We start from the raw sequence: 72089 nt of genomic DNA, 5'->3' as shown, positions 1-72089 counted from the left end.
ACACCCTGCTCGCTCCGGGAGATAGAATAGAAGCATAGAATCACACAGGTTGGAAAAAAAATGTTAAGATCATTGAGTCCAACTGTTAACCCAGCATTGCCAAGTCCATCACTGTCCCTAAGCACTGCATCTAAGTGTTTTTTAAACACCTCCAGGGATGGTGATTCCACCAGCTCCCTGAGCAGCCTGTTCCATTGTTTGACTGTCCTTTCTGTGAAGAAATTTTCCCTAACATCCAATCCAAACCTCCCCTGGTGCGGTTTAAGGCCATTTCGTCTCATCCTATTGCTTGTTACTTGGGAGAAGACACTGACACCCACGTGCCTATACCCCCCTTTCAGGTAGCTGTAGAGAGCAATAAGGTCTCCCCTCAACCTCCCTCTCTCCAGGCTAAACAGCCCCAGTTCCCTCAGCCGCTCCTGGTACGACCTGTGCTCCAGACCCTTCGCCAGCTCTGTTACCCTTCCCTGGATGCCCAGCCGTGCAGCAGCCCACTGCTGGCCATGCCCTAGGAAAAGTGGTGGCAGCTTTGCTGCTGCATAGCCAGCTCTCTGCAGAAAACGTTTTAGCAGGCCTGCATGCGTGCATGCACGGGTGTAACAAAATGGGACTCGAAGAAAGCAATGCTGTAAAAAAATAGCAGAATTAATTATCGAGATAATATCGACCTATTAGTGACCAAAAATAAATACACGGCTACAGAAACCCCTTAGGTGCTGTAACTGGCACCAGCACGAGGGTATCTGCAAGGCTCCATTGCAGCGTGCCACCACTGCATGTCACTGTTAGGACAGAGTGGCACGGGAAGGGCTGCCTGAGGGTCGGGCAGCTCTGGTGGGGACAAGACCCCCGCTATCCCCAAAGGAGGGACCACCCCCATGGAGATGGGTTCTAGGACCCCAACACCCAAGGCTGGCTGCCCCAGAGCGGGGCACAAAGCAGCCGCAAGGCTTAGCGTGCCCTGCAAAATAGGTTGTTCCCAATGCAACAGAAACGAGTAGTCTGAGCTACGTGTTTAGTTAAACGGGTGGGTTTTTTCTGAGAGGGGCACCAAAGTACCACCTGGTGTTGGTAACGGGGACAGGGGAGTAAGATGTGCTCTCCTGGCTATTCCCAGTCAGCCCAGTCCCTCACTGGGGCAATGGGCCTTGGGGCAAAGTGAGACTGCTTCCATCTCCTCGGCTCCCCCACCCGGGATGGTGACCAGCCCACGGCGGGGAGCAGGTTTTGGCCCTACTACGACTGGAGCACGGGGCTGGCCAGGATACCAAAGGGTGCTGGAGCAAGCCTGTGAGGCTGAAAGCTCACCCCAGAGTTTAGGGAATTACTGCCATGACCAAGCCCACGTGGGTGTTGTGCTGCTGGACATGGCTGTTGGGCACCTGCCTTCCCGCTCCGAGTACTGATGGTGCCAGAAGAGGTGACACCCTGGCTGATGCCCACACACACCCCCGCACCCCTCCTTCTGATCAGAAGTGGGAGCATGGTGACAGACTGTGTGAGGGATGATGTATCTGCCCCAAAAGCACCTGTTACAGAAACAGGGTGCAATTCATGGTTCAAGGGAAAAACTGAAATGCCACCACGTGCTGTGCACCAGTCAGCAGGGGACATGGGTGTAAGTAAAGGAGAGGCTCTTGCTCTCTGCCTCCTCACTCCTGTGTGCTGCCGGACACCTAACAACACCCTCTGCAAGCTGGGATTTGTGCTGAGGGGGGAAGGAGAAATACCTTGGGCTGCAGTATCATCACGTCTTCTTTTGATGGGAGATAGAGAAGGAGATGTGGCATTGCTGCAGCCAGGAGCATTTTTATGACAGAAACTCATGGTGGCCAGCAGCGCCATCACACGTGAAGACATTTCACCTACCCAACCTGTATTCATCACCACGCCTGCCAGCTCCAGCTAAACAAAAGCATTATAGTGCCCAGTTGGCATTCAAAAAGATGACATGGGAGATGTCTGCAGCATCCTACCAGTCCTTGGACTGACCATCTCAGCACCTGTTAACATCATCTTCCTGTCCTGCTGCAATCCCTGCCCTGCATGGTCTATCCCTGCCCTGCATGGTCTTTCACCACTAAACCAAGGTACCTGACCCAGATCCTGTGGCCATGTCATGTCTCTCTGTCACCCCTGAGGCAGCCAAGGTTGGGACAGGAGAGATTTGGCAGCCCAGCACTTGCTGCAGTACTGAATTTCTTGGAGCATCTCAGCCTACGTCCTGAAGGGGACATTTGAGCATCTTTCAGGCTCAGATGCTCTAAGAAATTCTGTGACATTTGAGCATCTTTCAGGCTGAGATGCTCTAGGATGCTCAGCTGCTCAGCAGCCCCCCCCCCCCCCAGTGCATATGCACAGGCTGTTTGTCTCAACAGGATATTAAAAAGAAGAGGTTATAAAAGCAAGGTGCGATATGAGGCACAGCTTAGCTTGCAGCGCCAACATTTATCTCCTCTCTGCAGCTTGTGTTCAGCATGCAGAAAACATCTGCAGTCCCTGCTGCTCCATCCTCACACCCCCACGGGGCTGCCACACTCCCCCTGAGGGCTCTGGTGCTGTGGTGGGGGTTGAGTACTCTGGTGCCACTGGGTTGTTTTCTCATGGGGAACCAGGAGACCTGTTTCAGCTCTGACTGGGGCATCCAGTCCTGCCTGCACTATGCTGCCTGCCTCTGGCCCTGCCTCCAACATGGACTGTGGGCCTGTGCTGTGGATGTCTTCTCCCTGGCATGGACACCTTGGTCATACATTGTCGCTTGTCTCTATCCCCATCTCCTTTTGCTCCTGGCTGGATTTTCTGGTGGCACCCTGGGCCTGGGTCACCATGCTGGGGGCTGTCAGTGGTCTCCATGTCCAACCTTGCTACGCCAAATCCCCATCACTGGCCAAGTTGTGTTTACTCAGTTTCCCAAAACTCCTGAAAAAATTCACCTTAGTTATTTGATTCCCACCAGCTCCACGTCTGGTTCAGCACCCAGGGCAAATGATGTTTCCCATGACTTTATCAGGGAAAGAAAGAAAGATCAGGGATCATGTCCCACTGGGCTACAGGCATTGGTGATGCCTTTGGCCGGAGCAGGGTGCAGAGGGTGAAGCAGTGGGCAGGTGCGTGGGGCTACCCACTGCGACATGAAACAACATCTCTCAATTTTATTTTCGAAATAGCTGGCTGTATTTTCTCAATGCATGAAGAGACAAATTAAGATAACTTGCTGTCCAGCTCTGATCCCAGCGATCAGGCACTCATGTGCCCAAGATTTCTATCTGTCATGGCTGCCCCCTCTAATCATTGTTTATTCCTATTTCCCCCTACACCCCAGTAATTTTTTCTTCTCTCTCCTCTCTTCTGGTTTTACAGTCACTGGATAGACAGGCTCAGAGGATAATTTTAGGTCTCTAAATTACATTTCATATCTATTCTAAATTTATCTCACAATAATCTGAAGTCTTGACATCACAGGAGTGGAAATGTGCAAAAGAAAAAGAAAAAAGTTTAAAGCCTGGCTTGCTGGACTGGACCCCCTTCGCTGTGACAGCCTCTTGGTCTATCTCCTCCTCAGCCCTCACCTCTCCCACTACACATTCCCTGGCTGTCCCGGCCAGCCTCTGCCAGGTGGTCATTCCCACCTGAGCAGTGGCAGGGGGCCAGGGGTGCCCCGGCGACATGGTGGGCACAGAGGAGCCCAGGGGCAGAAGGGAAGGGAGGCAGCACCCCAGGGTCCCGGGTTAACCAGGTGCCAACCGGGGAGCAGGGTGGATAGCTAGGTTTGCAGTTGCAGTGTATTGAACCCCAATGTTTTCGTACCTGCAAAGTATCCTGTGGAAAAGAAAAAAGTAACATTTTTGAAAATTAAACAAGAAATCAGGTGTTCTTGAAGAAGATCATGCCGCAAGCTCAAGGCAAAGTTAGGAAGAGGAGGTGGGAGCCCTGGATCCCTGCTGTGCTATTGCTGCAGGTTGCTTTTTCTTAGAGCTAAAAAATAGGAAAACTTTCAAATATTCCTTCAGGGCTGGAAGCCCTTTGAGCCACTGCCAGCTCCTTCCTGCAGCACCTGAAGGATAAATCTTTTCTCTCCACTTCTAAACGTTTCACACCCCCTAACCAACAAACCCACCCCTAAATCCTCAATAACTGCCCCTTTAAACCTCAGGCTATCACTGCAGGGCTGCGTTCCCGTCACCCACGGAGACATGAGGGCTAAATGCTGTTAAAAATAAACACTTCCCCCTCTGTCGTTCCTCCCAGCCAGTTCCCAGACAAGCCATCAGGATGATGCACTGGGCCAGAGGGAAGGGGAGAGGAGAAGGGGAGGGAAGGGGTTAACCCTCTTCCCATGGTAAAGCACTGAGGCTGCCTGCCAGTTTTCAGAAAAGCTGCAAGTCATTCTGCCAGGACGAGGAGGAGGTTTTGAAGTCTCTGGGATGCTCTCAGGAAAGTGCCGCAGTACAACCCCAGCTGAGCTGGCATGGCAGGCAGGGGAGGCTGCGGGGAGGGGACCTACCCAAACTGGGGAGGGGGGGACAAACCCCATGGAGGAGCATCCTGGCAGGACTGCAAAAATACTCATCTTCAGGTTTCCTTCCTCACTTTCCTGTCTCCTTTGGCCCTCATCATTCACACGTCCCAGCCCCCGGCGTCCCAGGCACTGCCTACTGAGCCAAGAAATTTGGGGAAGGAGATGATGCTGCAAGCCCAAAGCAGGAGCAGGAGCAGGCACCTCAGCCCTGGCTTTGTGGTGCACAGCTCCCAGAGGGAGCACTGGAAAATATTACAGCTTTTGGATAGCCTCCGATGGGAGTAGAGGTCTTCCAGGGTGCACCAAACACCACCTGCCTGTCAGGGAATAGCTGGGGTTGTGCCTGGCCTCCTCCTCCTTTCCTCCCCCGGCCCCAGTGAGCCCCCAGGCAACCCACACCAGTCTCCAGAGAGAAATGTGCTGGAGTTGATGGGATGTAAGAGGGCACCTTGCTATCAACAACCATTTCCTGGGAGGAAAAATGTTTTCCTGGAAAAATAGCAGTCCATGGTGCATTATAGGTGGAGAGAAAACTAGTAACCCATCAAGGTAAAGTATCATCATCAAAATACAGAGCTCCCCCCGGGGGTGTCTCAGCTGCATATCGGCATGGTGGCTGCACCAAGCAGGTGGCAGGTGCCCAGAAAGATGAGGTTAAACTAAGCAGGAAATCATCCCACAACAAGTGGTCCCATGTTGGAGCCCACATTTGCAGGTTTGGGAAGCAGAGATGGTCGGACGAAGGAGCGATGCGAGGCAACTGAACTGCAGAGGTGCCGTTTTGGGAAAAAAAACCCCAACCCTTCACAGCCGGGTCCCATCTTGATTTTGCTGCTTGGCAGCATAAAACCTGCCCAATTAAAGGCATGTAAAACGACCAATGTAATTTCCTGGTTTATATTGTTATGTTTAGGGGCATATTACATCCAGCACGACCCAGGCTTTTGAGGGAAGCTTTGGTCAATTAAGATTAGCTGTCATTTTGCATTTATTACTGTCATTTATGAATTCTCTGCCTTGCCAACAGGCAGAAGGAGAAGATGGTGCACCAAATAAATAGATAATTGATGGAGAAGCTTGTCAGGGCCCTTATTTCTATCCCCCTGTCATCTCTGGCTCATCTTTGTCCTATGAGTCAGCTCTGGAGGGCTCTGGAAAACCTTCTCTGTTTCGGCGCTGCTATTAACCTGCACATACTTTCTCCTGTCGGCACTCGGGGTGAGTTGAGGGGCATAAGCGAGGGCTGCCTGCCAGCCAAGGTGCCATGGCCCCTAACCTATACTGGTCCAAAAGGCACCGAGCACTTGCTGCACTGGGCATCGTTAAAGAAAGGGGACTGGGCTGGAGGGACCACCAGGCTGACCTGGCACAGGGGCTTTTGCCTTCGACTGCTCAGGGTGGGACCTGTAGCCTAGTGCTACAGGTGGGTGAGAAGGAGGCTCAGGTATGTGCACAGCACCCTCCTTGCACAGCTCCAGCCTGGCACAGGGAGGGCGAGACCTTGAGGCACCCGGTGTACAGGTGGCACTTCTGTGCCCTGGGCTGCATAGGAGCTGCACAAAAAATGGCCAAATTGAGAGAAAGTGTGGGGAGTATTTCAATCATACCTACTTACATGGGTGGTCCTAAAGGCCCTGTGCTCCTGGGAGTGCGTCAAAATCTTCTTTGTCTTTTTACCCCTTTGGTCCCTGCCATGCTTGTGCAATTGCATAATAACAAAATGACCTTGAGAGAGAAAAATGAGCAACTCCAGGATGCTGGTTCAGATGATGAGAGCTTGTGTAACACTGTATTTCTGGCAGGCCATCACTCCAAAAATGTATGTCCCTAATCAAAGGTAGATTTAAAAAAAATACTTGTGCCCTCTGCTACAACAGCACTATTTCTAAGGGACATGTTATTATCAGCATGTTGTTGGGCAAAGGGCTTAAATCTCTGTCTTTTACATTGCGTGATGTGTGCCTATCATTTCTGCATAGATCTGAGTGAAGATGAAATAGCTCATTACTCATCAGTGGCAAACAAAAAATACCATGAATCAAATTAATGGTCAAGGGGGAAAAAAGGAAGATTATTGGGTTCCCATTGTTCAATGTCTTTCTTATCTTGCAGGAGCACCAAGGAGCAAACAAGCCCCCCAGCTTGCACAGAGCACCTTCCCCGAGCAGAGCGAGGTGCTCTGCAGTAGCCCACACAGTAAACCCTAAGCCCTTCTGTGTGGTTAATAATTAGAGAACCTGCTTGAAAGCAAAAGAAAAAAACCCCACTGTTTGATTTGGCACCTAGGGGGAAGGGTAGGGCCACTCTTTATATTCCTGGACAATGGGTTTTGCAAAGCTTGCAGAGGCGGTGCCGGTGCGGTGCCGGTCAGGGTGAAGATGCAAAGAGCCACTATCAGCCCACTTATCTGGTAACCCACCGTGCGAGCTGGGCAAGGGTCCTCAACAGCTGTTTGTGAAGGGCTGCGGCAGCCTAAACTCATCAATGAACTACTAATGAAGGGAACAAGAGACAAATGGGGCCCAGCCCAGAGGCCACCGGCCAAAGATCACTTGGCACCGGCCCTGAGCATCCTTCTTCCTTGGAGGGAGGGCACCACATGTCTTATCCAAAAGGGTGTGAAGGTAGTAAGTAGGACAACTCCCCTGGGGTCACATCCCATCATCCCCCCCCCCCCCCCCCCGCCTTGTATCTGTTTTTGAACATGGATCAGGGTTTTATCAGGCAGTCTTCAAATGTATATGTGGTCACCACCTTGTTTCTCACTTCTCTGAAATGTGAGGCACACTCCTTGCAAGGGCAGCCACAGTCTCCCTCTCCCCACAGCCACAAACATTCACGCCAAAGGACTACATTCCTCCTTGCATCATTACCTTTCCATATCCCTCAATTCAGACATTGGCCCAGCACTGGAGTCTTTCAAGCAGCTGGTGACAGGACGAACTAAACCTGGAATTACACCGACTCTTCTCTGAATCCTTTTTTGCAGTATCACCTCTTTGGGGTCACGAGAGACCTCCAGTCACATGGGGAAGGACTGTCACCCTTGCTTTGGGTTGCTGTCATTGCTGATGAGAAGCTCCCACACCCTTTCCTTGAAAAAAGAGTTCTCACAAAGTACAAATCAGGGAAGAAAAACTTTCCCCTTGTTGTAGCTAATGATTACATAGATATTATATATGATGATTGCCTTTGACCCCACGGGCTAGGATGGTTCCTAGTAGTAATATCCTCTGTGGGAAGCCTGGGAAGTTTGGTCAATTAAAACCCCGCATGCTGCATGGGACCCTGTCCTGCTCTGTGACCCACAAAACACAGGCCACTGCTCCACGGAGCCACCGAGGGGACCACAGGGCACCTGATGCTTGGGGGAGTCTGCTGCCAGACCTCAGCTACCTCCTGTATCTCCCCCATCATGGTATGTGGCCTGTGGGGGGAGGTACACATTACTTTCAAAGCAAACTCCCTTCTACCATTTTTCCTTCCTGGAAACACCTCCTGCTTATTTTTCCCACCCTCCCAGAAGGCTCTTAACCACACTGGGAAGCTCCATCGGTGGTTTCCCTGTCCTCACAGCTGAACTACCCCTGTGTTTCCTCCTGAAGCCCCTCAGCTCTGGATGACTCAAGGAAATCTTTTGCTTGCGATGCTTGGAAAATTCAAACCAGTGTGTTTCACACGATGGGGTGCTGCTGAGAATTACGATGTTTCTTTGTGCTTGAAGAACGTGGTGCGGATACAGCAGATCTCTGGCACAATTACAGCACTTACTCTTTTGAGTAGAGGATGAATTTTCAAATAATTTGCAAATAAATTGGATAATTTGCCTGAGTTAAAAGTACTTTGGAAAATACGTCCTCTGACAAATTTAGCAGCAGTCCTCAGACTTCTGCCTTCTCATGAATGCACCAGAGGAAATGCATAGATGTTTCTCCAGTGTCCCCTTAGGGGCAAAGTATTTCTTTGGCTGCATTCACAGGCTCTCAGAGAATGGTAGTTGAGTCCCTCCCCTGCTGTTGATCACTGAAGCTTTGTCAGCCTTTGGGAAAGGAAAAGGCAATATCAGCTGTCCCAGAGATTGCTCCATTTCATAACGGATGGAGCTCCCTCTTGGGAGAACGGGGATCATGAATTGGCACAATTTATCTGTCCCTTTAGAGAAGAGGAAGGTGGAAGTAAGTGTCTGCTCAGGAACAGGGATATGTGGTTGGGGACTTCATTAAGATTTTGTAAAGTATTTTCACACCTTTTAAAGTTTCTTTAGTGCAAATTCCCTCCCAAACAGGGGCAGTGGTCTGCTGCGAAGCAGCCGCAAAGCTCTTGCTCTCAGTCACTCAGTTCTCCATTTCCTAGGGAACTGGCATGGGTGGATGGACTAGGGGAGTGCTGGCAGGTGGATGTATGTTCTCGTGCCTCTCATTTGTGGATGCACGTGCAAATGCACACGTATATATCTGCATGACAGTGCAAATGAGAAAGCCGTGTTACCCTTTCCATCTCCTGCCTCCTCCTTGGGATGGCTGCTGTTACGTGAGCACACATAAAGACACCACATGAGAGGAAAATGGGATTAACTGCCTGGAGATGTGTCTAGTTTTAAACGGGAACACTATACAAGGAACCAGCCCACCACCGGCTTCCATAGCCCTTGGTGTGAAACGGTGGTTTCAGCCCAGTAACACCCCGCTCCCTCACACACACAGTCCTTGCCTCTGCCTGTAAGCGATGGGTGCGATCCCTGCACGGTGCTTGCTGCCAACAGCAGCCCTATGGGTGTGTGGTGGCATGGGGACCCAGGCATAGCCCCGCGGCCAGCCCCACCGCTCAGCACTCCTCTCCCATTGCTGCCCCTGCCGACTGCAACACATCCCACTGCACCATCCCACCTCATCTCCTTTAAGCTTAGGAGCCACCCACCTTCTCTTTGGTGGCCTTTCCCCTCTGCACTTGGGGCAGCAGGTCTTGAGGCTGCACCCAGGCAGGGAGGTGGGTGGTGTGGGGCTGGGGCAAGGAGACAGGACCCCGCGTACCTGCTCTTTGCCTGTTGGAGCTGACCTCCCGGGAAGGCGAAGTGCTGACCACAGACCTTCTCTTCCTCCTCCTCCTCCGCTCACTCTCCAGCAGTAATGCACATGTGCTTTGTCCATAAATATATTATTTTGTGTTCCTGCCAGCCCAGACTAATAGGGCTAATGTTTCCTGAGGAGCAGCCCAAAGCTACATTAGCCGCAGATGTTTGATTGATTTAAAACAAAGAGCCCGACCGCCAAACTGCTCCATATGGTTTCTCTTCCTGTCACTTTGCCTGCAGGGTTATCTCTGAAATGCAATTAAGGTGCTTAAAAGTACATTTTCAGGAAGATGCAGAATTGATGAGGGTGGGTTTGCCGATGGGTGCCTCCAAATTGTTAGAGCAAGAGCGAGGAAAGTCATGCCCTACCCTTAGCAGCTGCATGCATGGTTTTTCCACTTAGGTGAGGATCTTAAATAGGAGGGCAGGCCAAAATATGCCCCCATTGTAGACTTTGCTGTAGATGTATTTTGCCAGTACTCATGTCTCCTGATATTCTACTCATTTATTATTGAAGTCAAACATTTCTCTAATTAGATATTTACTTGGAAACTTAAGTGCTGCAGAGATTTCATTCAGCCCCACCTCTCCGCTGCTCCTGCTGTCCGGGCACTGGGATGAAACCTCCCTCGTGTGCTACTCTGGCTGATGACCCGGCAACGTTGCCAAGGATGAGATGGGCTCTGCCTGTTATTGACTGTGAGGAGGGGATGGTCCCAGTCCTGCCTGAGCATCGAGGGACCAACACCATGCCCAGGGACACCTGTGCAGCTGCAGCAGACCCAGGGCACCAGGCCTGGCTACTGAAACCATCCCTTGACCCCCCGTAGGACTGAGACCCCCGCTCTGTCCAACCAGGACCACAGCATTGTAAGCCCTGCAGGGGCTGAGACCAGCAAAGGAAAGTTATGGCCTTTTTCATTTTTTTTAATGCACAGAGTAGGTGTTTGTAGATGAAAAAAGTGTGCTTCTCTATGTCAGCCCTCCATCTCCTCTTTAGTTCAGCTAACACAGGAAAGCAGCAGCCCCTTACTCTGCACTTTTTAAGAGCTTAAATGCCTTGGTTTCTGAAAACAGAATGTTTAAAATCCTTTTCCATGAAAATTCCTAAAATAGGTGCCTGACATCTGGCATCTTAATTCACATCTTGGTGCATAAAGAGAGTGGGATGAGCCATCTGCGGCAACCTGAGGGACTGTCAGATCCCCTCTCTGGACCACTGACAATAAAAAAATCCACAGGTTTGAGCAGGGAACTCCAAGCCACAGTGCAAAATTAATTTCATATTATGGAAAACAGAAATAATGACATTGCAACAGGTCTGAAGATTCATGGCAACCATACATGCTGTAAATATACAGCAGTGCAGGATAATTATCTGGTGCTCAACTGTCTTCAAACCAGACCTCTTTTAACCTTGTCCTTACCTCTTTCAGAATTAAAATCCTAAGGTAATTCATCATAGAAACATACCAAGAGTAACTTCAAATATAACTGTTAAGTAATTTTCAAGCACATGTAATTACCATGCCCGATTAATCTCATCATGAGTATTAAAGCCAGCTTGTTGAAAGGGCCTTAGATCTAAATAAGCCCTAGTATATATATGTATATATATAATGCATGTGTGTGAGCCTGTTTGTATCGGGGAGGAGAGTGGCCTTCAGAAATGCATCTTTCTCTGTGGCCTGCTTTGTTCTTTAATTAGGCATTTGTAGAAATATTTCCCTGGCTACTGCATAGCCCTTAAATTCACGTGCGTGATAAACACTGTCCAGATCTCCATAACCATTTAAAGTGAAGTCTTTCACAGAAAACTGATTGTACAAACAACACCATATTGCGCCGTGCTTATCTTCTTTCAAGGGCTTCCAGAGCAAATGTTCTTCAGCTCCAAACAAGAGGAGAAGCTTGCTTTCTTTTTTTGCCCATGCTGCAATCAACCTGAGATCTGAAACCTCAGCTATTTTCTTCTCTTGGCTTTCATAGCCCCTCAGGGAAGAGAAACAGATTAGAAAAGCCTACCCAGTCTTTGCTACCCTGGAAGATCAGGCAAATGAACTTAGCCGCTTTCTGATTCATCCCTACACCACTGATCATCAGTAATAAAACAGCAGAAAGGCTCATCCCTTACTGGTTAATAGGTTAAACGAGGTGTGCTGCCTCCCGGTACATGTGGAAGCACTGGTCCCCACGCCTTCGTGGCAAGCACATTGTCACCAGCTCATGTGAAACTGCCTGCTGTGCCCACAACTTCTTGCTCTAGCAGTGAGAGCAGAGATCTGTTCCGGGACTGCAGGGTCCAGGCTGGCAGGGGGAGAGGGGACCTTGCCTCTGTGTGTGCCATTGAAACCATGAGTGGAGGGAGGAGATGTGGTCATTCAACAGTTGGTGCGTGGCCATGGGAGCTTTTCACTTTCCCTGGGAGTACTGAAGGAGGAGTGATGGTCCATGTCCTTCATCAACCTCATGTGAAGCTTTAATTCTTCTCCTGCAGCTTTAATGAGTGCCCTGGGCAGTCAAGTTAGATGTTTTTCCTCTGTCCTAAACACGGAAGGATTGGTCCCTTCGAGGGCGGGTGCAAAGCATATTGCTGGGGTGAAGGACTTTCCCGGTGGCCTTAGCAGTGCTGTGTGGGAAGTTCATCAGTGGGAAGTCCCATCACTTCTGCGGATGCAGACCCACACCCCACACAGCCGGGTCAGCCGTGGCCACAAACCCAATGTGTGGGCATGCTCCCACGTGGCAGCATCCACCTATGTCTGCTGTTCCCATGGGTCAAGGCCATTGCCAGGTTCACTGCAGGACTACCTTCTTAGGGCTAATAACGATGTGACCGTTACAAATTGCTTGAGGATAACATTCAACCTGCAGTTCATGAATTAAGAGATGTTTTGCATGAAAAGGTCTTTATTTGGTCACTGTTACATTACAGCACAGAGATCAAGCACCTAGGGCCTGTGATGCTTGGGGAAGGTGTTAGGATAACATGACAGGTATCTGGATTTGTTCAATGTGACACAATTTCCCCCCAACAATTTGCCACTGCCAAAATCGGAAGACATTTCCTTTGGACTGAAGGCCCCCACAGGCACCTGAACACACAACTCAGAAACCTCAAAGCAAGAGAAGAGCTACTGGCCTGTAGTGCTCATAGCTAAGCGAGTCCTTCAGGTTTTGATGCATTTTATAGGAATCATTCTAAAACAACATGCTAAAATGGCCAAGGAGCAAGATTCACTGTATGAAATCTGAGAAAAATGTCTAGACTTCTAGAAAGAGTAAGATGTTTTTTCTCCTGCATCTTGCAGCTTCACATTTCCATACAAGGTTGAATCTGAAATTTCCTGCTGTTTCTCCTTTCTTCTGAAAAATATTCTTTAAAGAGAAGTGCCAGGAACATTGCCAGCCAGTCAAACGTAGTACGAGGCATTATTTGCAATGTGCCTCCCCAACCCTTGCAGACAGCTTTGTCCCTGGCCTTCTCACCCTTGCAGATGTTGAGCTTAAGTAATACCTGTCCTTGAATTTTGCTGCCCTCGGTACCTGCTGTGCCTCACGCCAGGTTTCCTTGCCTCTGGGACAGCCCTGTTGCCTGCTCTGCACAGGGATAAAGCCCTGTATCTCTGGGAAAGCATTGCAGAACACTCTGTATGAGCATCTCTTTCCCGCCCAGAGGAGCGGACGTGGCCCTGGGACCAGACTGCTGTGAGCAGCAGGAAACGTCGGCATGGTGGGAGGCTTGTTAATAGGAAATAGCCATGGCACTGAGCCACTGCCCGCTTTGGACCCTTCTCTGATTCCTCTCTAAGCTACAACAAATTCAGCTGGTTCTCAGAGCCACACTTTATCTCCCCTCAGGGAGGTTTCTGGGTCAGCTGTATTAAAATGCATTTATTCTTAAGGGGGTCAGTAATCTGGCACAATAGTGATGTACGAGTGAATGGGGAGAATACATAAATTTCTAACAATGCAGAAAGAATAATCCCAGAGTTTTGCTATCTGTAAAAACGGAGCACGGGATCTGTCACTTCATGTCACGACAACCAAATTAAACAAATGCAAGCTGACAGGAGGAAAAGAAACAAAGGACTTCTATCCAATTACTTCCAGAAGAATATTAAATTATGGAGGCACTTGCTTTTGTGTTAGCAAATAAGTATTTAAATGGACCTAAAGTCCTTCATATTCTGAAACTTGGGTTTATCTGCATAGGAGAAATGGATGCCATGTACACTCGCTCCTGAAAGGGAAATGGAGGACCTCTGCCAGAGGCTGTGGGCTGACACATGTGGATTGCATGGCCGGGAATGGTGTTTCTATGGCTGTTGAGATGAGGGAGGGGGCAGTGAGAACACCTGGGTGTCTTGTTTGGGATGCCTCCATTGCTGCTGCTGAAGAAACAACTTGAGCTCTTGGGGCAGACATGCCTTTGTAAGCAATAGCGCAACTTCTCTTTTGGTAGCACACAGCTGGTTGACTTCAATAACCAGTAGCATGAAGAAAAGTCCACCTTCTGCATTTAGAAGGGTGAAGAAAATTATAAGCATGGCTAAGCCTTGACATGGGGGGGGCAGGTGGAGCTGATGTGTGCTGCTGTGGAGAAGGGACTCTGAGCATCGCTGGTGTAGAGACAACAGCCTGGGGCTTTCTGCAGCAGAGCTCTTAGAGGCACAGGGAGGAGATGGGTGATTACCACGGGGCATCATTGGGTGCCAGCAGGATGCAGAGCCTCATCACCAGCCAGGAAGAAGTGCCAGGAAGGAGCCATGGCTCACTGCATCGCCTGCCTGCAGAATACAGTAATGGTGGCTCCACGTGTATGTGGAGCAGGAGGTGGCTCCTCTGCAAATGGAACACACAGGGTACAACACAAATAGTTCAATGGAAGAAAAGGTTGACCCTATCACCATTACTGTGTGCCTTGGCCTCTCTGGAAGGAGGCTCCAGGCACTCCTGCCAAGCACTGAGTAGGGTTGGGTGTAGGCTTGAAGGTGGCAAATTGTCGACGGCCAGACTGCAAGGGCCAAGTGTCCTGTGCTACCTCCAGCATCAGAAAATGAGGAGCAGTGTACACAGATGGGGACTTGTTTAAAGCAAGCTACTCAGGGATGCAAGCAAATGTAGAGTGGGCAGCATGAAACAGATAAACTTTGCACTCCTGCAGACAGATCAGCTGCAGAGAACATTTCCTGCTGGAACAAATGGAGGAGGGTGAGGTGTTTGCAGAGTACCGCAAGGGACAGAAGAAAGGCAAATTTAAGCCATTTGAAAGTCCAACCTGACCCTAGGAAAAGGTGAGCATGGACCTGCAACTTCTTGATGATCACAAGATCAAAGTGGTCTGTTTGACCAAGTCTGTGAGAGGCTGACTATGCAAAGGCTTCTCTCATAAGTACAGTTAGGAAAGACAAATCCTGGCAATCTGTAGTGCATCTGATGTGCTGCACTCCAGCAACTGGTCAGAGCACGCTGCAGCAGGACTGAAATGCGTCACGGTGAAACAGGAATGTGAATCAAAGACACTTTCCCCTGGGTGCACACAAGGAAGAGGAAGGTGAAAGTGTCAGGAAACATCAAGACACTCACACGAGAGAGAAAACAGATACTGAAAGACAGCTGTGGGTAGTGATGGATGATGACCATGTGCTTTCCCAGGGTGCAGGTAGCTGCCCACTGCCACAGCCCGGGGACCTGCCTGCGTAACCCAGGAAGGCTTTCAGCAGGAGGTGGCCCCAGCCTGGCTTGCATGGACAAGCCTTGGGACCCCCAGGGTGAAGGTCGGTCCCTGGGACCCAGGAGGTCCATGCCGGGACAGTGGTGCAACCCGGGTGCACAGAGTGCTGAGGGGAGGCACATGCGTAGGGGAGCGGGACAGCACTGCTGCAGCTTTTTAGCCACCTCCAGCTCCACCAGCAGTAAGCAAGGGAGGCAAAACTGAGAGCTGGGGAGAGAGGAGTGGGTGGATCAACACCCCCATGTCCCACCTTCCTCTGGGACACCCCAGCCACCACTTCAGCTATCAATTTTGAAGGGGATGCAGGGGTGATGGTGGGTCCCAGGCAAAGGGAACCCTTTGCTGGCCGCTATGGCCGTGCCTCCTGTGCAGGCGATGGGCAGATGGCCAAGGAACAGCTCCCACTCTTCCCTGGCAGGGCTAGGAGGGCAGCAGCTCTGGAAGCATGGGGACCTGCCTGGCAGGGGACACCAGGACAGGAGCTGCCTGTGTCAGACTTCTGCACAGCAGCAGCCTTGGCTAAATTTTAGGCTTATTGATAAATTTTTGTGCCGTGTTACCTCTGCCTGTGCAAGGCTCAGAGTGTCCTTGTTTAAGGAGAAGCTGCAGAGAGCCGCTTTGGATCATGGGCTTGTATGACCAGACCCTTGTATCACTGAAGGTGAGAAAGAGAGAGAAAGCCAAATTCCTTTGTCGCAGACCCTGCTGTAAGTCCAGGGTAATTACATTAAATGTAATGAGCCTCCACACTTCCTTCCCCGCTCCCACTTGGGAGCAGTGATTTGATGCTGGCCAATTCCTGTGGCAGACGATGCCCTTACCTACTAAGCTGGCAAAAGCCTCCTGGCTGGGGGACCGTAGAGAGGAGCAAAAGCTGTTGCCCTGCCCTGCCTCCTCCTCTTCCTCCTCACCAAGGGGGAGAAGAAGCACTGCCCCTCTACTAAGGCATTTAGAAAGCAAACCTCAGTATCAACTGTGCCCAGGCTTTACATGACAGGAGTAAAGGGGCAGTGCTTCAGGCAACCCTCAGTTTTCTAGACCCTGGGCAAAGTCTTTCCTGCCGGTCCAGGCACAGCCCACTGCACCCCACATGGTGAGACGCTGGGCACCATGAAAGCATCCTGCCAGCCCGGCAGGTCTGCTCCTGGCGCAGGCAGAGAAGACCGTGAGCAGCAGATAAGGAGTTTAACCCTACTGCTTTGTGCCTCCTAGGTCTGATCCCTGCGGAGTCGGTCCCCTGCAACCCCTCATCACCCGGGGGGGGGGTCTTGGAGTTGCCTTTCCTGACAGGAAGCCTGTTGCAGGGAGCTGTGGAGCTATATGTAATAACTACACATTCCCATATATTAATTTGAGGACTTGGAGGAGGTGACAGCAAAGGCCCTACGGGGGTGATGAGTAGCTCTGTGTAAGCCTATCAGTTTCACCAGAGGAAATTTTGGGACCTTGGCATAAGAGCAAAGCTGCCTTTAGCACTTGGGTCTCCTCTGTGCTTTCCTTCCCCATGCAGGGAAATATTTTCAGGCATGTAAATAAATTTTTTTGTGCTCAATCCCACTATGTGCTTAAAGCATCAGGGTTGGGATGCATCTGCACTCAGCACAAAACAAAGGGGGGAGATGCAATTCCACCCGAGAGCAGTGCTTTGGGAAGAAAATCCTCCAGAAAAAAACAGCCCGCACTCTGCTTTCTTCTGATCGTGTGGACTGATTCGTGCCGTCTGTAATTGTAATCAAAGTTAATTTAATCCTGGTGTGGAGGTTGCTGAGCAACTGAAGACATTTATCCAGAGGAGACAGGGACTCTAATCACGTCACCTCGAGTGAAGTTGGGAGGGCAGCCACATAACACTGGTAATGCCTGGGGCAGAGAGATGCAGATCACCGGAAAGCACCGGTATTCATGGTATGGAAGCCAAGTGGAAAGAACTAGCATTGTGCCAAAACTGTGCTTTCTACTGTAATCCAGAAAGTTTGCTCAAATTTGGAATAGGGCCCTGTATGTGGCCCATATGTGAAAGCGCAACTTCCCAGAGGATGAGCAGTGAATACCTACCTGGCCACGTGGCTGTAAGGAAAAAGGAGGTGCAACGCCAGGGAATTGGTCAGTCAAGTCAGTTTGTGTCACAGATGGCCCCTCGATGCCTCCTTTCCTCTGAAATCCCAGTGTTTCCTCACCATCCTAGGAGCTATGAGCCCTCCTGCTCAAAACCAGGGAGTGCCGGGCTGTGCCATCACCACCTGTGCCAGGGCTTGGGGCTGAGCATCCTCAGCATCAGCAGCGCCCAGAGCCCGAGGGCTCTGCCCGGGGGGTGGCAGGGCAGCCTCCCTCCCGCCGACATCGGGAGAGATGGGAAGCTCCGGCACTGCCAGTGAAGCTCTTCAGCTCGGCGCCTGCTGTGCCATCATCAGGGCCATTTGCCCGTGATGAGGAGGTTTCGTGAGGCCACCTCGGTGGGCACCTGCTGCTGCCGGAGGCGGCGGGGCCGGCCTGATTAAGTGCTTCAGCAGGGAAAGCAACCCACCAGGGAGGAGGGGTCCTGCTGTAAGCACCTCAGCAATCAAGGAGAAATTTTCCTCCACTTTTCCTTTTTTTTTTTTTCTTTTTAATTATTATTTTCTCCAAAAACAAAGAGCTTTCATGGAATTTAAAGGCCCATGGGGCAGCAGCCTGCCAGGGAAAGGGACCAAAGCGTGGTGGCATCCCAAGCATGCTGAGTGGCTCCTCACCCCTCCTGTCAGACCCCTTCCAGCACCGAATTTCTGGGGAAAAGTAGACGCCACAGAGCAGCCAGAGTTCAGCTCTTGCCACACTGGCCAAGCTGTCTCTGAAATAGCAGTTGCAGGGGAAAAGGGGAATTATTTTGCCTTCTTAAACAGGCATGTCAGTTTCCCAGATGAGAGGAGGAGCAGCATGATGACTTAGGAAGAGATCATGGCTTTTCAAATCAGAACTGTGCTTTGGTATGTTCGAGTGACCGAAAAGTTGGACAGATGGCAGAGGAAAAAAGAAGGCAATGCACTGAGCAGCAGCATTGCTGCATGTCAGACCTCATGAACCAGACACAGCTCAACCCAGCAGAGGCAGGAGGACAGAGGCAGGTAAAGCCTAGTGTCAAGTGGATTTCCCAAACACAAGCTTTTCAAAACAAAAAAATGCCATAGGAATTTATGTAGCTTTTTTCCTTGTGCTAAAATTTTTCTACATTTCCCATCATTTTGCTCTTTTTCCCTTGTGTGCTGTGCCCAAAACAGGCAAAGCTAGGTCATTGTTTCCACTGCAGAACAGCCTCTCTCCGTCCTTCATCCCACACCTTTCGGGGGTAAAGGCAGTAAATGCATGACACATAGGGTATTCACCTGCCTGCTGCCCACGCCAGCACCCTCCAAAACATGCCCATTCCAGGTGAATGCAGCTCTTCCCAGCTGGGGCAGGCTGCATTTTTGCTTGCCACCCAGGGTGTTTGCCAGTCCCCATTGCTCACTTGCAAACTCCAGCTACTGAGTGGTGACAGCAAAACTGAGAGTTTGCCTCCCCTGGGCAGTGTCAGTGATGCTGCAGGGTTCTCTGCTCCTGCACTAAGCTGGTCAGGAGAAACACACCAGCCACGATGTGCTGGGCTCAGAGGGTGAGGAGGTCATCCCCAGAAACCACAGACGGGAGGAAGGGGTAGGGCAGTGCTGAGATACAGTTGTCAAACAAAAATGGGGGGGGGGGGGGGGCTGTTGGGGGAGTGACGCACACAAATATAGTAACATTTCCTGAGAAATTTTCACTGGGGAAAAAGAGAGGGTGCCATTTTTAATCAAGATGCAGTTTTGATTAAATCCCATACCTCTCAGGTTGCCCAGGCTTTAGTTTCACAGCCTGGTTTTGGTCAGCCCCAGTGCTGATGGTTCCAAGCATGAGACATTTTGGAGCAGCTCCTTAAAGGAAATGGAGGGATGAAGAATTGCAAATGACTTCATGAAACCCAACCATGGAAGCAAAAATGCCCATCAATGCACAATCCTGCACAGCACTGCTGCCCTTTTGTCCACAGGAAAGCCCTTCTGAAGTCCCACCAGCTTTCTGCAGTGATTTTTGGTTGCTGGTGGCCCAGCAAGTGGTGCTGAGGGCTGAGAGGAATGATCTAATCCATTCCTGGGGGTCTGAAGATGTGCACAGGCTCTGCAGGTATCTCATGGGTGAGATTTTCCTGAGTGGGCTGAGAATACAAGACCTACAGGAATTTCAACCAGGTGACAGGTTGGGTATCAGGATCTAATCATGTGGCTCATCCTAGACCTAGTCAGCACCACACTGCTTCACAGGGAGAGACGTGAACCAGCCAAAGCGTTCCCCTTCTTGCAAGGAGATTCAAAACGTGTTCCCACCTCAAGTTTACATTTATTCCTGTGTCACAGGCTCTCTTTTTCTTTTTTTTTTTTTTTTTTTTTTTTTTTACTGTAAAGGAAATATTAATTTCATGCTTGGCTTGGTTCTCAAGTAGGAACCTCCTCCCTCCTGCATCATGATGTAGGTGTTTTTCTCCATGTTGGGAGCGGCTAAGATATTACCTGCCTTTCCCTCTCCCTGGGGCTAAGGGGGTGGGCTGCAGGCAGCGGGGTTTTGTGACCAACACGGGGCTGTTTAGCACCAGCATGGAGGCAGCAACCCACCTCCACCTTCAAACCTGAGCTTGTGTGCTGACTGGTGATGTCCCTGTGCTGGACTCCCACCACTATGTGCAGCATTTTGGAGAAATGCAGCATGTCTCAGCTTTACTTGAAACCATGTTTCCTGTGGTAGAATCCAAATTATTATTTGATCATGCTAAAATCTGTTTGCATTATTTGCCTTTTTTTTTTCCTGAGTGCTTGCCTCAAAATCTTCAAACATTTAATGTGCTTATAGAGCGTCGCATAGTTCATTTGCAAAAATAAATCTATATTGTATGTATGTCCAGAAAAGTATCATCCTTAGCTTTTTCTAAATTTTTCTGAGTGGCATTAGTTCGTAACACCTTTATAGCCCTCTGGTTTTTTGATGTTTCTTTCCTTAAGCAAGTACAGAGAGAGCAAATGCCGAAGCAGCAGTTTCAGTAGCTGGCTAGGCTACTGAAGATTTATGCTGACATACATGCTGTGCCTATGGCTGAATTAACAGGGCCACCGAAGCATTTGTATTTTCTGCTTTTTTTCTGTCTGACTTTAGAAATGGAAACACAGCCACACCTGCACACAGGGAGTATGGATGTAATGTGTATGGAGTTCATCTGCCATTTTTACTTATTCTCTAGAATAGGACACTGTTGAGGTTACTGGTCCAGAAATGTCATCCAATTCCCCTGTGTTTCTCTTCTACATACATGAGGTTTTGTCTGTTTGTAGAACTGGTCTTCAGACAAGTTTTATGCCAAGATATTTGAATTGTCTTCACTAGTAAAGTTTATTTTCATTCGTAGCACTGTAACTGAGAGAAGAATCTGGCCCAGATTAAGGAACTTCTAATTATTTTAAGCAAATATTTTTACCCACTTGTCATTTTAAGAAAAACTAAATCAGAAGTATTTTCTTCCATGCAAAAAAAACCCCCAAACATCTTTCACCTCCATAATTCAGTATCTTTCAGAGCCAGAATTCACCTTCCCACACAGCAACATGAACCACTCAGAGATGTGAGCAGTCTATTCATTGCTCAGATTGTATTTTGATGCTGCTCAGAGTTCCCAGGTAAGAAAATACGCTCCATCATTTATAGCTGTGAACCACAGCAAAAGACCAGTGCCTTAAAGGGAAAAGAAGGAAGGGAAGAAGAGACGTAGGTTGTTAAGTGAAGGTGGAGAGCAAAACAGATGAAATTGATAAAGTGGAAAGCTATATTATTCACTCCAAGGCTCCATTTAGTCCCTCTGCCCTGGTAGTTTCAGCAAAGTGAAACTCTTGCTGGAATCAATACTGCTATCATTTCACAAAATTACAGTGGTTTGAACAGAAAACTAGTCATAAATCAACTTCATGCATGGACAGCTGGAGGAAATATTTCTTGCTTCAAAGATTTGGGTGCTTCAGAACTTGTAAAGAGGAATTTGGCTCTCCAAGAATCCACATTTACTGCATTTCTTGGAAACAGAGGCTGGTGTTGCATATTCAAACAAGGCATGAGTCAAAACAGCAATGTGAAAAAAGGCAGTACTGCCATTTTAATCAGACAAGGAAAGTGTGTGTTTGATTTCAGTGAAACTTGGGTCTTTTGGAGCTGGTCCTGTTCTTTGATGCTCACTAGGCATCCCTTCAGACAAGGCTAAGAATCTGTCCTTGCTGCTTCTTTTTCATGGACCTAGCCTAGATTCTGTAGATTTTGAGGGAATTTTGCAGCCCACCACCTTTAGCTTAGCGACTTAATAGGCATTTGGATGGAGACTTTCAAGTCATTGCTGCTGGAAGTTGTCCAGTGCTCAGCTTCCAGGGAAAGCGACTGGGCTTGGAGACTGACCTTGTCTTCAGCATTTCAGAAATACATCCTTGAGGATCCTTCCAAAAAAAGCATGAAAAGTGTGGCTGCTGCCCATCTCGGGAAGGTCTTACTATGTGTTTTCTTGAATACCTCTGAAATTCAACATTTTCTTGTAGTTCTTGTTTTCCAAAAAAGATATGTCAGGTAGCAAGGAATTCTCTCTGCAGGTACTGGAAGTTTCACAGGTATAATGCACCACAGGAAAGAAGTAGGGAAGAATAGTGTCTCCAGTACTGCTTCCCTGGTCTGGACAGAATAAACATCGGCCACAGCTCCATCACCAGAGTTGGTCAGCTGATACATCAAGCCTGAAAGACTCTTGGATGTCCCCACTGCTGCCGGGTCCCTTTTCCTCTTTCCCCAAGAGGCAGAGAGAGGTGGCGTTGGGGCTGGGAGGGCGGCAGGAGTGAGGCAGCCCTGCTTGCGAAACCATTCCCAAACCCTGAAAACATCTCAGGTTTCTAAAATACAGCTTCTATCACAGCTCTGTCTTGAAGTGACAGACCTTTGGATGTGGTCATCTTTGCTCAGCTCTGCTTGCCGTGAAAAGGCTGGCTCCCTGCATCCTAACTCAGTGCTGCCACGTTGAGGAAGTGTATTTGCTAATTTGTTGTTGTATCTGAGGTAACACCGTGCTTGTTTTTCCTCTAAGGTGCTTGTGAAACACACATTTGTGCAATATCTAAGCACCATATAACTATAATTATTTATAATGGTTTCCCTTATCTTGTGCATTTAGTGCACTGGAATTTTCTTTTAAATTTGACAGATATTTCTGGAAATTACTTCGTTAAATTTGAATTCATTAAAGAGAGCAATCATAATTATTTGATAAATAGCATCATTAAATCCATTTACACAATAAAATATTGCAAGTAAGAGCACAAGTAAATATTTGCGAGAGTATTCACACTGTATTTCCTCTCCTGGCATTTTGAAAAGCCCTTTTATTGTCTCATAACAGAATTGCCAAGTAGCTACAAATGTTCATGCATCATCTGCAAACAAGAGAGAAAGAAGGCTGCTATTTAATAAAATTTAATTCATCCAATCAGGGAAGGGAGGGAATAACATATCATGCAAATGGCCAATTAGATGGCATGTGCTCTGACGACTAGCACCAGCCAATTTGCTAACAAGACACAAATAATAATCTGCAATCAAAAATAATTCAAGTGACTGAGGCTAATAGACATATTTACTCAAATGGTGACCTGTTACTTATTTCACCGACATGAAAAAATTGGCTGAGGGTGTTGGATGAGTTACTACTTGTGAATGACTTGGTCAGTTCTGTTTCCAGATATTTAGAAAGTTGGAGAGCAGCAGGGAAGTCTGGGAAGTGCCCCAGGAGTGGCAGGGTGGCTCCAGGCAAAGAAGGGAAAGACCCCTATGCAAGAGACATGGGGTCATATGGAGAGGACCTCATGGGACCGCTGCTAGGATTGATCCTCACCTTCAGAGTGCGCTTCTACTGCCAGATCACCATCACCCCCTCCAAAAAGGAGACAAAGAGGTGCCTACAGCTCCAAAGACAGCCCAATGGAGGCCATGGCCCTGTGGGAGCAGCATCTAGCCCCATGCCCAGCTGCCTGCACATGGTGCCCCGTGCCCCATGGGGTCTGTTGCTGCCATCCCAGGCGCGGGCACCCACCAGGAGAGACGTACGGCTGCCCACAAAGTGGGGTGGGAAGGCAACGACAGGTTTTTACAGCTTATTTCAGCCAAAGAGTCACACTCCGGGGCTGAGGCATTAGTAACAGCAAGAGGCTAGGATACTTCCCTAATGCTTAACAAGTCAAGCTCCACTGCACTGGAACCGAGTCAAGGAGGCAGGAGCCATTTAATTAGACCAAAGCAACTGACAGCCACTCTGCTGTAAATCTTCCCTTGCCGCCTTTGAGATCTCTTGTCCTTTGCATCTTAATATTAAATGATATCTCAATGATGGGAAAGCAGGGGGTAAACATGCCTCTGCGTGTTGCTCTGATGGAGCAGGACAGCAGAGCTTTTAAGGGGTCACCTCACAGGCCAGGGTAACAATGGTGGTCTCCTTTCCTTCCAATACTCAAGTTTCCTGGGGAGCTACAAGACAATGCTTTAACCAAAAAGAGTCAATTCCAGGCTCACTTGTCATTTTGTGCAGGAGGAGGAGGGAAAACACTTTGCCAGCATGTTAGCAAAACCTCTTTGCTGATCTGAACCAGTTTTTTCCATAGGCTGCTCCATGAACACTGCTGCTGGCACAAGTGCTGAAGGAGAAAAAATGATATGTGGATAATAATATATGGCAGTCTGGCACAGCATACGTATCCAGCCTGATAGTAAAGTGGGATTTCTTTTCCCAGTCTAGGAAAATCCTGTGTTTCCTCTGTTCCTGGCAAAGAAATCAGCATAGGAGTACAAGTACTCCAGTGAAATTTGGTGAACACTGATGTAAGGACTGTTCTCCGCTACCATACTTCATCTGAGGTATATTAAAACAAACGTGTGCACCTAGTTGCATAGAACAGTGAGCAATGGGCATTAATCACTTGCAGATTGCAATAAAATTGCATCTACCTTATGTCAGGAGTGGATCACAGCTAATAACCTCAGAGGAGAGAGGAAAGACTGATTCCTTCAAGTAAACAAATCCCAGATGTCTTCCCTTCAGCAGTCAACAGGCACTCGTTCCTTCAGAACTCATGTCCTATCTTCTTGCCAGGAGGCAGAGTAATTGTTAAATATTCACCAATTTACATTGCACACTGAAGCATTGTCTACAAAAGGTGGCCTCATGGCTCATTCCTGGCTTCTGCTGTGTGGTCCGGGTCCTCCCAGCGCTCGGATGAGCTGTGTTTCCCATGCCGCTGGCAGCTGCAGACTCCCCTCAGCACCATTTCCGACCCACACACTCCTTCCCATGCCATGAAGGGACCAAGCCGTTTGAGCGTTAGAGGGATGTACGCTCAGTTTCCTTTCAGGTCCTTTCCCTTCATCAGCCCACCTGGGTCCGTCTCTCCCCAAGGCTGACACCAATGTAGATGTCCCCTGGGGCTGGCCACTGCCTGGGTCACCTCCTGGCTGGCTCCCAGGTGCCTCCTGGGGAAGCCTTGAGCACCTGAGCCGGGTGAGGTGTCATAGCAGTATTTGGGACCACAAGCTTTGTGTTGCTTTTCTTTATAAATCAAATTCTTACCTATGGCCTGCTGAAAGACCATGTTTTACTAAAATTCTGATTTCGAGCTCAGGCTCAGACCCCACAGGACATGTAAGTGCATTTCAAGTCTCGGCTTTTTACTGCCTTCCTTTATATTCCTGTCTTACCACAACAGCACCCAGACCACGCCCAGGACACTACAGTTGGCAGTAGTCCAAGCTTGGCAGGTCACCACCTTCCCCTCCTCAACTCACAGGTGGTGCAAACCGCTGGCCAGGCAATGAGAGGTTGCAATGCTATCCCACTGCTTGAGGGATGGCACACTGTGAGGCTGCAGGCATGCCATGGCATGGCTCTGGTGTCCTTGTCCTTGTCTTGCTCCTCCCACCATGTGGCACTTCCACGGATACGTTACTTTGATGCAAACAGCCTACAACACCCTTTGTTTAGGTTTTTTTTTCCCCCCAGACTTTTTCCCCAGGGCCAGCTCTCCTTCCACACACACTTCATTTTTGCTTTGCTCCCAAAGTCATTTCCCTGAATTTTAGGAGAGCGTAAGAACTTCCACCAACTGAGGACAGGAGGTATCTTCTCATCACCCACTGCCATGGCCACTGGCACTCACCTACCCCTCAGCTCCTTCCCACAGTACCCTTCCAGCCCACAGAGCTTTCCTTGGGCTTGCTCCACCCGCCCTCCTGCCCTCAAAGCCCCCGTCTCCCAGCCTTGGCCCCTTGCCTGTCCCTCACTGCCCTTCCCCACGCCTCTGAGTCACACTGACTCCCGCTCTGATGCTGACCCATCCAGCATATTGGGAATTACCTCTGGGAGTCACTGAGTCACTGTTTAAATGTGATATTAAATTTCCCTTTCAACCTTTAGCCTGTGCGTTCCTCACCACATAAAGCATTCAGTAGATACCATGCATTCGGGCTGATATAGACGTATACAAAGGAGGTGTATGATGTCGCAATGCATAAACCATCGCCTCTTGCAAGCTGTCTCTCACAGCACTTTTTCCTGCTTGTTCACTGTTGGTTTTATATAAAATAATTTGCAATCAGTGTGCAGGTTAAATGATAACCTTTCAAGGCAACCTTGCCTTAGGAGGGTGCAGAAAGATCAAGCCCTCTGCCTTGGTGCGGTCCCTTTTTGAATTCCTGAAGTAATATGTGCCTAATGCCACTATACCCAGCCGCACCAGGGACATCGCCCTGGTACCTGCTAGAGCTACGTGGGGAATTCAGAAAGCCAGCCTTGGCCGCTGCTGGATAAACACAGCCGGAGTTCCTGCCCTGCCTGAGGCTTTGGCCAGCCCCGGCCGGCGCAGGCTAGCACAGCCCCCCGGCTGCAGTGTCACGGGAGAAACAAAGCGCAGCATGAGGGCAGGAAGACAGGCTGGAGGCAGCCAGGGGAAGGGCTGCCAGGATCTGGCTCAACATGCAGGACCACTGCAACCTTATTGAGAAAGGTGGCAGGGGAGCAGCCATGGGGGCTGTGGGAGGTTGCAAAGGGTAAGGCAGGGGGACTCAGGGACTACTTATGCTGAGATGCCTGCCACTCGCCGGTGATTTTACAGCATTTCCCTGCCATAACACATGGTAAAGCCCTTGAGGCACCTGAACATCCCAGGATGGAGGCCAGCTACATGGTGCAAACAGACTTTTTTGAGTGACAACCGTTCAGTCCAGCCCTAAATTAAAACATCATATGTAAAGCAGTGGCGAAGGCGGCCTGCCGGTCAAATCGCCACCAAAGGCACTGAGTCAAAATCTTCAGGGAGAAAGTTCTTTTTTAGCCATTTTTAAGGCTCACTCCATACAGACAGCTTTACAGTGACAAATTGTTTTCCCTGCAAATGCCAATACATAGCCAGGCTTTCAAGTGCAGATAGACATCTTGCCCATTTGTTTATCCAGAGACAGAGAGAGGCAGGGCTCCGCTAGCTCCGACCCAGCAAGGAGACCACACCACAACGTTTCGTATGGCTTTAACCTCCTCGCAATATCAAAACTGAATAATCGCAGGGGTACTGGCCAGACCACAGCTCTTGCAAACAGTGTCAGCATTTCCTGGAGGCACAGCAGGAGATGGTGCAAGGAACTTCCAACAGACAAGCCATTTTGAGGTGAATTTGGGATTCAGTGGCCATCATTTCCAGACCTATTTTCCTTCAGGGAGGAGGAGGGCATCATCCAGATTTTCTCCTGGCTGTCCCCTCCTCCATTATCCCTCTGAAGGAATGGCCCAAGCAGCTGTAGCTACTAATTTTGCCCTGGGCTAGGGCACAAGGCATCCGTCCTTTGCCACAAAGTGTTACACAGTCAAAGCACAGCTCTGACAGGCATGAATTTTTATTTTTGGTGCTTAGTCTCCCTGGGGGACCTGCAAGCCTCCCTCACTGTGGTGCAGAAGGTGATAAACAAGCAGGGAAAGCCTAGGCAAGCAGGTGCTCTTCTTTGTCTGATCATTTGAAATAGTATAGGCAGTGCTGGCATGTATCTGAAGCACAGTCATTATATTTCCATAACTTTATCTGCAGAGGACAGAAGAGTTACAATGCAATCAGTGCTATACAATTTAAAGTGTAGCTGAGATATATTATAGAGTCAGCTGCAGCAAAGATCATATGGTACAGCTTGCCACCCCACTATAGTATTTCTTCAAAAGACATTTTTCTTACAAAAATTTAGACATTATCAGTCAAATTGTAAGTAACCCATTTCCATTTATAGCGTACAGTCTACCCTCTGAGTCACACACATGATCAGCAATAGCAGCTGTGAGACTTCTAAAAGTTTGGGGTTTTTTTTCTTTTCTTTTTATGTTTTTGATTCTGAAAACATTCTGCTTAAGTGGTGAGTATTCCCTCTTCTCGGCTGTGAAAGCTAAGCATCGCCCCGGCTGTGCCTCGGCTGGCCCAGGCAGGCAGGCATGATCCAGCTGCTTGGGATGCTCGGTGCTGCCAGCCACCGTCGTGCCTGGAAGAGCACGTGGGCTATGCCTAAACTGGGGCACGTAGCAGATACCTCACTACCGAGTGCAACTGAGGAAGCGTTTCTGCTGTGGCTGGGTTGGTTTAGCACATAAAGCCCCTCGGAGATTTGGAGGAAATTGCCCAAAACCACAAATTATTTACTACTGTTACTGAATCCTTCCTCCCACTGTCTGCGTCACCTGGAAGAATGAAGTCTCCCTTTCCTCTCTGCAGCAGAAGTGCTCTTTGTGATGCTTAGCAAGACTTTGGTGCCTCCTGACATGGAATTACTTTCATTTATAGCATGTCTGGTGTTTGCTCTTATTCCAATGTGTTTTCATTCAGAAGCCACTCTTGAGGATTGCTCTGCAAAGAAAAAAGGTCAAGGTAATTTCCTTGGGGAAGGAGGGCAAAAGGAAGGTCAGAAAATTATTTAACCAAATAAATGATGTGCTGAATTGTCAGAAAAGTATTGAAGCATAACAGATGGGCTGTGTTTGCAAGCTCATTTGCATCACAAAGACTTTGACATCACCCAGATTTACATAAACCTTCTCCTTAATATTTTGTTACTGTACAATTGTCTTTGTGCTCCTTTACACACACACACTTTTCAGACAGATCAAATTCGGAACTAGTGAAAGATGATGCAACTACAGTGAAGAAGGACTGTATGTTTAAGAGGCTTGAGACAGTGCCTGTGACTGTCACCTATAGCCCTAGAGCCATATCCTGCAGGGTGCCTTTAATAAGGAAATTTTTATCCAATGCTTGTTTATATCTTGAGAAAAACTAGGGTCTGAAGCTTCAGTCCCACCTCATTTGAAGGGGATATCTATTCTTTCCACTGGGAAAAAAAAAAAAAAAAAAAAAAAAAAAGAATCATTTGTTTCCTGTTTAAGATACTGAAATTAGGTTTGGCATAAGGAAAAGTCCGTGACATTTCACTGTGGAGATAAAACCATGAAGAAGCATCTGAAAGAAGATTTCAAATCCACACTGCAACATTTCACTGACTCCACCCATGTCCTCTTTTCAGGTTGAATCAGCAGAATAAGGTTCCTGAGTAATACTGGAGTGGCCAAGCAGGGTTGTCCAACGCTCAAAAGTGAGAGGCACACTCCAACCTCACCAAAGACTGCAAAGTGCTGCAAACGCTGCCTTCATAAGTATCAAGTTCTTCCATGATGGATAAATTGGTATGTACATGTGGGTCCACCTGTGGAGGCTGTGTTGCAGGAAAGCCTTTGAAGACAGCTCAGCACCTCAAATTACAAATATCAGGGGGCAGAAGTATGCGACAAGGAGTGCAAGCAATGATGAAAGCGCTCAGTGCAGCACAAAGGACCAATGCTCTTTCAGTGTCTGGAACTGAAGCAGATAGGAGAATCCTGCATCATCTGAAAACTGGGTTTACTGAAAGGTGGACACTGAAACCTGGGACTTCAATCTGCTCGTTACTGCTCCTTAGATCCCACCAGACTCCATCAGAGATATGAACTCTACTAACTTACCAATCGTCCTCTTAAAAAAGCCTGCTTAAAACTATCTGGAAAGAGACAGCAAATTGAGCCACAGCCTTTCAGGGTATTTGTGATGCCTATCAGCCTCTGGATAAGGAGAGCGGAGAAAGAAAATCCCATGACTGCATGTGGCACGCTATGCCTGTGTCCATGCTTTACGCTGCTGCAAGGCACCCGGGCAGGGATCTGTGCCACCCTCGCTGCTCAAGAATAATGATTGCAACACACCTTGCTGCAGCCGTTCATTTATTTTATGTTAAGAAAATACTCAATGGCAAACTTGGCTGCTTTTCAGTACAAAAGATTTCAGTGTATAATTCAGTGATTCAATAGGCTCCAAATAAAATGAATCTTTCTTTACTGGGGAGAGGGATGTGCAGTCTTCATCTTAGCAAGTTTTTAACTTCTCTAGAAGTAGCTATAAATGACACTGGGAAATTATTTTTGCACTTGCTAGCGAGAGGAACTGCATGGAGTTTAGGATAATGTCATGTGAGCTACTTTAACAAGAAAAAAATAATGGTTGGATGTAAAGCCCCACGTCCTTGGTTTAAGACCTCAAGTCCCAAATGAGATCGTATCAGTTTTGCACAAAAGAACCAGCACAAGAATTTGACTCCAAGGGAGGAAGCGAACTGCAGAAGGTTCCATAACCTGAGTTATGCGCATGAACTGGTAGACAAAATGGAGCCTAAAACAAAAGTTTCACCCTTGCCCCACTCTGTGGGAGCCTCTACCAGCAGCACCCTGCTGCTTCAGTGCCAAAGCAAGGGCCCAAGCTCTTCTGTACAGACCCACCTACCCATGACAACTCAGCAGTCTGCAGTGTGGAAAGCCTCTCAAAAGGGTGGAGAATTTATCTGGAATGGATCCAGGGCTGGTCCAGGACACTGGGCTGAAGCCTTTCCCTCCTGGCACACTTGTTTCCCACCCGCTGATTCCTGTCCTGGCTGTTTGCTCTGACAGCTGGGGCAGATGCCGCTCTCCACCCTGGAAGAGTAACCAATGTATTTCTATTTGCAGACTTCTGCATGCAAGTCCTTCACATGGCTGTTCACAATTAGCCCTTCTCTTGCAAAAGAAAGGAGATGTTGTAACGAAAAGTAACACAGTTTTAATTAAAATATTTGCTGCTGTTGTCACCATTGGATTAAGACAACAGACCTTCTTTAGCAAAGAGATTAAGTTAGCCTGTATCTGCAGAATGGGGGTGAGAGCAGGAACTGGAAACTACAAAGAGAGAAAAAAAGATATCCATGAATGGAGAGAAGGTTTTGTACTGCTATTGGCACACTTAAGTAGGTGCATGAAATAAAAGTGGCCGTCACTGCAAACGCTCCTGTCTTGCACTAAGACTTGCACTTGCACATCCTCCTCTGGTCTGGAAACAAAAGAAGCCACACTTGCAAAAAGTTCCTCTTTATACTGGAGAAACAAATTTGTGCTAAGATCTTCCAACTCTACTGACACGAAACTAAAAAACACGTGCAAAAAAACCTTTTGATGCCTTCCCCCAAAGTGAAATCTCTATCCTAGCTTTTGTGTCTTGCTACCTTGTAACTCATGCATGTTCTTTCGGCTGAGTAGACTTTGAAGTGTTTACACCCCATGAGTACCTGAGCCTGGGTGCTCTCACTTGGTTGCAGCAATCACTACAGAGAGGCGGGCTTTATTCCTCTTTGCAAAGTGTTTTGCAAATAGGTATGGTGTAACCACGCAAAAGCTCCGCATGGTAGTTGGCTGCTGTTGCACAAAGCCAGGCTGTGCTCCCATTCGTGAGCTGAAGGCCAAGTGCAGAGGGGTCTGCCTCGCTCATGCAGGAGATGTCTTTCCTTCTCTTTTGCCTTGGCCTTTTTTTCTTCCCTTCAGCAGACAGAAGACCTGCTCATTTCCCATTCCTGCCTACTGAATTATTCATCCAAAATGTTCCACTGCTATCTTCTTGTCTGCCAGGGAGCTCATCATCCAACAATTCCTCCTCGGTCTTGACTTGTAATCAGAGCAATTAGCAACCCATTAAAGGTCTCAGCACTCCCATGGCTGCGGGGGTACAGAGTGCAAATCAGGAGTGGGCCCGCTCTGACGCTGAAACTTGGGCAGAAGACCCACTGGCTATAATCAGCTGTGAAGGCCAACAAACCTTGAGAAGAGGGGCTGGGCATTTGGAATAGGAGTTTTCAGTCGATACAGTGAAATCACAGAAATCAGTGCATCGGTTTGGACTGATATCAGTGGCGAGAGGACGAGGTAACCGGCGCCCCCGTGGCCTGGCTGGAAGGTGCGATGAACTTTTCCTGCAGGCACTCAGCCTGCTCCGAACAAGGTTGCTCAGCTCCCAGATGTATGTGGCTTCCTCCGTGCATGTAACAAACCCTTTTTTGCTGGAAGGAGCCAAAAGAGAACATGAGAGGTTGTCACTGATTCCCTCTGATGCTCTGAAAAGAATAAGCAATGGTAACCAGACAGGAGTAAAAAGCAAGGTGGTGGGGACAGGCTGTTCACCCCTTCAGCAGGCTGGGTGAGTCTGCTTTGGGGAAGCCCACAGTGCGTTTGCCACTCAGGACAAGGTGCTCTGGGGCTGCAGTGCCACTCCTCTGCCTCTAGAAAAGCACTTTACCCTGATTCAGAAAAGGGCACACGATTCCCCCCTGTCCATGAGCTTGCCAGCTCCCACGGGAAGAAGCTGCTGAGCCGTGATCTCTCCCTGCCTGCTGTCCGCACCAGTGATTGACTAACCAATATGTAATACGAAGTGGTGCATGACCTCAGTGTGAAAGGTCAATGTAAACAGCGTCCTTATAAACGTTCCCTACAGAAAATAGGTACACGGATTTATTTCCTACTCTATCTTCCAATCTGTGCTGGGGGCTTAATAGGTCAGGACCAGAGCAATTCATCACCTTTCCCCCCTGTCCTTTGGCTTCCTGACGTATCGGAGATGCTTTCCTGCACTTCTGGGCTCTGCCTCTGCTAATGTCTCTGGGAAGATAATCTGTCAGGAAAGAATGTGAGAATTATTAAATCAATAAACACTGCTAACCTTTCAACTGTGTCCATCGGAGGAGATCTTCTCACTGCTGCAGCAATTGCTTGCTTGAACAGACTGAAAGCAAAGCGTTCTTATTGCATATGTCAAACGGGACAGGAAAAACCATGCTTTTTCTCCGTCAGGAGAGTGGAGGTGTCCATGGGCTCTCACAGCGTGTTCCTCCTGTGCCCCAAGTCTGAAAGGCTTTGTGGCATGATGGGGAAACACAAGCACTAAACCCCATATGAAATTCTTCTGTGCATACCCAGCTGTTGTTATTAGGGGGAAAGCAAACACATTTACATATATAGCCAGACCATCATATATGAATAACACCTAGAATTATTTTGACAACTTCTGGTAGATTTGGTGGGGGCTTCTTGAGCAGGAAAATTCTGCATTTTTTTCCCATATTCTCTTCTGGAGGTCAAAGTGCAGAACTGTGGCAAGTGCTTGAGCCTAAGCCTGCCCAGAGGGGCAGTGAGCTGCTGGGGCATCTTCCAGCTGCTTAATAGTGAGAGGATGACTAAACATTTTGCTGTTCTCATGAAGGCCAAGGTCTCCAACAAGCTGTTGTGGATATCAGCAGGAATTGCACGGGCTTCTCTCATTACACCATTTTAGTGAGTTTGTTTCTTTGGTCTGCACAAGATGTATCTGTTCTCAAAGACAAATCTGCAATGTGGCTCTGCAATAACAGCTAGAGAGAAGGATTTTGCTCTTTCAGGGAATTTCTCCCTTCTCCAAATATCAACAAGATACCTCAGCTTCCAGGAAAACGCATGAATGAACTGTTAACATGTCTTGTCTCTTGGGTTAGAAAACCATGATATAATTTGTATTTGAGGACTGAGGATCGTCCCTGTTTACATGACTGCAGGAGCTGAAACTGCTTTCCAGAAGCTATTTCCAGATAATGCCAGCATACATTCTCCTGACTTAAAAATAGTCAACTGACTGTTTAGAGCACCAAGTGAAAATCTTTCTATCTATAAAAGAAATCCCAGAAACATTTCTTTTAAGCTGCTGTGAGCTCCTCCTAAAGCCTGTTGTATTTATGTTTTTTATAACAGAAGTGTGACTCTGAACCACCTTTATCTTGCAGCGTGAATGGGCCAGGCTCCTGTGTTTTGTGTATGCGCCTGTGCTGTGCCAGGGAGCTTCCCGGAGACTGCAGGAGAAGGATTTTCAAGAACAGTATTATCAAAGCTAATCCTTCTGGGGAAAAGGACACTGAAATCCACTGTAGCTCTAAACGATACAAATTCTAGCAGGAAGTGTTTTGGGGTTGGGGTTTCTTCCCTTCACACATTCTGAGGACTAAGCATGAAAAAATATTCCTTCCAGTGTGGGTTTTTTTTTTTTGGTAAGAGCTGGTACCACAAGGGTGGTACCACAGGGAACAACAGGGCAACACAAAGCATCATTTCCATGGCACAGAGTCCTTTCCCAGCATCTGGGGCTGCCAGCTGCAATGCACTACACTGACTCACTTTCCCTGGCTTGCCCCAGCTGCAGAAATGCATTGATATGACTTAGCATCGTAACTCCTCAAGATGTCTCAATACTGAAAAGATGTACCAAGCCCTTAGTCGTATTCTGCGTACAACACAGCAGAGTTTTTTGAGTTCCACAGGCCAGGCCAAAGCAGCAGTAATTTGTTAAATTGGTGAAATGTCCAACAAAACAGATTAGTGGTCCAGCAGCAACATAAGCATGCCAGATGTCTCTCAGGCTCGCTAAGGACAGGCTGATGGAGAAAGCCGCACTGAGCCTGTGCTTAGCCTTGGTGAGACTTGCCCAGGCCCCCCAAGGATGGATGCACAAAATGCCGATGGACACAAATTGCAAGATCCCATCACCGCCATGCACTTGAGCCTCTTCCAAGCAAGCAGCAATGCCAGTACACTACCTACTTCCTCTCCACAGCACCCGCAGGACACACCACCCGATGCCAGCGCCCACCTCACTGGGGCAGAGCCAGCCAACTCAGCCCTGGCACTGGAGGCAGTGACGGTGGGACCCATGAAAGCATCCTCTGCTGCCCGCTTCTCTCCCTGCCGGGGTGCTGCCGAGGGCACAGCCAGTTTGGGGATGGTGGACATCAAGAGTCACAGTGGTGTCTGCCGCAGAGATACCAGGGTGGGCTTCTCTGACGAACCAGGCTCTCTTGCTGCCATAAGCGTTGTCAGTGGTTTGGTCTGGCAGTGCAGCATTTGGGCGAGCGGGAGGCGCGGGTGGGCACAGCTCACACTGAAACCTTTCCAAACCCACCACCGAGCAGCAGCACCTCCAGAGACTCCCCTTCAAACAGGAGATCCACGAGAGCTATGTGCCAAGCTGCAATAAGGAACGGAGGCTGTGAGTTGTATAATATTTACATTTAATACAATCCACTGACATCTGACATTTTTCTGGTAAATTTTACATGGGCCATAAACATTTCTGGAGCACTGAGTAAATTTTAACTCCTCCGAAGGTCTTTTGCCCTGGTGGTATCTGCAATGAAATATTTCGTTGTTTTCCCCAAAAAAAACTCATCTATCCACATCTGTCCCAGCACTGGGATCTGTCATGAGACTCCTTATGCATCCTCAGTGTGTCAATGCTCAGAAGTATCCCCTCTTTTTGTGTTTTTGTGATATCCCTCACTACCAGTTCCTGCCCCCAGGAGCAAACAGCCCACACGTGGCAAACCCAGCTTTGCTGCACCCTGGCCTCGGTGCAAGCAGCATCCTCCCTCAGAGGGCTTTGCTCGAGCTGTCCCCCCAGTTCCAGCAGCACTGCGCTTTCTCTTGGTGATTTGTACACAGCTGCCCTACCTATGTAATAGGGTCACAACAGGGCACCTTTTAAAAAGCAATGCAAATTCAAAAACAGGGAAAGAAAATTAATAGCTGAGCAACCAGCCCACCCCTGGTAATGAGACAGAAGGCTGATAGACAAGGAGAACCTGAGTCAAATGCAATGGCTCCAAGCTCCGTCTTCAGTCCCTTCCCCTCAGACCTTGGAAGGAGACCAGCAGAGCATCCTGGTATCTGAAACAGTATCCAACCCTGAAGTTTGGATCAATTTGCGCTCTGCAGCCTATTAACTTTTTGTTAACCCTCTCCACATTGTTTTACATCTTGCCTTCCATCACAGAGAAAGAGGGTTCATGGCAGTGCTGGGGTGGCTAATGGTGAGTCCCCCCTCGAAACTGGGGGGTGTTCAAGTTACAGCCAGGTGCGGGGCTTAATGGGCTTTGGCGATGCTGCCAAGACGTAATTGCCGTAAATCAGTCTGAGCCCTACGGAGACAATTCCCTGTGTTTTGAAGTCCATTTGCCCTTATTGCTTGTTCAGCTCCTTAATGCATTAATGATAAGATAGCATGGGGAATATGCAGTACAGCCCCCCCCTCCCCCCGGCTGCCAAAATCCTGAAGCAATGAATCAGTATTACGCCTATCTGGTCTGACCACAGAGGCAAGGAATATAGACAGCGCTGGATGCAGGGGAGATCTCTTTTTGAAAAGGTTTCTTTCCCGGTCCCATGGGGGGTTGACCATCTTTGAGGACCATGGGAGCTGGTTTGCAGAAGCATCCCCCAACTTTGCACTTGACTGCAGTAATCCTTCCTTTGCTGCCTGTCTGCATGGATATATTTTTATTTGTGCCTACCAATGCTTTTCAAGTGCCTTTCTTGACTGAAATGTGCTGCATTAACAAAAAAACGGGGAGAGTACCACGGAAGGACTGGAATGCTTTCTTTCATGTCAGGCAAGCTCTGAAAATCAGGTGCTGAGTGGTACTTTGTGGCAAATAACCCAGCTTTAAATGGGCCCGACTCTTTCCACCTTCTAGAAGGTGAGGTGGTTGGGTCTCTGAGGTGAGCCCAGAGGACAGTTGGAGGACAACTGAAAGCAGTGTCCCTGCAGGTGGCTCGGAAAGCCGTCCTGATGCTCAGCAGCACCAGCCCCCGCTGCTGGGGCACCCAGGGGCTGTGGCATCCCTTGGCAGCAGCACAGGGGGGGGGGGGGGGGTGGGGTGGGGGCGTCAGGGGCAGGGGCGCTGAGCGGCAATGAGCCAGCCAGTGGAACCAGTGATGCCAGCACTGCCTCGTTACTGAGCAACTCCTGGGAAGTTATTGGGCTTGCCTGCAGATGAAAGAGCCCGGGCATTATGCTCTAGCTGCAGCTCCCTTTGAGCTGGCTGAGTCTTGGCAGGGTTTTCTCCCCTCCACCCCCCTGATTAGTGCATTACAACCGCCTGACAAATCGCTGGTGCTCTATTGACACGTTTATGCCACTGCTTTCTTCTCAGCCAGTCAAGAAGATCCTGGCTGCTGGTAACAGGTGGTCTTGGGCATTGCAAACACAGACTGATGCAAGTGTCACCCTGTAAGAGTGAAGAAAGCAGACACCCGTGCAAAGAGTATCACCCTTTTGATGCTGACATCATTTTCATTCTGCCTTATCTCCTCTTTTTCATGTAAAAAATTCAGAAGCAGGAAAATCCAAACAGAAAGGGCAAAGAGGCAAAAATCACTGCCTGACTGCTCTTCATCACCTAGAGCAGGTTAAGGCAATAAACAATTTCTACGCACCTAATGACCAGAGCGGTGAACAGCCTCTGCCTGTGTCTGATGGCACATCTCGTTCCTGTCCTTGTCACCAGCACAAGGTGGGGGCTGGCCTGACCTGCACCAGCCGGCACAGCCCTAGCAGGATTGCTGGGATGGATCTCAGTGTGGGCACAGTCTAGCTCATCCCCCATCCCCAGCACCTACCTCCAGCTGGTGGGATGTGTGGTGGGCTTGGGAACCAGCTGTTGTCAGATAACTGTCGTGAAGATGTTTGTTAGCTTGCCAGGGAGAAGGATGTCCAGTCCAGTTCTGCTTAGCTGCCATAAAAAAATAAAAAAGATTAATAATGGGACAAAGTCTCGACCCCTGTGTTTTTTCTCTAGAGCAAAAGCCAGTCCCAATACCCTTGTTCTATTTTGATTTTGAGAGATTTTTTAACCATTGCATCTCAAGAAGTTTTATGTCCCAGGTCAATTTGTGTTCTGAGTATTACAATGCACCTGAAATTACTCTGCAATCTGGTGTCACTGGTAATAAGGCTTATTTAGTCAAATTTGGAAAGTCTGCTCTCCTTTACTAAATTGCATGCATTAACTCCTCAAAATAACTGTGGACTAGCTAACCGGGTGGGTCTTTCAGCAGAGATCCATGTCTTTGGAAGTGAAGGTCAAGAGTTTTGCTCCTGTTGCTGCGTGTGTGCCACTGGCTGTCACCCAGGGCTGGCTCCGCTGGCGTGTGCCAACAAACCGCTACATCTGCTGCTGCTGCCAGCAGAACTATGTGAAAGACAAGAGATGCTCTACAATTAGCAAGTGACACTTCTTCTTGCAGGGTACAAAGCAGAGAAGTTGTCTCGTCACGGTGTGGCATCGGCTCCCTGTGAGGTGTGACTCAGCTCGGAGAATCTGCTGTATCAGAGCACAGGGCTTGATAGGGCTGGGGCCGTGAATGATGGTGAATGCAGAGGACCAAAGGGTTGCAAGCAGAGGCTATAGAAGAGGGACAAATAGCCCAGCACTGTTAAAAAAAAAAAAACCCAAACAAAAAACCAAAAACATAGTATTTAGATATAGAAAAGAGTAATAACTTAACCAGTGCACCCACTGTGGATGCACTTTTGTGCCTTTTAGTGTATTTCCAAGTGCTTTTCTAGTCTAGCGCTAAGTAACCCAAGATTTCACCAGTCCCCTTAGGAGGATATTTCACAGTTCAAGAAATCTCTCTGTAAGGAACCATTTCCCACCTGCATTTTCATTTGTCCAGTTTTACCCATTTCTCCCCATTATATAGCTCCCAGCCTTGTGTGGCCCTGGGGATTCTTCTCATTCCTTGGTGCCCAATCCTTCAAGTCCTTGCAGTCAGCAATGACGTTCCCCTGAGATGTCATTTAGCTGAGTGATGGGTGTTTAGTTACTTTAACCTTTCCCCATAAATCAGCTTATTCAACCTTCTCTCTGTTTCTCATTTATGAGTTTTTCCCTCTCTGCCATCCTTCCAATATTACCGAGGCACGTATAGGTGAATTTAGCATCATATTTTCAGCCTTGTGGGGGAGGACCGTCATTTTCTTGAACAATGAGATGACATTTACTATATGATAGGTATTTTCTGAGCTATATGACTCTTCACTACCATACTTCTTTTTATATCCATTATCACAGCTGGGTTTCTCTCTGCAGTACAGATTTCATATTAATTACCCCCCACCATCAGCTTTGCTCCTTAAATTGGACAACAGGTTTTGGAATTGGTACTAAACTGATTTTTTGTGCCCTGCACCAGACTGAGTATTACAGAACCAGGTGAGCAGCAGCAGGAGATTATTTGACATCTGCCTGTCTTCATTTTCTTGTGCCTTTCTTTGAGGCATCTGATGCTGGGCTTGCCCAGTATCCAGTCTCCAATGAGGCTGAAGAATTTGGCAGTTCCTTCCAAACCCAGTTCATCTTAACTGAGTTGATTCTTTTTGCAGATAAATCCACACTTGTTTTTTTCCAAGTGCAGAACTGAGACTGCAAAAAGGTCCACAGGTCGCCATTCCCCTCAGTTACAGGCAGCGGCTTGAAATATATGCTTCATCTGGAAGATTCCACCATACTCCTAATATATATTCACACAAGACAAAGCTCACTCCATCACTGTTGCAAGCACAAGACTTGTAGTACAGAAGACCAAAAGCTACACAAATAGCAATATGCTTCAAGTAAAGAGCAATGAAGGACAGTACTCATGTCCTAAATCCCCACACCAGCAAGAAAATGTCCAAATGAAAGATAGATCTCCATCCTCACAGCATTTCTAACTGTTTTTCATTGTGTTTTGCCCAGATGACTTCAGTTATTTCATAAATCACTGCAGCTCCACTGAAGACAAGCAAGGCACCAAGACATGCCCTTGTTCTGAGATGAGAAATACTGAGATGTCAATGCTGGCGTGGAGAAAAAGGAAAAAGACTTTTTTGATCTCCTGTTCAAGGTGGGAAGTCTAAACCAATGTACTCAAACCTCTGCAAAGGCATCAGACTACGTGACCTACGCTCAACCTGGGCAATTGTAACTCCACATTTTAAAGCCCTTGTCTAGCAAAGCACATAAACACCTTACACATAAGCACAGTGAAACAGAAGCAGGTTCATATGTCAAATGTGTCAAAATGTGGTTGTAAATTTGTTCCTTCACTTGCTACACTGCAATGGACTTCATGTCCATGTACTTATTTCTTCTGGTCTGAAATTCTGTACAGATTGTCACCATTTATGCAGCAACAGAACTAATGTTGAAGCAAAACGCTTTATGTTTTGCACTAGTCAAATAGCTGCAAACAAGTATGATGGCAAATGTAACTTATAACATGAAATCCTTGGTGCACTGGCAAAAGTGCAGCCCTTTCTGTGGAAACATGGAATGATAGTTCATATACACGTTGTAGCATAGTTTTGGTTTCAATAAGCCCAAAGGACACGCAATAACAGCCTGTGTCCCCTGTTGAAGAAAGGACTGATTTCTTTCCGCTGGAACACCATCAGCAGAACAATGAAAATAATTCATCAGATTAAAGTACAAATAAATCCTGTCTTGACAACTGGATGTTATCGCATTCAATTCCAACTTACTTATTTTTATATTTAATTACAAAATGGTTAATTGCTTCATTTTAATTATGTATCTCTTCTAATTAGATTGAAGCTAAAAAAACCCAATAAGGCTGCTGCTACCCCACCCTTCCATTCTTCATTTTACCTCACACTGTATTGGTTGCTTTCCCTGGCTTTGCAGTTAGTTTCTGGCACCAAGTTTCTACCGAATCCCTTGCTTTGTGTTTACCTTCGCTTCGGCAAAGCCCTGGCGGACAAGCAGTGTGGCCACAGGGAGATGGTGTGCCCGTGCTTGCACAGGGCTCTGGGCTGGGCATGGGGGCTTCACCTCCACTTTCCTCCTGCTCACTGGGGCCAGACCCATTTTCCAGCCTCGGAGTTTACCCAGCTGTGGGGATGGCTGTTCGTGAAGCAGTCCAGTTTATTAACCCTTCCTCCAGAAGGGAAAAACACCCCAGAGATTCCCTGGTGCATGTAGGGGAGCGGCAGTTTTGCCTTTGCTCAGGCTAATTTCAAAACCAAAGCATGCCCCTTGCCGTCTGCTTCCCCCTGCACGCCCATTGCCAGTGTCTCAGAGCCAGAGGAGCACATGCATGTGTGTGTGCACATGCGTGCATGCGTGTGCGCGTGCACCTCACTCTCACACGCACACTCTGCCAAGTGCTTCCTCTGCATCGGCGGGAGGATGGAACTGCCCGCACCTGCATGGACACCCAGGGAGTCCCCTCTGCCGTGGAGGGCATGCTGGCCCGGGTACCTGAATGCTGGCTCTGCGAGGCATTAGGCCACCAAGGGGAGGTAGGTGAGTAGCCTGCACAGTGTGTAGCAGACCCGCATTGGGAGCCGAGCAGAGAGCTGGCTTTGGCTGCACTGCAGGGCATGGGCAAGTGATGCCCACAGGGGACAGACAGCAGCTCCTCATGCCCCCAGAGTGGGGATAACTGGTGTCTTACAATCCAGACAGCTTGTCTTGGCTTTTAGACTAATCTCTACATCAGCATTTACTTTAACTTTTGCTTTAGCATCTCTTTATAAGTGTTGACTTTTTGGTGTAGGCACTGAACACCAAACCTCAGCGTGAATGCTGAAGAGGACAAATGTGGAAAGTAGAAAGGAAGGTCCTTGTTTTAGCATGCATTTCAGCAGTGCTTCTTCTCTGCTTGTCAGCATAAAAAGGTATTATTGAACCTCTCACACAATATAAGTCATAAAAGCTTATGAAGACACCCTTGGACTGAAACACATCAGGAGGATGCTCAGCTGTCTCCTCAAAACTTGCTATATGAACTCTAGCAATTCATGTTACCCCTACAGATTTAACACAAAAAAAATAAAACAAAAATAAACACAAAAATTTTGGACAAAGTTATTAAGACTCCAGTTTACTAGGGTGTCTTAGGTGCAGTCTCAGACCATCAGCAGTTTTCCAAGATTAGTGTCTAGGGTCCCAGAACCAGGCAAAAACCTGCCAATTTGCCATACTGCTAAACAAGCAAACACTTCGGCCTGTTTAGTTCTATTAAAAGTAATTACACCCCCCCCCCCCCCCAAAAAAAAAAAAAGGAAATGCGCAAGGAAAACATATCAAGTAAACGAAATTATTATTAAATGATTAAATCCAGTGAAGTATTCATAAAGCTTTTGCTTTAAGACTGATCCCATTCTCTTGAGCTGTAAAGCCCTTTATAAAACCATGCACTTCCTCCCTCTTTTTCTCTGGCCATTAACTACAGTATGAATGGCTCCGGTAGGGAGACCAAAACCTGCCTGACTTGGGAAGGAGTAGCTAGGGCAGTAGGTGTAGCTTCCCTCCATGTGCCTCCCAGGGACTACTCATCCTACCAGGAGCTCTAAGACCCAGCAAAGTCGTGTCAGCCTGGGATTTCAGAAAACATGGGGTTTAGGTTCTTGGTTTTGTGGGAGGTTCAGAGAAGTGTTGTCCCCCTTTCCCTGATATCCCTATCAGGCATGTCCCTGCCTGACTATCCCACAAGGCTGAAGATCCCAAACGGAAGCACCAGCCTGACCCCTGCTTCCCACCCTGACCGGTGCCCCCTCTGCCTGCCCTACCTGCAGCCCTTGCATTACCCACACTGGTCAAAATTAAGTCAACAGGTCTCTTTGCATCACTGAAAAAATTAAAAGGCCCTTAATATCAATGGAAATGTTTACTATACAAGAACTTAAACTTTTCTCTGCCAAGGGATCCCCTAGCCCAGCACCCTGCTTCCAATAGTGAACAAGAGGCATAGACAAAGGTTAGACAGAAATGTCCAGCATGATCTCCTTCTAGCACTTTTTTCCGTCTCTAGCACTTCCTAAGTGAGGGATTTCCCCTGTCAAAGGTTGCATTCAGCCATAGCATTCCTGGATCTATTTCCTGTATATTTGTTTAAACATGCTTTTTAAGTCACATGTGGTTTTGGGGTCCACATCACCTTGTGCTAACAAATTCTTTGAATTCATAGAGCACTTGGTTAAAAAAGGCGGGGGGGGAGGGGGGGGGCGGGATTTAGGGGGTACGCATTTCATTTTAATTAATCTGATCTCTAAATATTTAATTTTAAGACTGGTAATTTTCAGTCTGATGATTCCATAGAATTCTTTCACAAGACCTGGACGGGTGAGTAATGTCCCTGTGTGCAGTGTTTCCCCACTCCTGCACCTCCTGTGCTCCCCATGGCCCTTTTCTGTCCCTTGCTGGTGGCTTAGTCCTGCTCTGCTGTCTGTCTCTGAGCTGTGGAGAAGCTTTTTCTTGTTTTAGCCTTTCTTGTTTGCCTTCCCCTGAACCTTTTAGAGCCCTGCTATGCTCTTGTTGACCTGTCCGTGCAATTTGGCCTGCCACCCATGCAGTTCTGCTGCGTACCAGGCAAGCAGGGCCAATTTGATGCAATGCAATTCAATGCATTGTATTTATCTGATTTTTTTTTATCTCAGCCCATCTGGGTAACTCTAATGTCAGGAGAATTATTGAAATATTTATGCTGTGCTTTTGAAGAAGTGCACCTTATATTTAAGAACTGGTCCGGCTGAGGTTTATGTCGACTGTTTAAAGTCCTGGCTCTTCCTCGGCTTCCTGCTGTGAGAAGGGAGGAGTTCCAGAGAGTTTGCAATCTCCCTGGAAAGTCTCTGATGGCAAAGTGCCAGAGGTGGGTTTGGGGCCATGGGTGAGCACCAGCAGCATGCACCCTGCTCCCACATTTTTCCTGTGGCCTCTCCTATTCTCTGCTCTGAGACCAAGCTAAATGAAGCAAATGCTCTCACAGCTTTCAGGCTCAACGACTTGTCGGTCCTGCCATGCCAGCTGTACACAGCAGTGGTACCCAAGCAGCAGCCTGATGGATTGGAAGTACATATATGTATGTAAATATAGATATATGTGTGTGTGTGTAAATACAGTATCACTATCTTCATCAAAGGGTAGTGGACGATTATAAAAGTGAGACGATTCATGGTGAAGAGAGCTGACCTTTCTCACAGGACATTCCCCCTTTCCTCTGAAGCTAAGTAATAAAATAGTTTTCAGGTTTTAAATAGAAACCCCAAAGTAGCTGAGGTGTCACCAGTTAAAGCTTTCAGAGAAGACCCTGGGCTGGGAAGGAGAAGGATTCTGGTGTTGTGCCAGATGTAGGCAATATTTTATCGAAAAAATATATGTCAAAGAAAAGGGTAGGTTTTCCTCAGTTTCTGTCCTCTTTTTGTACAAACACCAGCAGACCTGCAAGGTTCTGGGTTTTCTCTTCTCCTCCCAGAGGTGTCTAACCCTGACCTGGAGACGCTTTCCAGCTGAGTCCTGCTGGAATTGCTTGTCTGCAGAGATAAGGTTATATCTTTTTTGAATAAACCTGGCCTTTAAGAAGATGCCTGTCCTTGTCCTGCTAGCTCAGCCTGCCCATGGGAGGGCAAACCAGCCAGCTGTGCTGGTGGCTCCGCCGGCGCACAGTGAGAGGGGGAACTGGGGTAGCGGTGGCAGCGGCAGCTCTGGTCCCAGGCTCTGACAGAGGGTCCCCGAGCTCCCTCGCACGCACAAGTGAACAGTGGTGTGCACAAAAGCCAGGCTTGAGGTAAAGCTATGTTTTTCTCTGCCAGCTTCCCACCCCCATGCTGGACTAAGCAAAGGGTCCAACTGTCCCCAGCCCATCACCGCTGGTTTGGGTCAGCCTGACCTGGAAGAAAGAAGACAAAGTTCTCAACTCTTGACAGCTCAGTGCCATAAAATTCAATAGGCAAGGGGCCTTCTCGGTGGCTTAAGCTTCCTCACTTGTGACATAAACCTTATTGTGACACACAGCTTGGCAGAGGGTCAGGGACCAGCAAGCTGCTTTCGGGGATCGGAGGTCAGCATAACCCAGCACGGCTCCTTCCCACACAGCCTGAAACCGCCTGTGCTCAGCAGCACCGTGGCTGCAGCCGGGCTGGCGTCGCAAGCAGCTGTAATCCGATTAATTGATGTGACATGGCGGGGGGAATGGGCAGGGGGGGGGAATATGGTGGTGTCATGAGGGAGTTTGAGTGAGACACTTTTTAGCCACCCTTTCAAAGAGCTCCTATCAAGTGCTTTATTTTTAATTCTTCAATTTGCTTTCCTCTTCTTGATTGTAATACCCTTCTTGAACTTTGCAAATAAAATGTGCTTTCCCTTTTGATTTTTATCATCATCTCCCTGGCAAGTTATCAGATTTTTAATTCCAAGCCTCCATTTCCATCTCCGTCCCCATCCCTACCCCCCGCCCCCAACTACCAGCACAGGGAGAAGTTAATAAAGTATTTCTCCTGGATCCCCTACTCTGCAGTGAATCAGTGCTGTGCCCACAGCCCTGGGCAAAGTATATTAGAGCAGTTGTGCTGCCTCTTCTCTTCAGGAGAAGAGGAATGAGATGTTAACCAAGGTCTGGGAGTGGGTAAGTCTATTACAACCTGGATTATACGAACTTCTTTGCTGCCAAAAGTCCTCTTCAGTTGAAGCAAGGTCATAACCCAGTGTCTGCAAATGCAAAGTGTTCCTTTTCCCCAGGTGTCTCAAATGACTGGAAGGAGAAGAGGTGCCTTTGGGAAAAAATAGGCAGCGCTGGAAACTAATACACAGCCCTTAATGACAACCTACAAGGAAGTCATAAGTGCCTAGATGCTATCTATATAGAAACCACAACCTAAATCAAAACTAAGGATGCTAAATTCTGGTCACTAATGAGAATTGCAATAAGCAAGATGCTTTGGAATAAGACTGGTCAGCAGAGAAACAGAGGCAAACTGGGCAGCTCTTCTCCAGGTCATGGGATGGAGAGGAGGACGGCTCTTCCTCAGGTCTTAGCCGCCGTGCCTGCCCTGCCTCCCCGCTGGCAGCTCTAGGCAGATGCAGCCATCAGCGGGGATCCCCGCCCAGGTAGCCCCATCAAAGACACTTCTGAGCAAGGCTATCACAACAGTTTAACAAGAGGAAAACTACCACAGGGTACTGGCTACAAGGAAGACCAGACCAGGGGGTTAATTTTCTTGGTGGTTGTGGTGAAACTGAGATGTGGTGCTAGGGATGGTACAGGCACATGGTACCCACATCTTCTGGAGTCAGCAAGAAATAGGAAATGACGGAGCCACCATGCAACACATCAGCCAGACAACTCCATGGGACATCAGAGGCAATGAAGCTGACCCCACCCTTACAGATAGGTTCTGTGGGGCTGGGGAAATGAATTTTCGTTCTCTGGAGCATGAAGACAGCTGTGAGGGCAGTTAATTGAACCAGTGTCACTGAAAATGATGTGTGTAATGACAGATAGTGTCTGCTCGTGCTGCTGTTTCAGTTACTGGAACAAATGAGAAGAGGGCAGAAATAGAAACAAATGGAAGAGAAATTTCTACCAGATGTCAAGGAGAGGGTTTTATTTTTATCTCTCTACCTTTCACCATTCTGAGCATAAGCAGCCTGTGCCACCAGAAGGACCTTGACTGGACACATGGCACTGGCACTGGTGTGATGCTGAGGTCCTGGACATCCTGGCATGGTGTGTTAAACACGTGTTATTGCTTCCCGGGAGCCTTCCGCTTCATCCCATACCTAACCAGAGAGCAAGCAGATACCGTGCACGGGCTGCCTCAGCAGTGGGGCAGCACCAAGGGATCCCTTGGAGGAGCACTAGCCTTGGTGTGCCTGCACAACACTCACATCTGGTGAGGAAAACGAGGTGAAATTTGACCTCTGCTGTAACCACCAGCTGAACATCCCCTGGTTTCTTCGGAGGGACTGTGGTGTCACTGCTGGGACATTGTGTTTCCTTGGCTGACACTCCTTCCAGAAGGGAGCATGCTTTCACTTGCCGCAGCCGTCTCCACTCCTTGGGAAAGGATGGTGACTGCTGCATCCTGGGTGTTGTCTTATTGTACCTTCACATGAAATACTAAAATCTGACCTGGTGAAAGATAGCATGGAAGTACTAGCCACTGAGGACTCTGACTGTCTCGCTCTCACTCACTGGCTGTGCTTTTCCTGGCAGCCAACTCAAAGGAGATGCAGCCTTGGTAGGACCAGCGTGCCCCTGAGCTGCCTGAGACCAGAAATGGGGGCATGTTGAGGAACAAGGGAAAAGCCATCTCTGCCCTAGGGTGGCTTTGCTGTGCATGGCAGAAGACAAGCCAGCCATCCACGATGGAGATGGCCACAGCGTGGCTTGCCCATGGGACCCGGCCTGGCAGCTACCACTGAGACAAAACAAGAGTGTCGAGAGCATCCAAGTGAAGGACCTCTGTGCTCTTGGTGGCACTGAGGGTTAGCCTATTTCTGGCTCGTTCTGTGATAATGCAGCTTGTGTTTTGGATGCTTGCTTGCACTTAAGCCTTTTAATCACTTGTTCATTAAGGAAAGGTTTTCAGGACACCTTGCTGAGAGGCAGCATCTGATATACCTCTGAGGAGAAAAAACAGCCACTTAGTCAAACACTCAAACCACTCAGATCCTAATGATAGAATAGTAATGAGGGTGAAGTGTATTATCAACTTAATGATAAACTAAGAGATTTGGCACCCGTAACATGGGTTCACTCTTTAAGCCACAGAGCTGGTTCCTGAAGGATAAGTGAGACACAATTGGTAGGGGCTGGAAATTGTTTTTTCTGTTGGGAAGTGGACCAACTAAATAGCGTTTTTAAAATGGTTTAGTGATACACTGGAGGAGTGGTGCAAGGTGGTGAAAAAAACCCTAGACCTTCCTTGGGGTGACTCATGACATGACAGAATCAGATATCAAATTTACAGAGACAGAAGTCCTTACAAGGTGCATATTATTTCCTGGTTACCTCTGTGCACATCCATCTTGATGTGTAGATCAACATTTCCTAACTCATGTGCTGGAGGAACCAATAGTTTCATGTGGACATGGAAGTAAAGGCAATGACTAACCCCACCTGGTCCCCAGTTATCCAGGACTCGTACTTAGGGCTGATCCCTTCCCCAAGAAGCCTCCTCTTGCCATTGCTAAGTGCCACCACTGGCAAAGCTGGTAAAAAGCTCTTATACAAGCGTCACACCACTGCTCTAATTGGAATAAATACCAATTTTATTTTATTTTTTTCTGCCAAATGGTCAGAAATTGAGTTTATCAGTCTTTCCTGCTCTGTTCATGGATCCTCACTACAGGGCAGCCAAGGTGCAAGGTATGAGATTGCCTGTCCTGCATTTACCGCAGACTTTTCTCTGGATGTGGGGAGACGGGGAAAGATGCCCATGACACCACACCTCTGTGAATATTGCATTTGCTAGGAACTGATACAGCTTTACATACTTATACACAAACATATTGATCCGTCACACATAAAATACAATCTAATGCAATGCCATGACAGGCATTGCCCACTGAAGCGATTTGCAATTGCTTTAGAGGATTCCTTTCCTGACAGAGTGAGTAATTTCTAATCTACATAGACATGGGCCATTTGGCATGGTTTACCTTAAAGAGTGCTCTTCAGCTTGGCCAAAAGGCAAACCAGCTCTGCTAGAGGCCCAGGGAGCCCAGAGACAGCTAGCAGCAAATCTGGGCTTTAAAATCTCTGTCTCCTCACAACAGTGCTATTTTTGAGGTGAGTTCATCTCAGGTACTTGGAAGTCTGGCCCAACCATTTCTGGGCCATCCAGGCATATAACATGCTGTGAAAACAAACCAGGCACGTACTGCACCTTCTTGCACGCAGTTGCGTGAGTGCATGGGTGCTTTTGAGGACTGATGGGCATAGTCAGGAGGGGATAGGGTCAACCGAAATGCTTCTTGAAATACAGACAAAATTGAAACAGACTCCCAGCATGAGTCTAAAATTCTTAGCATAACTCTAAAACGCTCAGATAGCTGCATTTTTTCTAGAGAGGGTGTTTCAGTATTGTTTGGGCTGTGTAATTTCAGAGCCAAAACAGACCTCATGAAATTTCCCTGATGAGGGGAAAAAAAACCACATGTCAGTCAAAGCCAGCTTGCTGCACCTACGGATACAGGCAGCTTCAGAGGAGCTGGTTTAAACATGAGACTTCAACTCAAGTTCCCTGATTTTTAGTCCCAAAGGAGCAGATGTGTAAAGATACCCTGCCAGCTTGTGCACCTCATCGCAGGGCATCAGCAGTGGCTCTCAGCGGCTGGAGACAGGCCTGACTGCATGGAGAAATGCTGCTGCTAGTGGCCAAGCTGCTGTGGGGGGCACAGGAGACCCAGGGAGGCAGGGGCATGGCCAGCATCCTCACCGAGAGATGCCCTGCGTAGTAGCTGTGCTGCTGGGGCATCACTGGCAGCAAAGGCTGAGCAAGCCAGTAGCTGTCAGGCTAATGCTTGTCTCCTGAGACATCTTCCCAGAAGATGTTCTCTGTGTTCTCCATCTTGCAGAAGCCTGCCACACATTACCTGCGCACACTGCCACGTATCACAGGGGGCTTTTCTCCAGGTGGTGGGCTTCCTCCCTGGGCATGGTGTTCCCCACCAGCTCCCGGCACTTGCTTTCCTTCTCTGAGCTCAGGCAGATGCAGCGATACCTGCCACCTCATTGCTTGTTTTGAAGGTCTGGAACCAAATTTGTTAGATAAATGACATTATTGTCATTAGTAATAAATACAATAGATGATAATTTTATTCTTTGAAAATGAAAAAGCACTAGCTTTACTAAGGTTTATTTTTCCTCTCCATCTCTCGCATGTCTAAATTCAGACCTCTCAAAAATCAGCTCTTTATATTGTGTAAATCACTCTAATAGAAGGGTTGAAAATGCTTCCCACCATCATGAGCTATGGGCTACAGTGTATTTATCTCCTGCATCAATGTTCGTCTTCTGCATACTCTAGGAGGGTGGTGCTGAGGTTCAGAGGTGGGTTGCAGATCTAGGCAATATTTTAAAGAAAAACATATGTCAAAGAAAAGGGTGGGGTTTTTTTTTTCAGTTTCTGTCCTATTTGCTCTTCTGTAATTACCATTATTAAAGATCTTTTAAAATTGTACGTTACAGGACTCTTCTTTCATTTCTAGTGCAGCTCTGGCACCCTAAAAGAGCGTCAGTCACCCAAGGCAGTTCGTCCTGCAGTGGTGGGACTATTCCCCACGGCGACTCTGAACCAGCTGCCTGAATTAACACTATACTCTTGCTAGTAACCTGAAAGCATACTGTTGAGATTTAAAATCTGGATTAAAAATATTGGGTGCTAATACCCAGCCCCTTTGCTGGCAGCAGGGTGTGCACATGGGGAGGAGAGGAGGACAGGGCGTGCTGCAGGAGCACAGGGAGCCTCCCAGACCACCCACTAGAGCAGCCTCCAGCGTCCACATCCCCCTTGTCTGAGACCTCCTTCCAAAATCACAGGGCATGGAAAAGCCACAGCTCAAGTCTGCTTTATGATTGATGCGTTGCTGCTCTTTTCTTTTACAGATAAAGCAGTGGAGCCATAATTAATGAGAAAAATATGAGGATGATGCAATCCGGAGTGAAATCCCAGTTTAACTGAAGGTAGTAGGGTTTTTGCTTCCTGTGTAGCGAGAGTTCACATGCCAGCAGGGAAACAAAATAGAGGATGAGGCAGCAGTTAATTATTCTGGTGTTTTTCACTGTGATCAGTGGGTCGGGGACTCCTCTCCCAGCTTTCTCTTTGCACCCACGTTGCTCCCTCACTGCTGGAGGCATATTGTGCTTACAGATGCACCCCTAAGACGAGACCCCGCTGTGGGATGCTGCAGCCCAGCAAGGAATTTGTTTATGAAGCAGATTGCAATGCAAGGCTAGCTCAAAGGTCTGAGGAATTTTTACCTTCAGAGGCTGCTTTGCCATTTCTGGTCACCAGACATAAGATACCAGGAGAACAAGGGGAGGAAGGACTGCAAGGTAGATGCACCTGGCACTAGGCACCACTCCGTGCTCTGAGTGTTAGTATAGCAGGAGATACCCATAGAGAATTTGTTCCCCCATCTGTTCCTCTGTAGATGACTTTAAAAATTAACTTACTCTATTAAAAAGAAAATGTGATTGTTACAGTGAAGTGGCTGCAGTGCTAGAGATAGTTCATCCTCTTCCCCTCTCAAATTATATCCAAAAATGCACAATTAATAACACATTAGCTTAGCCAGAAATGAGTGAGAATAAGTTAAGGCTTTGTTATAAATACATTTTATTTTGTGTAATAAACAGATTTTTTTCCTGGCTTGTAATATGGCAGAGGAGATAATTCCTCCCTACAGCACATTTCACACTTTCCTAGTTTCAGACAGATTAGCACAAATGACATTTCGCGCTCAACTCATCTGATTTTAGAAAGCACTCCTCCATCAAGTTACGCTACGTTCAGATACTTATTCTACAAAAATATTCATAAACTAATCATATGAATGGAGAAAAAATATGGTTACATCAGCTAGACACTCTCCCCATGTCCAGCAGAAAATGTAGCACACCGGGAGCTGCCAGGGTCCTTCCACTGGTGGAGGGAGTGGACATCTGACAAGGTCGATATTTATGTACAGTTGACATATTAGAGTAGAATCATTAAAATAAAGGTAATACAAATAAAAATTGGTATTAACGTTTCAAAAAGCTCAAAGGAGACTTATAAATCCATTAATTTTTCAGCAAGACTGAATCCATCGGAGCCTAGATCCTTCTTTCTAATAAATTCAGTTGTCAGACTCTGACTCATTTACTGCAGATGCCGACAGTGCTCTATCAGTATCCAGGTTAGGCTCTTGCTTTGGTAGGATTTCCTTTCTTTGTCTTTAAATTGATTGTGTGATAAAGCCTGCTGCTTGAGCAATGGGTCTTAGACCAACTAAACCACTTAATTTATCAATATTTTTTTTTGCATGGCTAAAAATAATAAAGGGCTTCGGGTAGCACTTTGCTGTCTTCAGAGCTGATCTGGGATCAGCTCTCTTATGAGAAAAACACTGCCTGAAATGAGATGTGGGCTCTGCCTTGTTACACTCCAGAGCACCGAGCAGCCTAGTAGTGCTCCAGAGAGCCATTTTCCAAACAGTTTCCTCGCAAGTATTACGTCAGTATCTTGGGCAAAAAGAAATGTAGAAACATCTTTGTGAAGTTATCAGTAAATCTGACCTTTGGACACCAAGTTCCTGTCTCCACTTCACAGGGTGTTCTCACCACCATTGGGTAAGTCTTACATGAAGGTCCCAGTAGTGCTTGTCCTGGCTGATGCATTAAATCCTTCTCCCAAAGCTTCTTCGCAGGATGTCCCTGCAGTTCTGGGTTTCTAGCTTTTCTGATGCTATTGCTTTGATATTGGTGGAAAGTCACAAAGACACTAGACCTGTTGGTATCGATCCTTGCCCTACGCTGGGTTTGCAACCTAAGGGGCAGAGTAGTTTTCAAAAATTAAAAGAGATGATCAGCAGCCATTAGCAGTCAGAACAGCTTGTCATTCTCTGGGCTGTAAATAGCCAGGAGGTTGTGATCATTCCTTTTCTGTTTCGTGATTGTACCTCTGTGCCAGTGCATGGGCTGCTACACTTCAGGTGGTGGTTCAGTGGTTCATCTTAAATCCAGTTAGCTGGTTAAGTTGGTGTGGCACTTGGTGGTAAGTGTCCTTTGCCATAAGCAACATCTGTACTACAGAACGCTGTACTGGGTCCCTGTTGGTTTCTGAGTGGCTTCTATGGTGAGAAACACCTTGGCACTGATTCAGCTTGGGCAACGTCTGAAAGTTCAGCCAGGGAAGATATTTGGCATCAAGTCTTCAACCCACCCAGTGCAAAAGCAAAGCTCAGTTAGCACCCCAAAGGCACACAGGAGGTCTGCGGCAGGACAGCCTTTGAGTCCACTTAAATCTACAAAAATGCACCTCCTGTTAGTCTTAACCTGACTGTCCATGGTGTCTTTTTGTGAAGCACAGCAGAGGTGGCTTTGCAGACCCACATCCCTCAAACCCACGGCGCAGAGCATCCCTAACTCAGGTGGCCTGGATGGACAGCCAGCCCTGTTCCCATTGCTCTCGCTGCAGCCTCCCCCCAGCGCTTCACATGTTGTCGGGGGGGTCCAGCAGTCCTCGGCTTCCTGCAGGCACCGCCGCGGTGCTCCCTGTCCCCACGCAGAGGTGCAGCCCCACCAACCCCCGGCCCGGGCTGTGCAGGGATCGGGCTGGCTGGCCGCTTCGCCAGGCATTCACCATTTCTGTACAGAGCCCGCAGGGAATGCTTACACAGGCAAAAATGTAAATAGTCAACAAATTCCCCCAAAGAAACAAGGGCAAGACAAGACAAGAAAAAGGTTTCATGGAGGTGTTTTCAGTGGTCCCAGTGGATCACTTCACTGCAGGCAACTCATTTGTGTGGCTTCATGCCAGAGGACAGTGTCGCTGAGCTTCATACAGATCCAGAAAAAGTCAGACCTGCATTTTAAATGATAGCAACATTCAGAATGACAACAGGTTTGCTTTAATCACTGACCAGCCTGCTCTGGGAAGGTAAAGCCTGATGCTCCAGGACCTACCTCTCAGCAGCCAGAGGCTGGTCTACAAGGAAACCCCTTGGCAGGGGGAAGATTTTTGCCTGTTGCCTAGATGCGGTCCTGCCCCATCTCATCCTGCAGCCCAGGCGCGGGTGCTGGCAGGCGCTGGGCGGTGACGTGATGGACAGAGCTGGTGTCATGGACAGAGCTGGTGTCCTCCAGCCTTGGCAGCCCCTGCTGCTCCTCACCTGCTGGCCTCTTCCCACCTCTCCTGCCTCATGTAGCCAGCCCTGTTTGTCACAGGTACATGGAAGCAGCAGCCAGTCTGCGTGCTGTATTCCCAGCTACACAGTCATAGAGCGTGAAGACTATTAGGGTAATAAATACTGGGATGTTATGTATATGTATGTAATACATTTGAAGCACAAACTACAGGTATACTTAAATGTATATGTAAATAATCGGTATTCTTCAGCTGTTTCTGAATATATGTAAAGAGTAACTCTAATAAAAGCTATTTATTATTTATAAAAACTCAAATAAAGATGGGAGGGATAAAAATCCCTGTGAATTTTTAATCTGAGAAATAAAGAACATACTGTTAATACAGCATAATTGTTTCATTAAATATTTAAAATATACCTTCCATTCTAAATTTGCGCTTTAAAAAACATCTTTTCTGTTTATAAACTTGTAACACATTTTATGAATATTGCATACAGCCAGGAGAAACTTCCTCAATAAAAGAAACCTTAATCCTTACGTATTCATCCTCTTGATCAAGCATTTCTACTTTATATCAGGATACATTTGTATTATTCATTATAATTTATAAATTTTCTACTTAGAGATAATGCAGTTACAAATGTTTCTTGCAAATCTTTCTAACTCCCCTTACATACCATTTCATTTAAATATTATTCTGATATTTACAATTGCTTCATTTTAATAAGAAAAGATGCTCACAACCAATTATTTAATTGAATGGTGCTTCTCAACACACTATTCATCTCTTTCAAATAATTTGCATTTTTTGTATCTGGAGCAGATATCAGAAAACATTATTGTCATTTTGTCAAATAACATTTCTGTGACATGCCACTATTTGGGGCAAGAGCTGATACAAGAATGGAAATAAACAGCCTCAGCAGCCTTACCAGGCTCATATCCTCCTTTAGTAGATGGAATAAATATAGTACTGGATCCAGGCTTTCAGCTGGCAATTATTTTATGTCCCCAAAAACTGAGATGAAAATGTTAATTTGGTAGTGGGTCTTACATGTGCCTCATTTTTTCATGTTCTCGAAAGAGTGGGCAAATCCTCCAGAAGCTCTGGCTGGGAAGGAAAGCTTCTCAGCCCCATAATACCTCAGTAAAGACATGCATATAGGATGTATCCATCATCCATACACACTTCTTTTTATTCTTTTTCTCTCTGTTTATTTTTCCTTTTTTTCCCCTTATTTTCATTTACATTTAATGAAGGTCCAGGTCGTATGAGGAGACCAAAAGGAGCTGAGTAATGAACTAAAATTGTCTGTAGGCAAACAGCATCTCTGTAGTGCAGTAGCACCCCTCACCACAGTTTTGGCATTTTTTTTTTGTGGTGTGTTTTAGGGTTTTCCCCATTTCTACATCACTAAACTACATGTGAAGTAGTAGTTACAGGAAGCCATCTAGCATTGGCTGGCAGGAGTGGTATTTGTGCCTCGATGTTTTTCAAAACACAAATGTCAGCTTTTCATCTGATAGAAAATTTCAGCGTTGATGCAATCATAGTACCTTAGACCAAGGTGACGTGCTCAGACCTCAGTTCTGCAAATACTAAAGCAACTGATGAAGTGTACTACATAAGATCTCCTAAATGAGTGCCTAATTTTACATGGCTGTCTGAGGAATTGTTACCGCTTCCTATGGGCATGTGAATTACGAAACATCTTTAATTATCTCACTATACTACTGGGTTTTTTTCTACTTGACCCCTCCCTCCCTAATTGCTTCTCAAAATCCTGCTCGTCCTAATCATCAATGCATGACTGTCTCATTTACTGCACGCTGTTCACACCCTGCTCTGAAAGCAGAATTATTCATGCCTTCCTGGGCTTTGCTGCAGTGTGCGATGTCAGTTTCACAAACATTTAACTGACTCTCATAGTGCTTCTGGTGAGATGAATTACTGGTGGGGATGGTTATGGACAGAGAAGCAAGATACACTGAGAGTATGGTCCAACCTACCCTCTAACTCAGGGTGGAAGGTCTGAAATACCTAAGGCTTATCATTTCATAGTACATCATATTTTCTACAGCACATCACATGCTCAGAAGATAGCTCCTATTGATTTCAGATGCGACTGTGCATGCCAAGTACTCCTGCAAGCCCGAGCCCGAGATTTCAAGCTGGGTACCACAACACGCAAATTGGCATCCCTGAAAAGCTTGGTTCCTGTGGCTTTCCACTGTCACAAAGGGATTTTGGATTTTGTGGCAGAAAAAAGGCTAGGGTGAGCTCCCAGGTGGGGATTCAGCTGCACCATAGAAGAGTCCTGTCTCTGCCCACAGTGGTATGTCCCATGCGCAACCCCTGCTCCTGCTGATGTAACAAATGAGACATAAAGAACTGCTCAACTTGCTCCACAGCTCTGATTCAGTCCCAAAGCAAACCCAGGCTCTGCACAATACTTACCCACTGCATTCAGCAATGCAGTTGTCCTTTAGAGAATACGGTTTGGTGGTAAGATGCTGTAGTTGTACAACAAAGTCAAATGAGAGTTGTCTAGACTGCCTTAGCTCTGGCAGCTTCCCAATGTTTGAGGCATTTCCTTTATCAGCTTAAAAACAGTAGCTGTTTCATGTAGTCTTCCTCATGGTTTTTGTAAGAAAGATTTAAAAAAAATAATCCCATTGTTTAGCATCAGATAACACCCATGTGGTTCATTTGGGTTCGTGAAAACTTGCATATTCAGGACATAAACCTGCAACGCTGGAGCCAGCCAAGTAACTGATAGCAGTGGTAAGCTTTTGTGGACCAGAGTAGAAGAGGATGATACAGGTGAGGTTCATAGATGATGCCCATAGCTGGGGAACAGCAGAAGTCATGGATTTGGGAGTCCATTGCAAGCTCTGGATGCCCATCCCTCTTCCTTGGGGGCCAGGAATGGGAGCGAAGCTGCTGAAAGCGCTGCAGAGAGACGCTGCCTCTTTTTACCCCATCTATGTAGGCTCTGCAGGTAAGTGTCTGGTGAAGCCTGTGACCACCAGTGGCCCTGGGCTTGAGCACACGCAGGTGCTCTGTGCACATGCACTGCAGTCGCTGAGGTCCTGGAGATGGGAAGTGCCATTGCAGCAAGACACCATCCTTGGTCCCCAGGGAGATTTTTAGCTGTTCAGTAGAACAAGGAGGTAATAAGCAGATGCAGTCCACAGTGTGCTTTTCTTTCATATTCTTGTACTTCAGACAAGTCTGGGATGGGGATGGTAAAAAGCATGTCCTTGAGACAAGGACTTGGCTGCAAAAGAATTGCCAGCCCCTACCTTGAAGCTTTCAAATGTCAGCTGAGAGGTATATGGTTTTCCCCAGCTTCATTCTGAGAAAAAATATCAGTAAGCAGTAAACAGCCAGCATAGAAAACCTTAATGCAAATATTTAATACTGTCCTATGTTCAGGAGGGAACGTTTTATCACAGGAAATATCAGGTCTTTTCAGTAAAAGGTAATGACCCTGATGCCTCCTGTAATTAGAATAACTTCTGTAGTCCTAAATAGTAATTTTAAATAATAATATTTTCCAAATAATTTTGATTAATTAAATAATAAGCCACATGCAGGAATGTAGAAAGATCAATGAAATAGCTGTTAATAATTTGATACGCCACCCTGAGCCTGTGAGCAGGTGTGTGTGCCCTGTGTTGCAGTCGGAGGCCAATACCTTCTAGGAGCATTGCCTCAAAGTGATCACTGAAATCCTTTTAATCTAATATTTCACCTTCTACCTTTCGTTTTAGATGTAGCTCTCTGACCAACAGCGCTAAGTTGGATCTCCTATAGACACAAGGCACAGACAGAAGCCGGCTTCATTGACAAGATCCCTCTTCCCCTCCTAGCCCTCTCTTTTCATGCAGATTTTAGAATCTACCTGTAAGACCTCCGGTAGATTTTTGCTGGAAAACTTTCAAAAGTTAGAAGAGAGGGTAAATTGTCACAATAAGGTCTCATACACTTTTATTAAGGAGACGGAGCTAGGAAGGTGTGTGTGTCTATAATCACCATATACAGAAGGGCACTGTATACAGCACAGCACAGCTGAAACAGCTGGAGCCACACCAGTCAACATGAGCTGAAGAATCTGCAGGTATTGTGCATTCCTGTCTTTTATTTGCGTCGCAGGCGGAGAGTCCAAATGGTTTGCTTTTCTTAAAGCAGCACACCACTTGAAGCAGATTTCTAGGACGTAATTGCTATAGCTACTCTGTGTATTTATTATCTTTGCACAATAACTGACTCCAAAGCTTAATAGAATGGGTTATAATTTCTTGCACAATAGTGATGCCTTCTTAAATTATTCATGTTATTTACTTGACAGATACTAATAACCATTATTTGGTATTCAAGAGAGAGACAAAAATGACTATTTGTTACATTCCTCCATTATCTAATATTCATAAAATTTATGTGATCTAAAATGTCTTTCTGATGGATGGCCACCTAGGATTTTTGCTTTATTAACAGAGAAAACAGCTACTGAAACTTATTTACAACTGTCCCCTGGCTCCCAGGCCAGCAAACTTCAATTCCAATCACTGAACCTCCCTCTTCCACATTCAGAAAATATCCCGGTCTGGACCACGTCCCACTCCCACACTCCTTGGCCTTTCCCTGTGTGTCTGCCAGCCTGCTCTTGCGGCTGCTAAAACGTGGGCAATGGATTCGTGCTGTGACCCCTCCGCACAGGGCTGAGATCCCTCAGGAGGTCTCACTTATCCCGGAGGTAAATTGATGTTGACATTTGCCTTCAGAGATGAAAACCTATTATATGGATGTTGGCTGTGTTTCCCACCTCAGCCAATACCCCACCATGAAACTGTACCATTCATAGGCTTGATTCATATGACAGAATGGGCTGCAGGCAGGATTTACTTTCCCATTGTTGGTTCCCATTGAGGCAAGGGGTATTTACATGTGTTAATAGACATTAGTCATGTAAATTCCCGGTTCATCAATGGGAAAAAAGGACTCTGAAAATTGTTAAATCTGATTTTCCGGAAGATTAGAAACAAGCTGCGCTGAATCGTATGCTGCTATCACCACTCCTTTCTTGTTTTTAAGAATGTTATTCTGATTATTCAGATATAATGACCCAAATATATTCAGTTATGCAGAACAATGAAGGGAAATCAAGTGTCCTTGATTCCCTGACATGCTCCTATGGAAATAACTGATTAAATCTTTCTAAGCAATGTATTTTCTCCTCTTCCATTTTAATCATCACATTATATACCACTACTGTTCAAATGCAAAACCAGAAGTTTAGTTTTAAATGCACATCCAGCAGCTTCCTTGTTTGATTTAGTCTTTTTAAACCCCGCAAACAAAGTTACCAGCTGATTCTATAACCTCGAGAAACGGGCTTTCACTCTAATTAGAAAACAGGAGCAAACAAATCCCAACAAAGAAGAACCGTTCCAAGTTTCCTTGCCAGGACAGCCCATTCAGAGAACAGCAGCCTGGCTGACAGCTCAAAAATGGGAATTCCTCATATTTTAATGAATAACTTAGACATTTATTTTACTTGCAGATAAGCTCAAACTAAATGGGTTTACAAGTAGGTCGCAGGTTGACAACAGAGGTCAAAACCATCTTGGTAAACCTGGGATCCTTTCTCCAGCAGAAGATGTGATCCAATAAGCACAAGAACAAAGTAGGAATAATCCACTGTACCAGCAAAAGGGCGGTCAGGCAGCAGTGCTGCAGAGGGCTGTGGGCTTGAATGGGCTTTTGACCCAGGCATTAAGCCTGGTGGTGTGCTCTGCAACAGCCAAGGCATGAAACCACCCCTCACAGAAGAACCAGTTCCAGTCTTAGATACTGTCTGTATGCCTCTACTCTCTGTTGTCTTAGACTGCAAAATCTAGGGGCAAAAACACACTTTATTATTGTCTTCATACATCACACAGCACTGTGGAGTCCATGCTAAGGCACTCCATCAGTGATGAAGGTGATGATGACATTTGTAGTGGAATGAAGCTGGGTTAATTAGCATTGATAATATACAGCTGTGGGTTGGCTTCAGGGGCAGCGGGTTGGCCAACGTAGATAAAGTGCAGCTGTGGCTGGTTCTGTTAAGGGGTTGAGAGCCAATGAAGAGAGAGCAGCTGAGGAAGAAGGAGAGAGAAAGAAGCAAGAGGAGAGAGAACACATGCTCTGGATGAGGTGAGATCAGGAGAAGGCAGTAGAGGGACTGTGTGAAGAGTGTGCTGGATGAGCTGGTAAAAGACCTTGTTGCAGCTTGATGGTTTGGAGAGTGCTGTGACAACGTTTACTGGCTCTGCAGCCCCAGTAGGAAACCAAGAGATGGTGAGGTCTGGCCTACATGTCGGAGCCACAGGGCAGGTGGCTCTCCTCTCCAGCCCCTGCAGAGCTCTGTGTGCTCACACACAAGGGTGAGAACAAAACTCTGCGCATGTCATCCCAACTTGTTGCTACAGAGACGCATCTGTGTGCTTTCCTCAACCCCAAACAGACAATCTGGTGAAAGACCTGTCATCAGCTTTTGGGGGAAGCCAAATATGCTGTGTCCAGGGGGTCATCCTCATCCACAGATGTACCGGCTCTTCTGAAGGTCTCTAACAGACCTGCAATGCAGTGCATCCCTCCAGTATCAACCCAACTTATCTGTCTGGTATTTTTATCATCGCAGTGCCTGATGATTTGTTTGGTATGGAAGGCAGACAGACAAGACTGTGTTTTCCCAGAGCTGTTTTATTAAAAAAAGAGTATCCTATTTACAACCTCCATTTCCTGGTGGATGACTGATGGAAGGCAGGGGTTGCACCACCACAGTTGGTAGCTCAGCAGTCTTGTAATTGAGTCTCCTCAGGAGCCCAGGGTGAACCCCAGCTGGACTTGGTGATTTGTTGCTATTCATTTCATCAACTTGCACTAAAACCTCCTCTCCTGACAGTTCAATCTGAGACGGTTTCTCACTCATCCCCAGTAGGAAAATGCTGTGGCATGGGAGGCTTCCCTAGGCTCCCCTCCAGCAAACACCAGCACAGAGGGCTTGTCTGCCTCTGCTCTTACGGTTCTGTCATCTCTAAGTGCTCCCATTAGCCCACGGTCATCTGTTGGCCCTACGTGTTTGCTGGCAAGTGGCCTCTGCCTGATGTAGTTGAAAAAGGTTTTGTTATTGGGTTTTATGCCTTTTAGTAAATTATTCCACAAAATCCATTTTGGCTTCTTTGACTGTGGGTTTGCATCTGACTGGAGAGCTCATGCTCTTCTGCTTTCCCTGGTTTGGGTACAACCTACACTTCTTAAGGCCATCTTTGACAGCCTTCTTTATCCAACTGCTTACATTGTGCTTGTTTTACTTTCTTTCTACACTATTTTCTGATAACTGAAAATACCTTTACTCTGGCCTGGTAGGAAGATGCCTTTTGAAGTAACCTCCTCACCACTTGCTGCACTTTACCCTTGCATAACTTTGCTGTTGCTTTTAATTTTCTTTTAACAAGCTGCACACCCAGATGTGCACACTGTGCACACCAGTTTCTCTTGAAGCATCCAGATGCTCTACAGGCTGCATTGTTGCTGCACCTGGTGGACACCTCCACCAGGCATGATGACCCACCTATCTGCTAAACAGGCTAAGCATGAGCACCACCACCTTCCTGCTGGCCTCCCTCCTTTGCTGTAGCTTGGGGGAGGATTTGGGGAAGAAGGGAGAAGACTGTTTCTTGTTTACCTACCCTACTTTAATCCATCTGGTATGGACTCTGGAAAGTAAAGGAATCTCTCTTTTTCTGGAGTTGGGGACTGAGACTCCTCTCTTCCCCTTCTTCTCCATCGCCTGGTCTCACTCCGCTGGAGCAAGCGAAGTGACCGAGGCTGCCCTACAGCGCTGTCTTGCTCCTCTGTGGCTCCACACCACCACAACCCAACAAATGAATGAGCTGGCAAGTGGCACTGCATATGGAAACCAGCCTGCTCCATTGCAAAGTCTGTGGTCAAAGCAAGCCATTACCTCTTCATGGCTTTTAGTTTCGACTCCTGTAAATTCCTCTGTAATGATGCCTGCTCACTAAATACTAATCTCAAAATGCAATGGCTCATCTCTTAACATGCATGTGACTGGACTCATCCCTGTGTGTGGGAGCGTTCAGTGGCTTCCTGCACATTTCCCAACCCAGTAAAAAAATCTGCTCCCCACTCTTAATGACTTTGTGATTTATCAACTTGCCTATCTTTCCTCACTTCAGCTCACTGAGCTTTATTTATAACTTTTGAACAACATTTCAGGGAAATAAACACCACACACATCTCCTTTGCACCTAAACAAATGCATGATGGTCATACAACAACAAAATCATCATTAAGAAAAGTCCTTCCAGGTGCTCACATTCACTACTTTTTCAGCAGCTTGTATAACCAGGCCTACTGAACACTGAGTAATTAGCCCTGCTCAGGACTTCTCCCTGATGCCATTATCCCTAATGGCACTGGCAAAGGTTCTGCTTTATGTGCAGCCTTCATTGGTTGTGTAATCACCAACACATTCATGCAAATTGTCTCCTGGATGTTGGAAGAGATGTCTTTGTGTAAAGTAATGGAATCTGAAAAGCTTTCAGCACAAAATTTCTTGAAACTTGTTCCCTCTGTGATGGTTATCCACAAAGCAAACAATTCCTTTTTTCCTCAAAAGAGCTGCACTCTCCAGCTGTGATCCCCAGCCACACTCCCAATTATTTCCCTCTCCAATTATTTCACTTCTCAAAGACCTAAACTGGCTCTGAATCCACCAGTCCCACAAGGTCCCTCTAGACTTCCAGGAAACGGTGTTTGTTCAAAGAGATCCTTCCTGGGTGATGTGGACATGGTGTGATGCTTTCCGTGCTCAGTTCTGCTCCGGCTATTCATGCACTTTGTGTATGCTGGTTAGTCTTGTGTGTAGGAGAAAAGGAATAAAACCCAAGCTGTTACATCTGTGTTCCCCAGTAACCCCTTGCTTTCACAATAGAAAAGACACTAAAAAAAAAACTGGCCAAGATTAAGTAAGTGCCAGGACAACTCACTGAACTGGCCTCACAGCGGGGACTGGGCGAGCCAGCTCCAAAATCGGAGGAGGAGGGATCTGTACCCTGAAAAAGAGGTGGTGGCCGTGGGGACCAGCAGTGCAAGGTGAGGTGCAGTGAGATCAGATGGGTCACATCCTCTGGGTAAGTACAGGACAGCTGAGCAGAGGCCCTCTTTGAGGCTTGCATGACCATATTCTAGCTCCAGAGGGCCAAAACTCAAGAAGTGCTACTCCCATTAAGTGCCCTTTTATCAGAATGGTTCGGGTCAGCCTCCTAGCTGATCAGGGCAGGGTATTGATGAGGCAGCTCAAAACCAGACAGCAAGCCAAAAATAACCTGCAACCACATCTTTCCTTCAAAAACCACCTGTGGCTATTTGATGGATTTTGGCTGCACAGGCATTGACAACCCTACATCAACACCCTTGGAATACCTGGGATTCCTTGATCGTGGGACCAGAAGGAGGCACACATAACTAACCCTTGCGACCCTCCCTTGCCAAAGCCACACACCGAGTGTATCACCGCGTTTCTCCAGGCTGCTCTTGTGTAGAGCATGCTTCACTGATGGCACTAAAATGGTTGGGGGACAAATAACACACAGGTACACGTGGGGCAGTCCAGATGGCTTGGACTGGACGGTCCCTTTCAGTAACGTACAACACATCTAGAAGCAGCAAATGCTGGTTGCTCCTAGAAAAGAAAAGCCTGCAGCCTGGAATGGGTTCTTCAGAGAAATCCAGTGACCCCAATGGCTAAGGAAGAAAGGGCTATTTTATAAAAAAAGTAAATAAGCACATCTGTATGCAGCACTGGTAAAACTAAACTGGGAATAGCGAGAGTACTTCTGACATCTATGTTACCAGAAGTATTTGGAAAAGGTCAGAAAGCACACAAAAAAGAGAGTCCCAAACCAACTGGACAACCAGAGCACTATTCTCTGGTGAAATGCTGGGAGTTCAATCTGTTTAGCTCATCAGAAAGAAGAGCCAGGAACAATTTGATAGAAAGCAGATAAGCACTCTGAGGGAGGGAAAATGCTGGGTATTCAAGAGCTCTTTTAACCTCATGAAGGAAAGGGACAGCAAGTATCAAGGACTGGATAGTGAGCTCAGACCCGCTCAAGTCAGAAATGTGGCACACATTTTTCGCACGAGGGTTGATGGGCACTGGGAGCAAACTGCCACAGAAAGTTATGGATTTCCTTACCCTTATATATTTCAATGAATTATTAACATCTTTCTGAAAGATACGCTTCAGGCAAACATGAACATCCTATGCTTCATACAGAGGTAAGTGTGCTACACAGAGGGGCAGAAGCAGCAAGAATAAACGAGAGTAGCCTTGTGGGCTTGGACACAACCATCAAGACAAACCTCCTTCATGCCCTTAGGGGCCCTGGTTGCCCCCCCAGAGGAAGAAGACAGATTTTTCTGGATGGCAAGTCAGACCTGGGAGCCTGTTTCTGTCCTGTACAGGGGCTCTGATGACTCTGCACCTGGACTTACTTCAGTGCCTGAAGACCTTTGGCAGCAATGCAGAAGGCAGGAGACTTCTTTTTGTTTGCATTTTGGTATTTGCAGAAATGTCACTTCAGTTAGCCTCTCCTTCTAACACAAATCCAGTCAGCTGCGACTTTTTGAATTATTGCCCTGTGGGTTTTACTTTACTTTTTTTCTATTAAATAATCCACCTTGTATCTCTGGCTCTGTAAAGCTAGCATTATTTTGTAGGACTTTTGCTGGTGTTTACTTGGTTACCCTTTACAAATCTACTAACCGCCAATACATGGCAAAACTGGTGTCCACACGCTGTTCGCTGCTGTTGGATGCACTCGACGAACACTAGCTGGCAGCACCACATTTGCTGCATGCATTAGCATATAAGCCTATAAAGTTATTCATAACAAAGTGCATTTCTGCTGTTTAGCTGAAACCCTATCATCTTTACCCTTGCAAGGCTTTTCTTGGCTGAAGATGCAGTTGTTTTTGTCGCTTCCTCGCCAGGCACAATACAAAGGCCTCATTCACTATTCTTGCTTGAGTGAAGGAAGATACCAAGAAGAATTTTGCTTACCTTGTAGGCTCCAGCGCAAAAAAAGGCTTATGCTGATATCATTTTCAGCACAGGGGGAGTCAGACCTGCTGAGAGTCCAGGTTAGTCATGTTAATTTTTAATTCTTTATTATTGCACCTAATACACTTCAGCTGTCAACAAAAATAGTTCTTTGTGCACACATTTTCTACCCTGTTATTTCCACCTTTGGACAGTCAGCGTCCACAACCCTGTGAACTGGGAACTGCCTCTGGGAACACAATTTTCACTGCTGAAAGGCTGAGAAAGCCAAAGCTTTTCCTCACCATGTTGAGGAGGAACCTGGCAAAAGGTGTGCCAGAGCTGGGGTGCAAGGCAGCAGATATCCTATCGATGTTCTCTGGGCTGAAACCCCAAGAAGAGACCTCTCCTGCACAGGGAAGGATGCTTCACACTTACTCCGAGCCTGCTGGGGGACCCTCTGCATTGTCTGGCAGCAGGCGTGTGCTGGGGACAAGCTCGGCTACAGATCCCTGCTGCCTTTCAGACGTCCCATACAACCTCCTGATCTATACATAAACCCCCTGGCTGAAGCTAGCTGACATTTCTGAGCGAGGCTGGTTGGTCTGACCAGGGCATCCGTTTCCAGCTGAGCTGGTGAGGATGCAGGTCATAAGCATCTGTGTTGTGCTGGTCCCTCAGCACCTGCACAAGGATGGGTACGACTCCTCCTCCACTGAAGGCAGGAGGGAAGAGGGAAGATTAGCGTAGGGCGGTCAAGGCAATATGGGCCACGTCCTGACCACTTCTCATCACTTGCTTACTGGGATGTAGCCAAGTGAAAGTACTGTATCTTGGAGTTGGAAGTTGTTGGTGTTAGCTCTGAACATGAGGACAGACACAAGAGGTCAGAGGAAGGTCCACATGGCTAACGGCAGGGAAGCAAAGTCTGGTAGTGCTTCTCCATTAGACACACTCAGCCTCCAGATACCAACAGCTTGCAGGGCACCTGAGGCTGAGGTGCCATCTTCATATTTAACAAACTTTGTGGGGACTTCTTCCCATCAATCTGCTTTGCAATCCCTGTAATCTCAGAGGCATCATGATCCGAGATAACGGGTTTTTCAGCGCACCTGTGGGCTGCATGAGAAGCATCTCCCCCTCTTTGTGTTGAATCTCCTCTTTGAGATTTCAGTTGGTGCCCCCTAATTTTCCTGCTGGAAGAGCTACCACAGACTTAATTCTTGCTTTGGAGGCAAACCATACCACCGAGTCTTTAAGCCATGGTATAAATTACAGCAACCTTTGGCCCCTCCAGTGAATGCCAGAGCCAGGTGGCAGAGGAAAAGGCAATTGAGCAGTCTCTGACACCCACCGTTTTCCCCTTTGCTAAGCCACCTCCAGCTTTGGCTGACAGTCAAGTTCTGCAGCAGAAAAATCCTGAGACCTTGTACGTGTATCTCATGCGAGCAGGTCTTCCTACCGAAAAAGCCCCTTGCAAGCCAGGGAGCTGGCCCAGGAACAGGTTTTCCTTTCATGAGAAAAGGTTGCAGGTTCAGGCTCTAATTTGTTTGATAATTTTTTTATTGTGCTGGCCAACATGCTAAAAAGAGATTTATTCATGAAAAGGACAACGTCAGCATCTATTCCCTGTGCAAAGAGATGAGAAAAAAATATCTGTAAACAGCAGAAGTACGAGAGAAAGCATGAAGAGCAGCATACTAAATTACCCCTGCCACGTGGGTCACTTTGGAGCACATTTTTATTTTATTTATTAAACAGCTTCTGCATAAAGTGTGTTTTGCTCGACTAAGGCATCGTACAGAGAATACTAAAATGATGCTGTAGCTCTTAAGCACTGGGGGCAGGGGGAGAGTGGAAACGCCCCTTTTATTCCTGGAGTTATTGTTTTATAAATAAAAGGTGCTGATGACACTGTGTGTACAACACAGATAGGGCGTAAAGAATCACTGCAGTGGCTTGATAGGGATGATCTGCAGCTGAAAACCTATTAATGCAGACAGTAGGTGAGGCAAATGTGCTGAAATGTCAGGATGTGGAATGCCAGAACAACCCTTAAAATAGTTCCACCAAAAATAGCTTCTGTGGACAATGGGGGGGGGCTTCATTTATTCCTATTACCAGCTCCTTGACAAGCAGTCCCTCGAGCACTCCCGGTCCCAGATGGAGACAGGCCAGGCAAAGGGCACACTTTCATCCCACGCATAGCTGCCACTGCTGCAGTCCACGTAGGGACAGGAGCACCGATCAAAAAGCAAAGCCCACTGCCCCCATCGTGCCGGGGCCGCCGCAGCCAGGGGAGGAAACAGTCACCTCGAGCGGCTGGCAAATATGCCAGGTAAAAAACTACAGCTCCCCAAATGCTTCAGAGCAGCTCTCTGCAAACAGCAGCAAATCCCCTGACAGAGCCAGGAGCAAATAAATGGAATGATGCCTGTGAGCTGACAGGGTCTGCACAAGAGGAGGGGACAAGCACCAATGGGGCAGCTCTGATGGGGAAACAGACTCCTGCGCTCCATCATGCCGAGCACATCCCTAATCAATAACCTGGAAAAAATAACCTCTTCCCAGCACGTATGTCACCTGCAAAGCTGGACCAGCCCTCAAGAACTGCAAGTGGTGCCCACACAGTCTTCATTTCTCTGGGCGAGCACTGCTTACATGGTTCCAGCAGAAAAGCCATAACTCAAGGTTAAAATGGCACAAAGCTTCAGGGTGACTCCAGAGATGCTGAGCGTGTGTGTGACCTTAGCAAGGGTTAAAAGGAAGAACCCAGCAATGTTTTTGAGCTGCCAGGTACATGCCCCAGCCACAACTCACAAAAGGATGAGACCTAGACCTCAGCTATATTTCCCCATCCACCTTTGGTTTCTGCAGGGAAGAAAAGTCCAAAACCCAGGTGTGCAGGCAAGAACCATGTCACCATGTGGCCCTGAGCATGATGGCCAGAGGACTAGTTATGCCAGGCTTAGCTCTTGGTGCGCACTATAGGCATGACCTGAGGCAGGGAGGGGAAGCCTCCAAGGAAAAGAAAATCATAGGAGAAACTCATGTTTGGGCACATGGTAAAAAACAGCTATGTCAGCAAACTTTCATTTGCAATACGTGCAGTGAACATAGGTGGGAATTCAGTGGCTGGAATTGCAGCCAGCAGCTTGCAATTCAGTGTGATGACTCAGGACTTTTGGTTTCTCTGCAGGCAAAGGCTGCTCAGACCTTACTCGGGCAGAATCTCCATTTTTCATGACCAGAGGCCATGTCTTGCTCTCCTAGCTCTCATCGTAATAAAAGTAATGTTGCTAACTCACAGCGTTTCATGGATTTTGTACGTGGTCATCGTAGCCCTAAAGAAGAGTTGTAACCATTGTTTGTTGGCTTTATAGTCACCTCTTCTGTGCTTAGAAGTGATGTTGTCACACTCTTTCTGAAACCCACTGATGTAATGCTGTATCTACCAGATCTCCCCAGGGATCAGGAGGTGAAATATTTATTCCCGCAGCCCCCTCCTTTGGGTACAGAAGCTATAGGCAACTCTTAGTCCTGATTTCGATTTTGTAATGTGGCCACGGGGTATTTCCATGTACCACCTGTGCAGCATCACTCTATGCAAGTCCAAAGGGTCCAGCCTCTCCTTGAAGCAGAGGGCAACTAATGCATCCAACATCTCCCGTGCTTTGCCTACCTCTAGGTGACAGCAGAAGATGGGGGGAAGATTTATACCTAGGTCAGGCATAATTAAATATCACAGGATTTGAAATAAACGAACAAGTGTTGAAAAGGATGAGGTGGAAGTAAATCTGAGGGAAGCTCTGACTCAAGAAAGAGTTGAGTGAACGCAGATGTTGCAGCACTTGGGAAGGTATAGGAAGAAGGCAGACTGCAGCCTTCAGAAGCATAAATCATAGACTGTATCTATCTTCTCCAGTCATTAGGAAAAAAGAATGAATGACAGAAAAAGAGAAAGGAGAGGAGGTCAACAGAGAAGGGTTAAAGGTTAATTTCCTGATTGCCAGGATATGAAAGGTAATGGCCCCAGATGCCTGTGAATTTCCTTTCAAAAGAGGCATCATCATTTAATGCACTCTTTTATTACCGCTCTTATGCCAGCTTCCTTGTGTTCCAAAATGGTCTTTTCTTCTGCTATTAATATGATAACAATTCACATACTGTGGTCTTCTGACAGACCTTGACATTTTTGACATGTTAGGTAAGGGCAGTAAATCTGTGAGAAGTGTAACCTGCTCCTGCTGATGTCAACAGGAACTTTGCCACCAATGTCCGTGGCGATGTGGAAAGTCCGATTCTGATGACTAATGGCATTAGTCACATCTTTACTGGAACCTGTTGTTTATGAACAATTCCAAAATGTTTGTTCAGAGAGCTCAATTTAGATGCAAGCATTGCCAGCTTACACTCCATTTTATGACATCAGGAGCTCTCAAACTCCTCTGTGTGTCACCCGTAGTCTGCAGGCTACCCGCTGCTCTCATTTTAAGTGAGGGATTTGCATTCTGGAGGGCAGGTAGTGTACAAAGGGCTCTTTCTTACAACAAGCATTGTACAGCATTGCAAAGCCAGAGAAGCAGTCTATGTCTTAGACGAAAGGTTTCAAGGTTGAAAGGCTGGTGGTAGGAGTCATGGTCCCTCCCTGGCTATTTTCTACTGCTAAATGAATGGGCAGTCCCACTGGAAAGAATGAGTATCAACACCTTAGATTCAGCCAATTCACCTCAGCCATCTTATAGAAATAATAATTTTTTGTAGACCCTTTCCTATGGGCAACAGCCCCAGCTCCATCATTTCCTGATGGAGGTCAAGAGACATGCCAGGGAATGTCCCCTGGGCCACCCTGCAGCTATGTGGTCACAGGTGGATTGGTACCTCTCCCTGGGTTCCATAGGTCCTGCCCTATAGAGGGCTGCTGGACCCACACCTGCTGCAACAGGGTCCAAAATAGGTCCTTTCTCGGGTTGAGGGAGGGAAACAGGGGTAGCAGCAGCTAGCAAGCCTCTGAAGCTCTGAGTTGCAGTCTGCTGCTTTTAGCACTGCTCTTACACCAAGCATGTGGCCCAACGAGGATACTAGATGGGGAAATCATTTGTGTTAATGCCTCGACCTCTAAGCTAAGCGCAGGGCCCTGTTTTATATATGCTCAGTTTGTGGTCATAAGTGTCTAGGACTTCAACAGAGGCAGCAGAGCAAGGCAGTGTTATCACCCTGTTGCAGGGACAAAGGGCTGGTGGCTAGCAGGACAGCAAGGCAATGGTACCCACAGCTCAGGATAGGAACTAAACCTGAATCTACAAAGTCTTGCCCCCAACACAACCACAAGCTCCCCCTTCTTCCTCTTTGTAAGGCTTTTCAAGCCAGACTTCACTGCTCAGAAACAAGAGAGAGTCCACGGTACTGTAATGGGTAAATCGGGGCTTATTGGCTTCTAACTGGGGTAATACAGCACTTACCCTCTTCTCAAGTACAGCAAATAAATCAGAGTTCACCTGCTGCTTTTTGGAGAGCAGCTTGAAGTGCCTGGGTAATCAGAAGGCAGCTCTGAACACGTCCTGAGGGTTGCCTGATGGCTGAGCTGCCTGCCTCCATAGGATGTTAAAAGCCAACGTACAGATCCAGTGCATGCACCTTAATTTTGTATCCTCCAACTATGCCAAAACAGTATTTTACACTTCAGCAGAGAGCTAGTCTCTACGTAAACAGGCCACGAAACAGAGTTATGCTATACTGGCATTTCTCAGAACATCAGGCGTGGATATTGCCATTTTTCAGGATGTGGGATGTCAGATGAATAGATTTCATACCAGGACTTCCAAGCCTCCATACTGGGACTTCTGATCAACTGCCCTATTCACCACAGTTATGGAAGTTATTTATGTTAAATAGCATAACTAAATATGAGCAACTTAGATTTTCTCTGAGTGATGTGTTATTTCAGCTTCTTTTACGTTAAAATTTGTTTGCATTAGCAAGGAAATACCACACTCACCTTCCCCTGGAATAAAATTTGCTCATGGACTCAAATTTATCAATTTCTTGTTAGAGTCGAAATGTCTTCTGGTAAGAGGCCAAACAAGCTGGCTCCTGGTGACCGTTATTTATTAAAACACTTAATTCTTTATGCATCTTGTAAGGAGACCTCCATGGCAGAAGCAGTGGGAAAGACTTTTTCATCTCCCATAAAAATAATTCTAACACACTTTCAGCTCAGCTCTTTTCCCACTGAAGTCACCAACCTAATTCCTAGAAATGCACCCTATGAGGCAACTAGTACTTCTTCGTGTACCGTAAGTTGCAAGACTCAAAAGTAATCAACTCCTCCTGTTATTTGCAGCTTTGCTATTTATTGGGATTAGAGTCAGACTCTTTGGAAACACTTTACAGCACTGTTTAAAGACTTTCAAATTTTCTGGTTTATGTAATGTAACCACTTGGAAGCTTTTGTTCAAAAATAACTCTGCAAGTATTCTTCTACCATAAGTATAATGGGATGATTACATTACTACAGAAAGTCTGGAAATTTAGATAAATATGATGACAAATCTTCTTCTGATTCAGGCTGTTTGTGGATGCTTTTTCTCCCTCTCCACACCCCACACCACCCCCCAATTAATCTGTGCTACTGGTGAATTAGTAGATCGGTTCTTATTTTGGTACAATTGCCAAAACTTCTGTTATCCCTCTTGTAAGAATCTCTTAGGTGAGGAAGGAGAAGCCTCAGAGGTCTCACACTCAAGCAGGGGTGCAGCCCTTGTTTTTCAGTGCTTTTGCCAGGCTCTGAAGCCCCATGTCCCCACCATGAGCAGATGTTTACTTCTGCCAGCTTGGCAGCCTGGCTGGGAACATCTGGCCACGGGATGGGGAGAAGAGCTGGCAAAGGGGTGTGTCAGATGAAGGTGAGCCAGAGGCTTTCCCCAAGTAATGCCAGGAGCGAAAGAGAGCAGGGTTTGCCCTATACTACTTTTGTAAACTGCTCCTCCTGAGCTTTGCTGCTTCTTAGTAGCACTATCCATGCACCAGAAAGCTTTCCTAAATCAATAGTCTCCTGTTGCTACACAAATACCTAACTGGAGCAAAGATGTTTATTTTTGAAGTGGGAGATGTTGCTCCTGTGACAATGTTTTATTATAATGATTTTGATCCTGAACCTGCAATCTTTACACTGAGACAAGACACCCCTTGATTTCAGCACAAGCTTTGTCTGACTAAGGATTTCAGAATTAGCTCTTTGATTTTATTTTTATTGAAAAACAAGCCTTCACTTGACAAGGAAAAAACAGTAAGTGGATCATGTCAGAGAGATAAGTTCCTAAGAGAAATTTCTAGCAGGAAAACCACAGCTTTATGATTACGTGGGCAGTAAGTTGCAATGTTAAAGTTTTAAGAATTTTCCGGGAGAAAAAAATGAAATGCTAATGCACTAATGTGAAAGGTACCCATTCCATCAGGGGAAAAGGCCCAACCCAGCACACGCCTCTGGTACCTTTCGGCCAGAAACTACACAAATGAGTAAAGGTTGCAGCACTGAAATTAATAATAAGAAAATATTTCCACGGACATTTGAAATATCGTTGGAATTAAACACATTTTGTCCTAAGGATTTTTGAGGGAAGATTGCACATCTCTTTGGCCATGCTTTACGCCACCAAAAGGGCCCTGATCCCAAGGGGGCT

Source organism: Falco biarmicus, chromosome 4 (assembly GCF_023638135.1).
Source record: "Falco biarmicus isolate bFalBia1 chromosome 4, bFalBia1.pri, whole genome shotgun sequence".
NCBI lineage: Eukaryota > Metazoa > Chordata > Aves > Falconiformes > Falconidae > Falco > Falco biarmicus.
This window is presented reverse-complemented; position numbering follows the sequence as displayed.